At 40.4% G+C, this 72,089-nt stretch overlaps 5 protein-coding genes and 1 long non-coding RNA gene across 8 annotated transcripts; 1 reads left to right on the plus strand and 5 right to left on the minus strand.

Annotated features, from left to right (window-relative positions):
- Positions 1 to 20,483: 20,483 nt before the first annotated feature.
- Positions 20,484 to 24,985, minus strand: LOC124258257 (E3 ubiquitin-protein ligase cblA-like). The gene is made up of 2 exons (XM_046692324.1): positions 24,744 to 24,985; positions 20,484 to 21,279 (listed from the first exon to the last, which is right to left on the minus strand). The coding sequence occupies exon 2, from the start codon at positions 21,190 to 21,192 to the stop codon at positions 20,611 to 20,613; it is 582 nt and encodes a 193-aa protein (XP_046548280.1). The 5' UTR covers positions 21,193 to 21,279; positions 24,744 to 24,985; the 3' UTR covers positions 20,484 to 20,610.
- A 1,735-nt stretch (positions 24,986 to 26,720) lies between these two features.
- On the minus strand, positions 26,721 to 30,566 carry LOC124258249 (E3 ubiquitin-protein ligase XIAP-like). Of its 3 annotated transcripts, none has more exons than XM_046692317.1 (4): positions 30,407 to 30,566; positions 29,093 to 29,397; positions 27,702 to 27,847; positions 26,721 to 27,147 (listed from the first exon to the last, which is right to left on the minus strand). In XM_046692317.1, exons 1-4 carry the CDS (start codon positions 30,418 to 30,420, stop codon positions 27,106 to 27,108), a joined length of 507 nt encoding a protein of 168 aa, XP_046548273.1. In that variant the 5' UTR covers positions 30,421 to 30,566; the 3' UTR covers positions 26,721 to 27,105. The 3 variants fall into 3 exon arrangements, with proteins under 3 accessions (XP_046548273.1, XP_046548274.1, XP_046548275.1); XM_046692318.1 differs by having other exon boundaries at positions 29,093 to 29,391; positions 30,405 to 30,564; XM_046692319.1 differs by lacking the exon at positions 30,407 to 30,566 and adding an exon at positions 29,556 to 29,682 and having other exon boundaries at positions 29,093 to 29,391.
- Positions 30,567 to 32,278: 1,712 nt separating this feature from the next.
- LOC124258262 lies at positions 32,279 to 33,355 on the minus strand. The gene is made up of 2 exons (XR_006893551.1): positions 33,256 to 33,355; positions 32,279 to 32,707 (listed from the first exon to the last, which is right to left on the minus strand). It is a non-coding gene; the product is annotated as an uncharacterized LOC124258262 (long non-coding RNA).
- Positions 33,356 to 35,146: 1,791 nt separating this feature from the next.
- LOC124258261 (death-associated inhibitor of apoptosis 1-like) lies at positions 35,147 to 36,197 on the minus strand. Its single transcript, XM_046692330.1, has 2 exons — positions 36,148 to 36,197; positions 35,147 to 35,569 (listed from the first exon to the last, which is right to left on the minus strand). Exons 1-2 carry the CDS (start codon positions 36,188 to 36,190, stop codon positions 35,334 to 35,336), a joined length of 279 nt encoding a protein of 92 aa, XP_046548286.1. The 5' UTR covers positions 36,191 to 36,197; the 3' UTR covers positions 35,147 to 35,333.
- A 1,965-nt stretch (positions 36,198 to 38,162) lies between these two features.
- LOC124258260 (death-associated inhibitor of apoptosis 1-like) lies at positions 38,163 to 39,126 on the minus strand. The gene is made up of 2 exons (XM_046692329.1): positions 39,012 to 39,126; positions 38,163 to 38,445 (listed from the first exon to the last, which is right to left on the minus strand). The coding sequence occupies exons 1-2, from the start codon at positions 39,052 to 39,054 to the stop codon at positions 38,210 to 38,212; spliced, it is 279 nt and encodes a 92-aa protein (XP_046548285.1). The 5' UTR covers positions 39,055 to 39,126; the 3' UTR covers positions 38,163 to 38,209.
- Positions 39,127 to 42,122: 2,996 nt separating this feature from the next.
- LOC124258247 lies at positions 42,123 to 50,531 on the plus strand. Its single transcript, XM_046692315.1, has 5 exons — positions 42,123 to 42,178; positions 47,049 to 47,364; positions 47,878 to 47,937; positions 49,296 to 49,377; positions 50,354 to 50,531. The coding sequence occupies exons 2-5, from the start codon at positions 47,262 to 47,264 to the stop codon at positions 50,529 to 50,531; spliced, it is 423 nt and encodes a 140-aa protein (XP_046548271.1). The 5' UTR covers positions 42,123 to 42,178; positions 47,049 to 47,261.
- Positions 50,532 to 72,089: the final 21,558 nt, after the last annotated feature.

The raw sequence follows: 72,089 nt of genomic DNA on the forward strand, positions 1-72,089 counted from the left end.
GTTACGTGTGCGTGTACCAGTTTATCACTTTTCCATATTTCTAGGTGTTGTTTACTATTCTCCTGCAAGGTCCAGTGCACATGCTGATGAACCTAGTTTTACTCTTTTGGAAGATGATGTAAACAAATTCAGATCAAATGAACCTGATTGTAGAATTATAATTCAGGTGATTTTAATGCACGCACTGAGAATGGATGTCACAAAGATTATATAGTTAATGATTGATGATGACATAGATTATATAACCGACGAAGCCATCGAACCACGTGCATCACGTGACACTGTGATCAACAAACGTGGCTATGCCCAATTCAACTTCTGCAAAACATTGGACCTGAGAATATGTAACGGCCGTCTATTTCTTGATAAAGGTAAAGGTAGCATAACATGTTTTGCCAATAATGGACAAAGTGTTGTTGACTATGTGCTTTGTTCGACAATGCTTTTGAACTTTTTGATGATTATAAAGTGTCCGATGAAGTTGAGTCGACTCATCTGCCAATAACATTTTCGTTTTCATTGACACTGAATAATAATGAACGTTTCTACAATCTAGATCTAAAACTAGATATCGATGGAACAATAACTGTGTACTAGAATACCTGCACAACCGGGATGTATTACCACCCGATGTTATAAACCAGTTTAATTTCTTTATTGATAACGGTGATGTTCAAGAGGCATCGTCACTTTTTAATACGGTTATGCAATCATGTGCCAGTTTCTGTAAATCTAGTGTATTGTCGACAAATAATGTTCCAAAGGGAGACAGCTTGTATGACGGTGAATGCAAGAGTGCATGTGATACCGCTCGGCGCCTTCTGCGAGCATTTCAAGCAAGTAACTGTAAATCTCATAGACAACGTTATGTCGAGTCTGTGTCACACTATAAACAGTTGTGTGCTGCGAAACTGTCTTTATCATTTTCAGATTACACACATAAACTTAGTAACGCACTCTCTACTAAAGACAGTAAATTATTCTGGAGAACTGTGAAATCGAAACCATCATTTGTAAACAATAATATTACACCATTTGACTGGATGAATCATTTCAAGAATGTTTTTCAGTCTTCATATTGTTCAGCCGATGAAGATCACTTCTATATTTTTGTCAGACATTTTGTTGATTCAATCAGTGATAGACTTATTGATTCATCTGTGGACAATGACTATTTGGATAAAGAAATATCCTACCAAGAAATAGTTAATGCTATTCAAGAAATGCAAAATGGAAAAGCACCAGGACTCAGTGGCATTCCAATTGAATTTTTTAAAATGCACCTCATCATTGTATTGATTTATTGAAATCTCTTTTTAATAGCATTTTGTCTACAGGTATTTATCCATCTCAGTGGACGTATGGAGTTATAATTCCTTTGTATAAGAAAGGTAAAACTGATTGCCCTGGGAATTATAGACCTATTACACTGCTTGAAGTAACTGGTAAAATATTTTGTAAAATTATCAACAACAGGTTAAACGTTTTGGGCTGAAAGGGAAGATTTCTTCGTTGACGAGCAAGCTGGGTTCAGGACTGGTTTCCAAACACATGATAATATATTCATTCTTAATGCTATAATTGATAAATATCTTTCACTTTACAAAGGTCGCCTCTATTGTGCATTTATTGACTTGAAAGCCGCTTTTGACTCAGTTAATAGGTGTGGTCTCCTTTACAAACTGTGGCTTGGCAATGTGAAAGGTAATACCTACAGGCTATTGAAAATATGTACCAAAATGTTAAAGCTTGTGTGTCGATGAGAGATGGTTACACACCGTTTTTTTTTATTGTTTATGAGGAGTTCGTCAGGGATGCCATGTGTCTCCCTTTCTCTTTTCCTTCTTTGTCAACGACATTGTTGATTGTCTATCTGCTAATGGTCAGAGGGGTATCAATCTAGACTTAGTTGAGCTGTTCATCCTATCGTTTGCTGATGATATTGCGCTTTTTGACCTTACAGTTATAGGTCTGCAAAAGAGGCTAGACAAGCTAGTTTCGTATTGTAACAAGTGGAAATTGAAAATAAATATTGATAAAAGTAAAGTTATTGTATTCAGGAAGGCTGGTCGACTAAGACATTACGAAAAGTTCCATTTGAATGGACAGTTGCTTGAAATTGTTGCATCATATAAATACTTGGGTGTTCACTTCTCTTCCTCTGGATCATGGTATGTTACACAGAAAACTTTGGCTGACCAAGCATGGAAGGTGTTGAATATTTTCAAATCATCTTTTAAGAATTTTTATAATCTACCAATTAATGTTCTGCTCCATATATTTGATGTCAAGGTTTTGCCATTGTTACTATACGGAAGTGAAGTCTGGGGTTTCCACCCGTCGCCATCTGTATTGAATGTACACGATAGGTTCTGTAAACAGGTTTTGGGTCTGTCAAGATACACGCCAAATATTGCAGCGCGTGCTGAGATTGGTCGTTATTCATTAAAGGTAAATCAGTACATTAAGATTGTTAAATATTGGGTTCGCCTCCTGTCTCAAGTTGAGAATGTAATCTTAAATAAGGTATATGAGTATCAGTATTATCCTGCTGAAAAAGGTATAGATTGTTGGGCTTTTAAGGTGAAATCTCTTTTGTACAGTTATGGTTTTGGCAATGTGTGGGCCAGTCAAAATCATTATTTAAGCAAAGATGTATTGATATAGATAACCAGTTGTGGTCATCTCGTATTATACTTGTTTCGAAATTGGATTTGTATCGCAGGCTCAAAGAAGGTGTAGCTTTTGAGTTCTATATCGATAGTGTTAGTGTAAAACAGTTTCGAATCTTCTTAAGTAGAATTCGTTGCTCAAACCACAATTTGATGATAGAGTACGGTATACATTTAGGTCTTAACAGGGAGGATCGCCTGTGCCCGCTTTGTATCATACCTAATATAGAAAATGAATATCACTTTTGCCTGGAATGCCCTTTTTATGGGAAATTAAGAAATGATATCCTCCCTAAATATTATCACATATATCCATCTGAAGTGAAATTAGCTCAGTTGTTTACATCAAAGAATACTTATATTATAAATTGTCTTGCAAAATATCTATTTTTTGCCATGAAAAAACGAAATAAAATTCTTTCAGTCTTTGTACCCACAAATGTATAATTGTGCAGCTCTCATGATGTTGTACGGTGCTCTAATGATTGTATATTCTGTTCACCTGATGTATAAATGTGGCCTTGTGGCCCCTTTACTGAATCTCTCTCTCTCTCTCTCTCTCTTCTCTCTCTCTTTCTCTCTCTTCTCTCTCTCTCTCTCTCTCTCTCTCTCTCTGTCTTTTCTCTCTCTCTCTCATACAAAGCTAATTGTATCACTTTCATCTATGAACATACTTGTTTTACTTCACATGACACATCAGCCATAATGCAGAACGTAACAAACCTTTTCATTTAAGGTTGTATAGCTAACACAAATCATCACAATAAAGAACCTGCTTTCACTCTTTTGAGCAAAATACAGGATTCTAGCACATGCCCCCAAAAGTGATGAATAACCTGCAAGCAGCAATAATAACGTTTCATCCCAAAATGTAAAAGAAACACAACATTTCCGCTTTGGACATGAATTGATTTTAGCTGGACTAGTTTGGTTCAAAGTTTAGTTAAGTCAGTCGCCTCCTTTGCTTTTTTCCCTTACAAACACATGTTCCGTTTTATAGTCAGTATCCGACCCAGATGAATTATCTGTCAATTTAACACTATCATAAGTAAGAGAACATCTACAAACTAAGGCCACAATATCACAGCTCCGTTTATATGATTTATAGGATTTGATGGTAAATACTGAACAGGGTGGAGAAGTCTTTCCTTTCATGACCAGACACTTGTTCCTTTTTACTCCGTTACCTTCATAATCTCGAGGGGTGGCTGGGTAGCCTAGTGATTAAGGCGTTAGCTCGTCACGCCAAAGACCCGGGTTCGATTCCCCACATGGGTACAATGTGTAAAGCCCATTCCTGGTGTCCCCCGCCGTGATATTGCTGGAATATCGCTAAAAGCGACGTAAAACCATAATCTCCCATCATCTCGTTGGGACGTTTCACAACTTTACGTATTTTGATGAGATATATGCAGAGTCTCCAGTTCACATGCATGGATCAAGGACATAATTCTATGTAAAAGGCCCTACCTGGCAGCTTCTTAGCTATTGGCAAACAGTCGCGACTTTGCCATCATCTTGGGTAAGTGTGTAAACTGATCAAGGACAGAATTCTATGCAAAAGGCCCTACCTGGCAGCTTCTTAGCTATTGGCAAACAGTCGAGATTTTGCCATCATCTTGGGTAAGTGTGTAAATTGATCATGTTGGCATTATTCCGTTTTTAACTTTTATGCTTTCTCATACATTTTGTGAGATTTGTCATGGAAATGAACAGACATGTTCACACTTCAACAAAGTTGTCTGGAACATTTGGAAAGTGACTACTACAGATGTTTCGCCTGCATGGAACTTGTTATCTAATGTAGATAGATTACTTCCCTTTTCAAGTACACAATTCGTCAGTCCTTGTCAGTCAAGGTATACGTACCGATGCCAACTGTTTCGATGATAATCGACGTCCACGTCACGGAATGATCGGTGTCCCCGAACTTTGTCAAACGGTAATGAAGGATGCGTTATTAGTCCTTCGAGCAGAAACATTCCCCGTCCAGGTGCAAGATAACTTTATGTCAAATCTAACTTAACCAAATACGCAAAATACAGCTAAGCACGTAACGCTTGACCACGCAAACTGACGTTAGACGTTTTCTTTAAAGAGTGACTTTGGGAACATAAATACCTGAAGCTGTAACTTAAGTGCTATTTAAGTGTGACCTCCTCCAGAAGTTCGTTCCTCCTCCAGAAGTTCGTTCCCAAATATTGAAAGGTCAAGGTCAAATTCAAGACGTTGCTGTGGAGATAATACACACGTCATGATGTTTACGTACCCGGGGGTGAAGGTCACCATGACATAGATATGTATGTAGTTTTACAACGCTAGAAACCAGATCAAGTTTCAGTACGGTATGCCTTTAACTACGGACGGTGAATCAAAAGAGGGTATTTAACAGTTATGTAAAGAATAGATGAACTTTGTGAGGTTATCATAATGCTTTAATGTGTATTTGCCTTTCAGTTTAACGCACGGATTCAGATTATAAAAATAGTTTCATGTTTTCAAATGAATTCAATCGCCATGTGTCATACAGTAGGACTTGAATTTTGTGCTTGTCATTGCCTTCAGTTGCTGAGGTATTTACAGGTAAAATTACAAATTGTTACACTTACTCAGGTGATCCTATTGCCTGTAATAAGTCGCGCAGCTCCAAAACATGAAGTAAAAAGGGGATTTAACGCTCAAATTACTCGCCACACAGCAGACAGGATCCAGAATGCAATTGGCATCACTCTGTAGAATTCTTATTTTTATTTTTTTTTTATTTCACTTATATTTTAATTATTGTCGGCGAGGTAAGGTGTAAAGGCATATTGCGGTTCTTTAGCAACATCGTTGGGTTTTACCGTAAAGCTGCATCTGCGTGTAGGGACATGGCCGATTATACCCAGAGTGGATACCGGTGAAGTGTTTGTGTCAAACAATGTTTGAAATTAATCGTGACATTCGATTTTTAAGAGTGAATATTAAAGGAGGTAATGTCACCATTCATATATACACATGAGCCATCAAGGTTACACTGATTTGGAGCACTGACAACCATATCATGTTTGGTATGTAACATACTGATCAAATATTCGTCAATGATACATTAAAATAAAGACGACTTTCTTTCGGATTTGAAATTTTTTAAGCATCATCAAAATATAAATGTCAAGAATAAGATTTCTATTTTCACAAAGGCCTATTTTCATCGTGCCAAACTAACACATAAAAATACGCCTTACTGGAATTAGTTTGATAGATTCGTCTGCTGTAGTGGTTCCGTTTTGCGGTCAGGTAGCGTTTATGACTTAGATTCAGATTCAGGTCAAGTTTATTCGGTTATTCTGGCCTTAAGGCCTACATTACAATTGTTGATGTTACAAAATACTATGCAAGTCACGTGAACATATGGTTACATCCATGGTTACATTTATGGCTACGCACAGTGAAAACATGTCTGAGATAAATTGCTACGTACAGACTTAACAATCGTAATATTCTTAGAATTTAACAAATTTGACAGTGACTGTTTATCTATTACAGCGTTTGAAAGAAATGGCATATACTTTTCTCGCAAACTTAGATACTTGGTGCATACAAACATGACATGGAACTCATCCTCTATAACTTCTATACACATCTTTGAACGTCACACTGCTTGTCACAGACCTTAAAATACAATAATTCTTTATGTGTATGTGCTTAAATGCTGTGCTTGTGTATTCTTTCTGAACATATGGATTAGACACACCGCTATCACTACATATTGGGACAACATACTACTTGATTTACACTGAATATCCCAATAATATAACAAATGCAAGCGTGAGACATAATAAAACAAGTCTAGACTAATTATGAAATTGTAATTATATTAAAATTAGTGTTGCGACTAGGGCTGCGCAATATAACCAGTTTACCGGTATTTACCGGTTCAGACATGAAAACGATACGTATTGCGATACGCTGATCGAAAACCGGTATTTTGACTTGTATTCGGAAAACGTCGTAACACTCGGAAATCTTCGGATATTTCCTTGTTTTATTTGTGCCAAATATTATTCACATTTTTATTCTATCATGATTAAAATTTGTTATTAAAGCTTAATCAAGCATAGTGATTTTGTTGTGTTTTTGCTCTATAAATCAAGCAGTAACGCGATTATATGTAGTTTTTTGTTTAAAAATGCTTCATGCAATATATTGCAATACATATCGCAATATATGCTTTCGCATCGCAATATATCGCAATATGAATATTCTCTGCAATACCCACCCTAGTTGGGACTGATAATGTGTTTTGTGTTATACATCATCCTGAATTGTTACGAGTGTGAATAGCTGTATATGAGAAAATCCTGTCCTTATTCCTAACTTTGGGTTGTCGGGTCGCATGATCTTTCCATGGCAGGTTTGTGTAGCAGCTCCTGCCGTTGCTGTTCACACTTGCACATATGAAACCTGACAACATGAACAACATAACCCTGAGTACGAGTACAACAATGATTTGGACAACAAAATGTAAAGAAGATCATTTTGAAAAGCGTTTCCCCGTTGTCACAAGTTACACAAAGCAAAGAATCAGATAGGGTTCCCTTAAAAGCATCCTTTGAAATAATTCTGTAAGCACACAAAAGCTAAAATGTCGTTTAACAAACCGTTACTGGGTCATCGGTGACGTTTATGGTAACTGTAAACCTATACAATAAGATATTAACACAGAAACAGAACAAAACAGGTGTGAAGCTAGCCAGTGTCTCTTTAGAGAGTTATTTTAGTCATAATATGGATGAAGAGTTACCTCTATTATAATCTACAGAGGTGTAATTTCATATTGTTCGTATCGATATCGTTAAACACATTAAATATATTTTGAACTCGGTTATTCTTCACCAATCTGGACCGATGGCGCCATGTCTTCCTCTTATACTCAACTCGTACGATGTCTCTAATGCATCTAATGGCGTTACTCTGCTCCGCAGGTGCGACCAGCAAGACATTTAACCACTTAACATTAAACTAAATAGAACACTGATATCTTATACTAGATGATCAGTTTAGCTACAATCGTATTATAACACTGGTGGTGGCTTGGAGGTATGTTTACTTTTTAAAAGTGTGTCTAAGTGGATAAAGTTTATAAGTTGGGAATATGGTGCAATATTTAGTAAGCCTTAGTCTCTGTTCGTGTAGTTTAGCAATATCACTTGTTACATTTTATCAATTTGTTGTAGGTTTCCGGTTCGAAACTAACTAAGTCTTGTCACTGTTATTTCGCCTTTGTGAATATTAAATTAATATCATCGGGTCTCATATTTAATTTAATTCAGTATTAATTATTTTAATTCGATACAGTTGTTTCAATTATTTGGAATACCAAATTTTTCAACAATAAATGGCGAGTTTATTTACTGCAGGATGAAAGATGGTTGTATACATTTCTGTTAATTGTCCAGCTTGTAACGTTGTGTACCCAACGACAACACATTCAGAACAAAATGATCGTCGTAGGAGCAACATCGCCAGGGATACGAAAATACAATCGCACGAAAGCGAATTAATTCACATTAAGAAATACGTTCGGCTTTATCTAATTACAAAGGTGAACGATAAGTGGAGCTACAGCGTTCCTACTAACGAGGGGCGGTGGGGTAGCCTAGTGGTTAAAGCGTTCGCTCGTCACGCTGAAGACCCGGGTTCGATTCCCCACATGGGCACAATGTGTGAAGCCCATTTGTGGTGTCCCCGCCGTGATATTGCTTGAATATTGCTAAAACCATACTCACTCACTCACTCACTCACTTCTACTAACGAAATAACTCCATTATAAACTCATTGTTTGGACGCCATAGCACAGCATGAACGCTGTTACGCGTTAGACACTGAGAGAAATCCATAAATTCACCCACTTCCTTATCGTTTGGTGGTGTTGAGTGTCTGCCCTGAAAGCGGAAGGGGGTGGTTCGATTCCTGGACGGGCATACCAAAGGTTGGTTATTGAGGATCCTGGCAGTAGGTCAAGGAGTCAGTATTGTGTATCTGTGTAAGGTATCCATGTGCATGTGTACAGTACACAACCATGTGCACTTAAAAGAACCAACGAATCCGTTGGTAAATGACCAGATGGTGGCCACATGAATAGGCGCAAACACCTAGTTGCTGGTACAGCAACGTGCAGTAAACTTGGACAAAGTACTGTGACTATGTATCCCAGTCAACCCAGCTGAGAATGGGAACCTCGTAAGGATGGGAAAGCCACATTAACTCGGTGTGCCTAGTGGCTGCAAGAGTTGTATGATCCCCAGGGAGTTGAGACTGATAATACGATGTGCCGCTTAAGATTTGTCATCCAATGAACGAGGGAAAAACAAAGCGCCTTTGAGCAGCTGACCTGGATATTGGCGCTATACACATATTGGCATAATAATAATTTTATATCACTGTATATCGAGCATAGGCTGTACCACATGTGGTAATACAAGCAGTGATGTTTTTTGTGGTATAAAGACCCTGTATCGTCAAGATTCCATTTTGAGGCCTACTGAGCCACAACAAGTGGCACTGATTTTTGAATTACATACATAACTCTGAACAACCCCGAAGACGAGTCCTGAAGACTCCATTGCTATAACGTCATTACATCTTTAGAACAGGTTAATTCATTTCCAAGAAACATTGCAGCAAGAAAATCTGCAGGGACATATATAGCTCATACAATAGATCGATGTGAAGCTAAATATTAATATCAATCATTTTAATTGAAAGTATCTGGATTTCGTTTCCTTAATCAAAATGAAGGGCTATATCAAAATGGAAATGTTTCAAATTCTATGTTGGGAACACGAGGTCATACCCTTTGACGGTTTCAAGCCAATAATCCAAATATATGTTCTCAATATTCACAGGAGTGTTCATGATATACTAGGCTAAAATGCAGTCCCAACGTCATATTTGTTTTTAACAAGAATGTCAACTCTTTGTTTGACTGGCAATATAGAAGGTGATGAATAAATAAGAACACATTATTAATTGCTTTTAGCGACGTTTGACGAAGATTCTTACACCGTAAATCATGATGGGGTTACTATAACCAAGTAGTGAGAGGTATCTGTAATATCATATAATGAGCAGCAGATTAACATTAACCTATCACGAAGAACCCCCAACCCCAAGTCTATTGATAGAAGAGAAAAGGGTGAGAATTGTAAACCCTGCAAGAGAAAACAATGATCTGCATGACATGCCACCTATTTCTTTAACGACATGACATCATGTGGTTGTACAAAACAGCGTGGTTGTACAGAACATCATGGTTGTACAAAACATCGAGGTTGTACAGAACATCGTGGTTGTACAGAACATCGTGGTTGTGCAGAACATCGTGGTTGTGCAGAACATCGTGGTTGTGCAGAACATCGTGGTTGTACAGAACATCGTGGTTGTACAGAACATCGTGGTTGTGCAAAACATCGTGGTTGTACAGAACATCGTGGTTGTGCAGAACATCGTGGTTGTACAGAACATCGTGGTTGTGCAGAACATCGTGGTTGTACAGAACATCGTGGTTGTGCAGAACATCGTGGTTGTACAGAACATCGTGGTTGTACAGAACATCGTGGTTGTGCAAAACATCGTGGTTGTACAGAACATCGTGGTTGTACAGAACATCGTGGTTGTGCAGAACATCGTGGTTGTACAGAGAACATCGTGGTTGTACAGAACATCGTGGTTGTGCAGAACATCGTGGTTGTACAGAACATCGTGGTTGTGCAAAACATCGTGGTTGTACAGAACATCGTGGTTGTACAGAACATCGTGGTTGTGCAGAACATCGTGGTTGTACAGAACATCGTGGTTGTACAGAACATCGTGGTTGTGCAGAACATCGTGGTTGTACAGAGAACATCGTGGTTGTGCAGAACATCGTGGTTGTACAGAACATCGTGGTTGTGCAAAACATCGTGGTTGTACAGACATCGTGGTTGTACAGAACATCGTGGTTGTGCAGAACATCGTGGTTGTACAGAGAACATCGTGGTTGTGCAGAACATCGTGGTTGTGCAGAACATCGTGGTTGTACAGAACATCGGTTGTGCAGAACATCGTGGTTGTACAGAACATCGTGGTTGTGCAGAACATCGTGGTTGTACAGAACATCGTGGTTGTACAGAACATCGTGGTTGTGCAGAACATCGTGGTTGTACAGAACATCGTGGTTGTGCAGAACATCGTGGTTGTGCAGAACATCGTGGTTGTACAGAACATCGTGGTTGTGCAGAACATCGTGGTTGTACAGAACATCGTGGTTGTGCAGAACATCGTGGTTGTACAGAACATCGTGGTTGTGCAGAACATCGTGGTTGTACAGAACATCGTGGTTGTGCAGAACATCGTGGTTGTACAGAACATCGTGGTTGTACAGAACATCGTGGTTGTGCAAAACATCGTGGTTGTACAGAACATCGTGGTTGTACAGAACATCGTGGTTGTACAGAACATCGTGGTTGTGCAGAACATCGTGGTTGTACAGAGAACATCGTGGTTGTACAGAACATCGTGGTTGTGCAGAACATCGTGGTTGTACAGAACATCGTGGTTGTGCAAAACATCGTGGTTGTACAGAACATCGTGGTTGTGCAGAACATCGTGGTTGTGCAAAACATCGTGGTTGTACAGAACATCGTGGTTGTACAGAACATCGTGGTTGTGCAGAACATCGTGGTTGTACAGAGAACATCGTGGTTGTACAGAACATCGTGGTTGTGCAGAACATCGTGGTTGTACAGAACATCGTGCTTGTACAGAGAACATCGTGGTTGTACAGAACATCGTGGTTGTACAGAGAACATCGTGGTTGTACAGAACATCGTGGTTGTGCAGAACATCGTGGTTGTACAGAACATCGTGGTTGTACAGAACATCGTGCTTGTACAGAGAACATCGTGTTTGTGCATAACATCGTGGTTATACAAATATGGACTTCAACACGTCATATCAATGGAGAAATCACGAACAAGAAAGAAGAATATATATACTCATGGAAACTAATAAGGGAACACATGAAAGAACAAGTGTTCTTTTATTCTTTTCCAGGTTTCTTCACAAGTTATGTATTGCACTGTGGGTGAAATTATGGAAATAAATAAAGGAACATTTGTACTTGTGTTCCCTATTCGTTTCCATGAGTATATTAAGATTCAATATCTATCTACCAAAGTTAGATCTTGTGCAAGGTTTTGAAGTCATCATATATTTCGTGATAAGCGCTGAAAATGAATCTTTGTTGCGATACTAAGAACACTTTCGTGTGATACTTATACATCAGAATAGGAGACTATTTGACATAGGTGATGTCTGAAGTCTGGTAGAAGGACATTGCTTTAAAGGTCACATGTAACGTAAAACACAACTTTGCAGATTCTGATACCTTTCGGTATGGACTTACCAAAACAAATCGTCAAAAATGCAAATTCAACTTATAAAGTTGAAAAATAACGCGATGAAAAAAAACGTGCGAAATCGGAGTTCAAACGTTTCACTAATTATCCCCAGACTTTTCTGGGGAAAACGGGTTTCAACAGCTGGGCTGCGCTCATAGCACGTGCGCAGTGAAATAGGTTCGCGCAGCTTGGAAGCGGGTTGTCCGGTGAATACTCGGTGAAGGCGTTGGTGTGAGCTATTTTTGTACTGTTTTGTTGATATTTCACAGGTGCGAGCTTTTTATATGTTATGACAGTAAATAAACTGTTTATATAATTTCATTTGTCTATTTCACCACACGTTCTTCTTACCGAGTCAATTTCTCAGTTCGATACTTAAAAGCAATGTCATTATTTAGCGTTGACAGAATTTCTAACTGTGATATAGATATGTCGTTGTCACAGATAAAACTCAATGTCTTGTTTTATTGACACCTGTGTGTCTGCCTGCCTGTCTGCTAATGACAATATTCAATACACAGCTGCTATCACTGACCACATGCAATTTGAACTTAACACCTATCGGGCTATACATCATAAACAAAACGCATTGATTTATGGCCCGAGTTCGGTCTCTGTCACATTATGTAATTACACAGACAGGTAGGTGTGATACTTGAACACATGACATGTTATGATGTCTGTTGATTGCAAAATGTTATACGCAAAAAATGAGCATGTATTTACAAAACCCAACATCTCTATATATACACACACAATAGCCGTGACGGCATCTGCAAATGAACCAGCCGTTACACTTGAGTGCACATCCACCCGCTCTGACTGGGTTCGGTATCCCGGCTGCTTCGTTTCTTGGAAAGTAAACCGAAGTACACAATATTGCACTTTTGATTTGCGATTGTACGCTTATAATTTTGTTTATATGTTTTTTCATAACCAACATATGTCATGAATAAGTGATAATTGTGTTTTAATTATGTTTGATTTTTTGGTTGCATGTGACCTTTAAGCTTTAACAGTGTGCACGTTTGGGCTTCGTACGCAGAATATTGTACATGGAATAAATGGGCGCTTGTAGCTGCCTCGTCTAGTGGTGAGGTGGTGTTTTATTAAATATCACCGCTTGCTCACTCAGTAAATTTTAAGCGTATTGTAAAAACAAGGAAAATGCCATAATGTTTCTTGCCTCAAAGAACCAACGTCTGGAGAAATAAAAATGCGAATGTTCTCTGTTACTCAAACGCTACACAATTCAAACTTTCTAATTAAATACAAGATGTCTACATCTTACTAGATCCATTTAGTTAGCAAGGATTAGCCCTCTGAATGTCATTAGACGATTCAGGAAACTGGAGATTTTGTCTTTTCTTTTAGATAGTGTGTCAGTGCGCAATTAACCGTAGCGTGCCGGAGTCTTCGTTTGTCCATCATCAAGACCATCAAGACCATAAATGCTGTCTGGCGGACATATATGTATCTCTGGTAAATCGGAGTGACGGAAGTGTGTATATCAAAATGAGGACATAACTATATCCCTATTCAATAATAAGCTGTAACTACAACATTGTAGATATCACATGGTTTGACCTGAACACTAAAGGGTATAGTTTCTTTAAGCTCAAGCTGATGTTTCATCTTGTCACAATCAAAGCTTAAGTCCTTTATCTTGTTAGAATCCGTTCATAAATGGTTATTCCTATCAGACTTCGTGCAGATGCCTCACCTTGTCAGAATACGTTCATGTAGATGCCTCACCTTGTCAGAATACGTTCATGTAGATGCCTCATCTTGTCAGAATCCGTTCGTGCAGATGCCTCACTTTGTCAGACTCCCTTCATTCAGATGAATCACCTGGTCAGAATCCCTTCACGTAGATGCCTCACCTTGTCAGAATCCGTTCATGTAGATGCCTCACCTTGTCAGAATCCGTTCATGCAGATGGCTTACTTTGTCAGAATCCGTTCGTGCAGATGCCTCACTTTGTCAGAATCCCTTCATTCAGATAGCTCACCTTGTCAGAATCCGTTCGTGCAGATGCCTCACTTTGTCAGAATCCCTTCATTCAGATGAATCACCTTGTCAGAATCCGTTCATGTAGATGCCTCACCTTGTCAGAATCCGTTCATGTAGATGCCTCACTTTGTCAGAATCCGTTCATGCAGATGCCTCATCTTGTCAGAATCCGTTCATGCAGATGCCTCACTTTGTCAGAATCCCTTCATTCAGATGAATCACCTTGTCAGAATCATTCATGCAGACTAATTATAGCACAAGCGGGTGTTAGACATTATATCTAATACCAAGCCCATTGCAACTCAGAGCAACATTATACTTATATTTGAAATTCCAAGGAAGCTGAAGAGAGAACAGACTCAAATATAGTCGGAAAAGATCATCAGAAGCGCACTTAAAATATCCCATTCCCACCCATTGTACTTATTACGTCTATCACGATATAGTTGCGGCTGACTCCAGAGATATGTTACAAATATTTCCGTCCATTTGCAGCTGCAACATTTCACAGACAAAAGCGATAAGCGCACATGGGAGTTTACATGCGTCAAAGGTCGGTGATGAGACAGTGGAACAACGGGAACAGACAATATTGCTACGAAATGCAGTCAATTGTCATAGTTGTAACACAATGACACAATGTAACATTTCGGACAGTTTTAAATTTAGTAAAAACCCAAACCGTACAGGTATGGGCAATGGTCCTCAAAGAGTCCTCAGGATATATCTCCAATGTTGAAAAACATGTATCATGTATGATACTGAATCGGGGTACTATCCCGTTAATAGTAATACAAACCTTTAAATTTTATATTTGATATGTATCCGCAAATGACCCTTATAGTTTATATGTTTAAAAGTACGTTTTATTCTGCCGAAAAAACATCTCATGTATGATCTTTTCTCTCAAGAAAAACAACCAATGACATTATCCTACCGTCTTTAATATTGGTTTCAGTCACTTTATATTTTTCCGAAGATGTTAAGATATTTTCTCTTATCAACTGAGTCAAATTAATCTGAACTATAGAAATATGTAACAATTAATATAAATTCGTCATAATGAGCATCAAAAACTTTCAAGAACTGTGTCATGATGTGCATTCTTTAGTACTAGTATTTAGTAAGGGCAATTCAGCCATGTGTGTTGGAAATAGTTTTTGCGAGAGACTTCTTTTGAAAGAGGTTAGTTGAGGTGAGGTGAGGTGAAATTTGGTTTTAACGTCGTGCTTGAGAATATTTCGCTCATATGACGACGTGCATGCGTGTGTATGTATATGTGCGGATGCTTGTACTAGCCCAGACTTAAGCTGGTTTTATAGTGCTAGCCCACTGAGATACCATGCCGCAGTGAAGCATGAATACCCCACTCAGACACATTATACTGACTCCGAGCCGACCAGTCCTTGTTGTACCCATAAATGCCGAGCGCCAGGCAGGGACCAACAGGTACCATATTTTAATGTCTTTTGGTATGACGCGGTTGGGGATCGAACCCGCGACGCTTCTTTTTGAAAGGGCGTGTAAGAGTGAGTGAGTAAGTATAGTTTTACGCCACACTCAGTAATATTCCAGCTATATGGCGGCGGTCTGTAAATAATCGAGTCTGGACCAGACAATCCAGTGATCACCAGCATGAGCATCGATCTGCGCAATTGGGAACCGATGACACGTGTCAACCAAGCCAGCGAGCCTGACCACCCGATCCCGTCCGTCGCCTCTTACGACAAGCATGGGTTACTGAAGGCTCATTCTAACCCGGACCTTCACGGGTCGCGTAAGGTGAATATTATGTATCCATAAAAAGGTAATGAAAGCGTTTTAATTTCACAGCACTCATGCCAATAATATCAAAGATAGCTGGTGAGAAATAAGGGATATTTTAAAATATCCAGCTCAAAAGTGCAGGCAAAGCTTGATAGGTAGGGATTTTAATATAAACCACTCTGTCAAATAAGTCAAATATATATATGGACCTTGTCAGAAAAAATATCCGATACTGCTACAATTGTTGTTTGGCCCGCCAATATTGTTCCAATTGCAAGTTCTTTGTAGAGACTGAGAAACTGTCCCAAAACTGATTGTATTTCTTTCAAATGTTAAAATGCATAACAAATACAACGTCTACTATAGGACTGACTGACAGAGTTTGGTTTTACGCCGCATTTAGCAATATTCCAGCAATATCACGGCGGGGGACACCAGAAATGGGCTTCACTCATTGTACCCATGTGGCGATTCGAACCCGGGTCTTCGGCGCGACGAGCCAACGCTTTAACCACTAGACTACCCCACCGCCCCGTCTATATATATATTGCCAATATCTTCGTTGACGTCTTAACCGCAAAATACATTTTCTTTAACATAAACACACCAAAGTGAACTACTGAAAGTTTCATCTGAAGTAAATGTGTCAATTACTTGAGTTGCAAAGAGCGAACCTGCGACATGATATTGTTTTAAGAGTTTCACATTACCTTCTTCAAATGTCATAGTGGCTTTAATTATCACAAATTATGTAAATTATATTCTAAATTATTCTTTAAGTTAATAACGATCAATGATGATATGAATTTTAATCATATAGAGGATATTTTGTTAATGTTGTCAAATAACATGTATATTTCATCGAGTGGTCTGACAAAGTTGATATGTTCACGAGTGGCTGCTGAACATATCAACTTTGTCAGACCACTCGTTGAAATATACATGTTATTTGGACAACATTAACAAAATATTCTATATATTATATGTTGATCATTGTTTATAAATGATCGAGACATCTTTAATCAGAAAGTAGTTCCAGGCAAAAGTGATATTCTACTCAGTGAATTACATGTTATTCTACTCAGTGAAAATACTATTTTTATTTTCACCAATATTGACAGTATTTCACCCTTAAGAATATAATAAATACGATATACCCCCACATCCACCCCCCACCCCCTCCTAACCACACGCAACATAGATAATATTTCATAACCTGAAATTTAACCTGAATTTCATAACCTGAGGTCATTGAATGTAAATCACTTTCGCATTAGTTCTGTACCCATATCACTAGTTTAGTTTTGAAGTTGCATTTATTCTTTTTTCGTACCTTGTTTGCGCTGTCAATGCATGACTGGTCACTTTCAACTATAAAGAATAAAAAATCACTTGCATTTCAAATTCTATGAAAGATCCATTGTTCTACTGTAGCTGGGAATCATGTATAGTTCAAAATTGATTGTCAAGGTTCCGAGGTATTTAACATATAGATCTATAGACACTAGTGGTGTTCCGATTAATTGAAATAATCGAAGATTGATCGCAGTGACCAAACGACCAAGTAATCGATCACAGTTTCTCATAATCGAACATGAACGATTTTGGAACTACTAGTTTAGTCTTTGAAATACTTGACAATGGAACATATCGTTGAAGTTGTCAGGGCATGAAAACGTGTTTAATTCTTAGAAAACTCACTTCACTAACTGAAAAGTCATGGCTTATAATAGTTGAAGACGTTGAGTAGTTTATGTTCATGATATATTAGTCATTACTTTAAAGTAGCAAGGTGCATCATGTTATACATATCTGCAATAACAACCTGAATAGGAAAATGTGAAAATGACGCTAACCAATTTTTGTCGATGATTGTTCGTTGGTAATGAAACAATCATCAATTGTGAGATTTCAACCAATTCCCAACACTAATAGACACCATTCTTGGAAAAGGAAATGCAGTTGGGTGTATTGTTCACCCACATGAACGAACAGGCATTATTCCAGCAACATCACGGCGGGGGACACCAGAAATGGGCTTCACACATTGTAGGGGAATCGAACCCGGGACTTCGGACTGACGAGTGAACGCTTTAACCACTAGGCTACCCCGCTGCCCCTAACCCAGCCGAAACCGAGTATATGCGACTTGTACACACTGAAACAATTAACAAACACATCTGCCGGGGGCTTCCACTTCCACAAGAATATACTCACTGGCCACAGAAATTGACTGTTTCTCGTATCATATTATTCCCACTAGTCTTCGGCGTACAAACAGCGACGAGTGAACGCATTAGTGAACTTGGCTCCCCCCCCAACCCCCACCCCTACAAGGGCTGCGCAATATAACCGGTTTACCGGTATTTACCGGTTCAGACATGAAAACCATACGTATTGCGAGACGCGGATCGAAAACCGGTATTTTGACATGCATTCGGAAAACTTCGTAACACTCGGAAATCTTCGGATATTTCCTTGTTTCATTTGTGCCAAATATTATTTATATTATTATTTTGTCAGGATTAAAAGTTTTAATTAAAGCTTAATCAAACATGATGATTTTGCTGTGTTTTTGCTCTATACATCAAGCATTAACTCGAGTATAAGTAGTTTTTTTGTAGAAAAAAGTTCTTGCAATATATTGCAATAGATATTGCAATATATGCTTTCGCATCGCAATATATCACAATATGAACACACACACACACACACACACCCTACATGTTACAACTTTTGTCATTGCTAAGCAGATATGTTAGAATTAGAACACTCAAATAGTCACCTGCGCTGTGTGACTTACAGGTGCAGTCACCCAGGGATGTGATCTGTTACACTTTTATTGTATTCCCATTCTGTTTAAATAATTTGTTATTTTTATTTTTTGGGTGGTGTCTTTAAAGGGATATCCATTTACATGCATAATATGCACACATAATGCTACTTCTCTTTTGAGATACAATAAAAATGGTGTAACCGATTGCTGTTAAGGTAACCCGTATTTATTGCATCAGTTTAAATCGCAATAGAATACATGGACGTTTTAATAGATAAAAAGTCAACAATAAACCGACACACACGCTGTTACACGAAGTCTCAAGGGTTGAGAAACTGATATCGTGTTGCTGCCTTAAGGTACAGATATTTTATACTATACTGGGACCTCCTCTCTACCATAGTTGGGCTATGGGGTAGCTCTGTGGTTAAAGCGTACTCTCATCCAACCGAAGGGCCGGGTTCGATTCCTCATCGTGTTTGAAGTCCATTTCTGGTGTCTTCCACTGTGAGCGAGTGAGTTTGGTTTTACGCCGCTTTTAGTAATATTCCAGCAATATCACGTCGGGGAACACCCGAAATTGGCGTTGTGCCCATGTGGGGATTCGAACCCGGGTCTCCAGCGTGATGGGCGGACGCCTTAACCATTAGGCTACCCAGTCGCCCCGTTCCCCGCTGATATTGCTGGACTATTTCTATGACAGAAATTCAAAACTGTAACGTCAGAAATATTCTCGATTGTCTGCCGAAACAGATTTCATAGAGCGGTATACTAAAATCATTGACGAAAATAGATAAAAAATAGATTGAAATCAAAGGCATTGCTAAACTGTCTTGGTTTTATGGTGGCATTGTATCAGTTTTGTCATTGAGGGAGAACGGCTGGAAAAGTGTTGGCTTGTAACTGTCTACCATGACATTTTATAAAACGTTATATATTTCTGTATATTTGGTAATAACAATACTTAATATGTAATCAGAACAGAGTCGGCAATGTGCTTAATGTATTACATTCTAAGGAGAAGAGCACAGTCTTACAGAAATTGTGACGTAATAAAGATACCATTGTTGACGTAATATGAAATGACGTCACAGCAGACAGTGTTGTAAAAACATTAATCATGAATGACAAGACGACAGACATCTGAGCCCTTTCTTGAATGCAGAAAAGCAAGAAATAGCTGCGTCTCTATATCATTTTTATTATTAATTAAAGTACAGACGATGATATGTGTTTGTTGGTAGGGGGTTGGGTGTGCGTGCACGTGTGTGCGTGCGTGCGTGTATGTATGTGTGTCATAGTCTTGTTACAAGTCATGTCACTTGTTACTTTCATGCCAAATGTTCAGTCACAAATCAGTGTGGAAACTTGTGGTGTAGGGGAGGCAACTCCTGATACGCAGGTTCGTCTTGAATTCGAGTCACACTTTATCAAGAAATACCACCAACATAAAATGTGAAATACCTTCGAACAAGACTGCATTCTGTAGTATAATGGCAATCTAACTTTCTCTCTGAATATTTTCACTGAATATAAAATGTCCCCGGAATATATATTTCCAGAACAGGTAATACTTTCCCGTTCTTCTGTGTGTGGACATCTTAGCATGCATGAGAAATCGTTGTTCCTATCAACATCCTCTCCTTTCTGGGCGTAAGTATGTGGTTGTGTGTGTGTGTGGTAGTGTGTGTGTGTGTGTGTGTGTGTGTGTGTGTGTGTGTGTGTGTGTGTGTGTGTGTGCGCGCGCGCGTGCGTGTGTGTGTGTGTGCGTGCGTATGTGTGATGATTTCTCTTATTAGTTGAATGAAACCCGTCACAAAAGGAAAATGTTCAAAATCGTTAAATGTCAACTTTCAAGTCAAAATATTATTACAAACAGGTAAATCCGGTAATTAGGCCCTGCATTGGCTAAGTAATAAGGTACTTTACAAAATACAAACTGCTCTTTATGTGAGAGACACTATATGTGTTCGTGTAGGTCGGCTCTGATGGAACCTCGAATGCCCCTCCCACACACCATACACGAGTCCACCGTCAGGCCACACTGGGCACAACAGACCACGTGACCACAGGGCAAGAAGACCAGTGACGCACCTTTCTGGGAACACTTTCTGCAACGGCCCCATCTGCTGACCCTGCTGGCAGGGATGCTGTTTTTGCTGTTGCTAACGCTGCTACTTCTGGTGCTGTCCCTGGTAGTGGTGCTGTTGATGACGCTGCTGTCATCCCTGTTGGTACCGCTGTCGCTACAGCTACTTCTGGTGCTGTCCCTGGTAGTGGTGCTGTTGATGATGTTGCTGTCGTCACTGTTGGTACTGCTGTCGCTACAGCTACTTCTGGCGCTGTCCCTGGTAGTGGTGCTGTTTATGATGTTGCTGTCGTCACTGCAGGTACCGCTGCCGCCATAGGTACTTCTGGTGCTCTTCCAGGAATTTGCTGTGGTGGAGTATCTGACGTTCCTGTCGTCGCTGCTTCCGGTGCCGGTGTTCTTTGTGTTTGCAGTGGATGAACCAAGGGGTCTTCTCTCAACTTGGCACGCCATTGTACTTGACGATAGGCAGCTCGTTCTGCTTTACTGTCCTCAGCTGATAAGCTGCAGCACTGTACAGTCTACACAGAAGATGTGTTTCTGAAATGTAACATCAGGGTCACTCCGGGTGTTCTATAGGGAGGTCTCACACATAGAACAAGTGAACGCTAAAACGCTTAAAGTGAACATTTTGAGTGTTCGCTATTTTTGGGGTTTTGGGGGCTCAATTTGACGAACCGAGATAGCGATTTTGTATAATGTCAGACAGACTAAAGCTTTGTCTCTGAATATATATATAATTTTGATAGAATAGCAATTCCTTTTAAGTTGAAAAGGAGCCCCAGTGAGATGGGGGATGCAGAACCTAAGGAAATCTGGACTTGCTTCATTTAGGGATTTAACATTGCAGAAGGGGCTGGGCGAAAGGGAAAATAATTCGTTCCAGGGACTGTGAGACTAAATTTCAGAATGACACATGTCGGTTTTAGAAATATACAGAAACATATTTGATTAACCGAAACTTTTTAATTTTAGTCAAATGTCACATTTTTACTTTTACAATGTGCGATAATGCCATATTGTTCTATGCATGACTGAATTTCTTCATCTGTATCTGGTAAGGCAAAGTACTAATTTTAATACTCCATCAGCAGCTTTAGTGAGTGAGGGAGTGAGTTTAGTTTCAAGTCGCTGTTAGTAATATTTCAGCAATATCCCGGCGGGGGACATCAGAAATGGGGTAGCGAACCCGGATCTTTGTCGTGACGAGCGAACGCCTTAACCATCGCCCCTTTCAACTTTAATTACTGATAAGTCGTATAATCAACAGGCCATGACCTCATCACTTCATTAGTCAGAATAATGCTATTTCCAATACCTTCCGTATACATTATAAATAAGGAAATGTGTTGTAACTATCAATATTTAGCAATAATCCATTATGTTCTTTAACAAACAATAGTATTTCCTGGTCAGGTGACTGTCATGATTCTACCAGAATAGATTTTACGTAATAATAGTGTAACGCGCTTTTAAATAGTGTAAGGTTCACCACATTTGGAGAGACATAACGTGAGTATAGTGCTGTCAAACCAAGAACAAAATTGTGTGTGTGTGTGTGAGAGAGAGAGAGAGTGTGTGTTTGATGTTGACTTTATATGGAAAAGAATGTACAATGTGAATGACACACATCCCCACCCACCCCCCACACCTGGATCAAAGTAAGAGCCATCCCCCTACCCGTAATTTTTAAGCACAACACTTTAATGACCTAACTTACCTCCCAAGAACAATATGGGTGACACCCCCTCCCCTAATTATGAACGGTCCCTGAAGGGACCGGTATTGAAATCAGCGATCACCGTGTCTGTCAAGGGGAAGCAACTCTGCCCATCTTCACGGCGCCTTGAGGACAAATCTTCGACAACTCAAGAAATGTCTGCAGTGTGTTATTAACTGTTGGAATGAATACTAATAAATCAGCTCCACATATAGTGATGATTACTATGTCATTCTACAATATTGCTAAGTTTTAGCATCAAATATCAATACAGGCGCGTAGCAAGCCATTTTTTTCGTGTAAGCCTGATAGGTTGCAGAGCTGTATATTTAGATAGTTTTGGGGCCTTGCCCAGCCATTTTAGCAGCAATCATGTGTTAGCCCGGGCTGTTTTATAATGGTAGCTACGCCCCTGAAATACACCTCAGACTATCTACTTTACTGGTTTGTACCACAGGGGCGTGTCATGCTTAGAAACAGCGTTAGAAAGACATATAGGTATATAGACCCTACCCTAGTACTATATAAAGTAGGGTCTATATACAGTACAACCAGAAATTTTTGAGAATATAAGATTGTAATTTTGTTTTAAATTTTCACTCATTACTCACGTATTAAATGTGAATATTAGCAGAACATAACTCCAGATTCAAAGACAGGTGAACAGTTAAATTTTGTCAAGTCACCATGGGCAGCAATGCAGGCTTCAATGCGGCGGGGCATACTACTGATCAAAGAAAGTCGTGGTCCATGCTGTCCCAATATCGGACCACCTCTTCTTTCATTTCAGCAATATTTGTCAGATTTTTCTTATTGCCACTTTCCTTCATAAGTCCCCAAACATTTTCTATTGGATTTAGGTCAGGGCTATAGCTTGGCCAATCTAATAATGTCATATTTTGGGTCCGAAACCAGGCCTGTGAATGCTTTGAACGATGTTTTGGGTCGTTGTCCTGCTGGAAAATCCAAACATTTCCATAGAACACGTGAGCAGATGGAAGTAAATGTCCCTCGATAATATCTGTGTACCGCTCACTGTTCATATTCCCTTCAAATACATAGAGGGGCGTTGCCCCTAACACAGATATGCCATCCCACACGTTAAATTTCGGACTGTACTTGGGCGCTGATACAAAGGTTTTTCAGTTTGTTTGGTCCAGAATTTCAGTGTATTAGGAAACAGCCACACAGAACTTTCATCTGAGAAAATCACATTGTCCCAGTTAAAATTTCTATGCTGTAAGCACCAGTTCAACCTTCGCTCCTTTTGTTCAGGTTTCATGATCGGTGATGGAATTCCTCGACTTTTCTGCAAACATATTGCATGCAGCTCAGTTCTAATTGTCTCCTTACAGACAGCCACAGTTCCTCTATCAATCATATCCAGCCTTAAGTTTTCTAAACTCCTTCGTTTGTTTTTAGAAACAAGAATACCAAGCCGCCTCCTGTCACCGACAGTCAATTTTCTTGGCCTACCTGTGCCTCCCTGGTGCTCAATGCCATATCCATTTGCAATATTTTTCAATGACGATAAACAGTGGACAAAGGAATGCCTGTTCTACTTGAGATCACTTTAGCTGATCTGATGTCCTTGTTATAATACTCTAAAATCAACTTCCTCTTCTCTAAATCATCCATACTGAGGATCACTGAAAATGTCGTCTGCTAGCAAGTAAACAAAGGGGGATAACTCTTCACAAACTAATGAAAAAGGATTAACGGAATTGTCTCTCTTGAATGAAACCAAGCACTTGATACTTGGTCAAGGTTGTTTATACTAGAAATCCAATTAAACATATTCCTAAAATTCTCAATAATTTCTGGTCATACTATACCTATATGTCTTTCTAACGCTGTGTCTAAGCGAGGAAACGACCCTGTGGTTTGTACGTTACTTGTGAAGTCATATATCGCAAGATTAAAGATTCAAACGTATTCATAAGAAACGCCCTTCCTGAAAAATCGGTAATTACAATTTCTATATAAAATATGTTAAAATATTTCGATCGTCACGGTGTCGGATCCGGGGTGGGGGTCGGGGTTGTTCAGGGTTTGAACCACCACCACCCCACCCCACCCTCTCTCTCTCTTTGAAAATAACTAAAGACCACATTGAAGTTAATGTTTTTGGAAAGGCGGAGACAAGGTGGTGTTCAGGGAGTTTGAACATTTCTGGATCCGCCTATCTATGCTGAAATAGTGTCGATGTGACATTAAATATTAACTCATTCACTAAAATATTTCGATTTACTGAGATCCGAACACAGTTCAGATGTATACTCACCACTGTGAAGTCAAAATGTACAAGTAGTCTCTTGATATTCCAGCACAGACGCACTGCGGACTGTCGGCACACAGATAGAGGATAACGAATGTCAGGTCTATATTTAGCCGGGTTTTCCCCACGCCAGTCTAATAGCCGCTATATGCAACAACCGTGTTTGGAGCTCTCAGCTACTCAGTCACGCCTACCTACGTGAACATCCGGGTTACAGCTGTGCTTCGGGAAACAATGCTTGTTGTTAGGGGAAACTAACGGGATCCGGTTACCAATTACTGGATTGTCTCGTCCCGGCTATTTTTATAAAACGTCGTCAAATAGCGGGAATATTGCTCAGTGCGGCTATAAACAACATGGAAACAAACAAACACCTGAACAAACAAACAAACAAACAACTCTCTGGGACAAATGTCTACAAAATAAAAAGTGGAGAGATATGATTATGGAATGTTTTAATGAAACACAATCACAAAGACAGGGTGCATATATGCTGAAATTAAATACTAAATACAGCCTAAAACAACAAAGTAAGTCAAATGTGACATATTCCGAAAAAGGGATTTAGATACGACCTGAAATCAACCTTTGACACTCGATGGACAGTCTGTAAACAAACGTGAAAAAACCAACCACATTAGTCATCCATAGATCGTAAGATTCCGACTAAACAACACATGCATCTTCTTGATGATGTGACAAGATGTTCACGAAAACGTAACCATTTCATACCTTACCAGCCATGCGAGCAATATTATATTTCCATCAACTCACTGCTGGGCGTGAAACAAGTTGTCCAAAGAAATCCACAAAACCATGAAGTGAAATACGTGAACATACGTGGACATAACGACCTGTCTGCTGTTGCTGCACTGTTCAAGCCGATGTAGTTGAGTCCGAGTGCAGTAGCATGACGGTGCTTATGTCAGTCTGTACAAGATGCCATAACTCAGTTAAGCACAACTGTTTCTCGTCGTCGAGTTATCATCACCGATGCGTCTGACCATTAGTACTGTCCAAAATGTCATAACTCCCTGTCCAGAGAAACACAACAGCTTCTCGTCGTCGGGATATCATCAACGATGCATCTGACTATTCGTATTGTCGCGAGTTGACTTAACGGCCAGGGCCCCATGCCACAAAGCGACCGTAGAGTTACGACAGTTCGTAAGTCCACTTTAAAGTATGTGAGTTACGATTACCTTAGCGCTACGATCGCTTTGTGGATCGGGCCACGGTATCTTAAAACATATGGTCAAACGTATATCTGTTACACAAACGAAACCAGTCTAAATAAAAGTGGGTTTCATACATCCACGAAAATGCTCTCAACACATAACGCAGTTTCAATGATCAGCTAAACATAAAATTATTCAAGAAGTTCATTTGATCTCTTGCCTCAATACCTAATAATGGATCCAGCAAACTTGAAACTGTTCCAGGCTCTTGAAATGGATAATTTTCTGTGTATAAGAAAGCATTTAGACAAGGCTTTATACTGAATTATACCATCTACCGCTACAGCGGACCACTAAGAAATAAATGATGGGTGTGGAACAGGCAAGAGGTAAATACAGTATTCATAAACTGAATCTTAAAGGCACAATGTCACACATTTTCGACAATATTATGGCCTATATATTATTTATTGGGTGTATATGCACTCATTTTAGCTTCCTAATGATGCAACAAAAGACTTATTATCCCTTACGACTTGCCTGAAATCGATAATTGAAACTTCGAGGTGAACAGCTTTAAACAGATAACACTTCCCATATATGGAATTTATACTATTTCTCCGTACATTGGAAACTGTCGCACGGTTGTGAGTGGGATATTCGTAAAGAGCGCTCCAAGGGACATAACTCTATGGGGTTCGCTTGAAATAATGTTCGGGCGGCAGAGGGCGCAAGAATCGATTTAATGCAACGTTGCATAAATTCATTCGAACTTTTTGATTAATATTGTAATCTAAATACGTATTTTTTGGGAATAAATTATATACTAGATTCTCTGAGGGCTGATAGTTAGTATTATTGAGAGAAATGCATTCTGCATTCTTAGGGAAATGTGGTGTGACATCGTTCCTTTAATAACTGTATTTTCCTTACGCCTATGTTCTTAGTAAAGATGATCCAGCCTGCCTCTTGGTGGCACGCTTTTTGTCAGATTATGTTACTCAAATACATACATGTATCTACTGAAGGGGTTGAAAGATGCGCAATTAAATAATATTTCAAAGTAAAATATATAAATGAAAAAATGAGGAATGTGCATTTGGAGAGTTTGTCTACAGTGGATTCTTTGTTTTAGATAAAACTTAGTACTTATAGAGTTATATTAATGATGATAGTTGAGTTGGTGGAGCTTAGCAGGAGACCTGTCTCATCAACACTCGGTCCACAGGTCGCTGAAAGAAAGTGAGTGGATGAGTTTAGTTTCACGCCGCTTGTAGCATATTCCAGCAACATCACCAGAAATAGGCTTCAGACATTGTACCCATGAGGGGGATCGAACCCGGGTGTTCGGCGTGACGCTTTCACCACTAGACTACCTCACATAAGAAGGAAAGACCGTTTAGGTATGAATATTAGATGGAAGAAAAACAGTGTGGCAACCAAAAGTGAAATGTTTGATTCTTGACATATTGTTAAATGCAAGTATGATTAGAAGAACTGGAATGTTTTGAGATGCATCATGTCTGTATAACTCTACCCGTGAAGATCCGGGTTCGAATATTGATCTTCAGTTACCCATGCTTGTCGTAAGAGGCGACTAACGGGATCGGCTGGTCAGGCTCGCTGACTTGGTTGACACATCGGTTCCCAATTGCGCAGACCGATGCTCATGCTGTTGATCACTGGATTGTCTAGTCCAAACTCGATTATTTACAGACCGCCGCCATATAGCTGGAATATTGCTGAGTGCGGCGTAAACATTAACTCAACTCACTGTATAACTCACCCCTCCTTCCCTACAGATGACAACGCCCCTCTTGATTACCGGGCAGTTGGGCTTCAGCTCAGCGTGTCGCTCCCACGGGTCGTCATCCACCCTCCAGTTTGAAGCTTGGCACCCGCAGTGGAAGCATGTCAGTGTCGTCGTCATTCCTGGAGAATAGCATTGACAGTTGCAGCGTGACATAGTGTGATGTATAATAAGAGAGTTTGTTTTAACACAAGTTTAGATAGACTTGTCAGCCTGACGCTGTCACATCTTACGGCCGTGAACGTTGTTCTACTGGGACCCGTTCCTCAAAGCGATTGTAGCGCTACGACAGTCGTAAGTCTATGTTAAAGTATGGGAGTTACGATCATCGTAGCGCTACGGTCATTTTGAGGAACGGGACCCAGGGCCCTTATTCTCGAAACGTTCGTAGCCCTAAGAATTCTTAACTTTGATCGTAGCCAATGTGTTAAGAATGGGTTTAAGAAGTTCGTAGGACTTACGAAGTTTCGAGAATAGCTAGCCTGGACAGTAGTGATAAACGTATACTACGTAGTAAACCGTAGTTTTATCGTAGTGAGTGAGTGAGTTCAGTTTTATGCCGCTTCAGCAACATTCCAGCTATATGGCGGCGGTCTGTAATTAATCGAGTGCCATGTTACCACGGTGTACTACGGTCAACACAACGGTGTAGTAGGGTTTGTTACAGTCTACGAGGGAGAACAAGGGTCAACCACGTCACAAGTTCAAACTACGGTTAAAGTAGGGTCTTGACATTCAAGCTAACCGAAGAGATATTTTGTTGAACATTTCTTGGTCTAACCACGGCCAAATCATGAGTACGGTCATAACTACGGTGATCTACGTTGAATTACGCTTAACTTCGTCTAACTGCGTGTAACTATGGTCAAATACGGGTATCCCACGGGCTGCTACGTTCATCCCCAACTACGGTCAACTACGTGCGTGTCTGTAAGATGTGACCGCCGCTTACATGGTGTAGGAAACATGAAAATAAAGTGGGTCTTAACCTTTTATGTATTCCAGGTGTACGGGTGCTGAATACCTTGAAACGTTGACGTGAAAATGTGGGATTCGAACTCATTAATATTGGATTTGCGTGTCCAAGGAACGCAACTCTACACACTGAAATGTGCCGTAGATGCCCGTTGTGTTCACGTAGAGTGAGTGGGTGAGTTGTATACTACACGTCGCACTATTCCAGCGACTTTTAACGCCGGTTCTAACAATACGTCACACATGGTACCCATTTGGGGAATCAAAGCGAGGTTTTCGGCGTGAAAAATAAATGGTTTAACCACTAGCCTACCCCCATCGCTCCATCAAATGTTTTGGTAACATGTTGTTGTGTTTAAATTATCGTTAAATTTTGTGTATGAAAAACGTACCACAACGATAAAACCCGGCCCTGGCGATGATGCGGAGTTTTTCAAGCGGCATAGCTGCAAGGTCGTCGTGACAGTTTCTCAGCGTCTGAAACCTTTCATCACAGAATAGGGTCGACTTCAGAGGGTATTTCCCTGGGGGTCTATAGGACAGCCGCACAAGGGCTTGAATCCCGAAACCCGATTTGTCTCCATCATCAGCTCGTGCCAGCAAACGGTATACTTCCTCATCACGGTCACGTACAAATGCACGTGGAATTCGTGCGAGATCAACATCCAGCAGTGATCCAGCATGCGACATCCTGCATTTAAAGCAAAAATGTAGAATAACTTTCAATTGGAATTACAAGTTGCAGCAACTAATTCAGAATTAACTTGGCTTTGATAAATGACAGGAATTTGGAACTGTTTCGTGAATACGTCATCAAACATGGTATATCTTCATTCATTATGTGAAACAGCTTACCTTAATATTTGGCATGTGTATTACTTATTTGGTACAAATAAAACAGGCACAATGGACATAATCCTGCCAAATGCTGATAACACACTGTACGCTGATCAACAGCGTATCCAGTTGCAGAAAACGTATCGACCCGTGTAAGTTCACTGACGTCACGAGTCACGTCTATATTTAGATGTCGCCAGTCTCTAGCTATTAATAGCCTCGCGAAACAAGCTGGAAAACTCACTTCTCAAATATTGATTACTCACACTATTTAATTGTTAGGTAACAAAGAAAAGTATAAGTTTTTGCCTTTATGAGTTATCTACAATATATAACTACATTAAAAGCAAGGAGTGTAACAATGCGAACTCATTTCTATGTTTACGTAATAACACTCACTCACCACAGGTTCATGTTATATCGGACAGCAAGGCTTATATGTAAATACATGCGTTAATATATGAGCTCACGTGTGCTAACAGTAGATAGAGATGAAAAAACAACAGAGCTGCGAGATGAATGCATATTCGTGCAGGATAATAACTGTTCACATAAAGAATATGAAAGCTTAAACGCCTTGAACGCCTGTCCACTGCCATCAGTTTTGTACACATATACATGTACTAAAGGTCTGGGTCATTAATTTTGTATATGACATGCATGGGGGAAGGGTCACTTACTTTGTACATAAATTTTAGGGGGGAGTGAGGAATTAACATTGTACATGCTTTTCCATAAAAATCATAACCCCCAACCATACATTATGACTGGTCCCTTATACAGAAAAGGCGAGAGAGCGCGACAAACGAATGAGCGTGTATCTGGCAGAATAGTTTATTTGAACGGATACAGCTAAACTATACTCACATGTTTGTGCAGCCATTGGTTGTAGCCAGACAGAGGTTGGGTGTTTGAGGTGAAGTGTTGAGCCCTGCAATGTGACGCGCGGGACTGTTTATAGATCTGACAAGTCAGCATGAGTGATAAGTGATGTAAATATACACACAACTCATGCGGCAAGGAGAACATGACCAGGCGTAACTATGATGTAATTTGAATTAATGTCTTAGAGTATAATGTACAAGGTGGGACTGACTTGTTATACACTAGTAACAGAGAAACGCGCCTCTGTGTGTGTGTGTGTGTGTGTGAGAGAGAGAGAGAGAGATATGGGAGATATAGGGCATATAAGTGTTCGGAAGAAGTGTGTGTGTGTGTGAGAGAGAGAGAGAGAGATATGGGAGATATAGGGCATATAAGTGTTCGGAAGAAGTGTGTGTGTGTGAGAGAGAGAGAGAGAGAGAGAGAGAGATATGGGAGATATAGGGCATATACGTGTTCGGAAGAAGTGTGTGTGTGTGAGAGAGAGAGAGAGAGAGATATGGGAGATATAGGGCATATAAGTGTTCGGAAGAAGTGTGTGTGTGTGTGAGAGAGAGAGAGAGAGAGAGATATGGGAGATATAGGGCATATAAGTGTTCGGAAGAAGTGTGTGTGTGTGAGAGAGAGAGAGAGAGATATGGGAGATATAGGGCATATAAGTGTTCGGAAGAAGTGTGTGTGTGTGAGAGAGAGAGAGAGATATGGGAGATATAGGGCATATAAGTGTTCGGAAGAAGTGTGTGTGTGTGTGTGAGAGAGAGAGAGAGAGAGAGAGAGAGAGAGAGAGAGAGAGAGAGATATGGGAGATATAGGGCATATAAGGTTCGGAAGAAGTGTGTGTGTGAGAGAGAGAGAGAGAGATATGGGAGATATAGGGCATATAAGTGTTCGGAAGAAGTGTGTGTGTGTGTGAGAGAGAGAGAGAGAGAGAGAGAGAGAGAGAGAGAGAGAGAGAGAGAGAGAGAGAGAGAGAGATATGGGAGATATAGGGCATATAAGTGTTCGGAAGAAGTGTGTGTGTGTGAGAGAGAGAGAGAGAGAGATATGGGAGATATAGGGCATATAAGTGTTCGGAAGAAGTGTGTGTGTGTGTGAGAGAGAGAGAGAGAGAGAGAGAGAGAGAGAGAGAGAGAGAGAGAGAGAGAGAGAGAGGGAGATATAGGGGAGATATAGGGCGTTCGGAAGAAGTGTGTGTGAGAGAGAGAGAGAGAGATATGGGAGATATAGGGCATATAAGTGTTCGGAAGAAGTGTGTGTGTGTTTGAGGGGGGTGGGGCAGGGAGATGTGACGAGAGCTAGCGCGCGCGTGTGTGTAAGTGCGTGTGCGTGTGGTGGGGAGTATATGTATAGGGGGTCACATTTTTTTTTATGTACACCCAAAATTTGTTGTTAACCAAAATGAAATTAATTTGTTTACCTACCGGGCATCACATACTGAAAGACAATACTAGATGTTCAAATGGCAGCCGCCGAAAAGAGTGCCACTAATGATCAAACTATAATCGATCACTGATTCATAGTTATTCATATGATCCACACATGCTCATGTTGAAGTCGGTGTTGTACATTAGTCTCCAGATTAAGTAGACATAATATGTTAATATCTGGTTTTATTCACACTGGTTGGGTAAGGGCTGGGAATTATATTGCTTTCACAAAATCAATATGTTGAGAGATGTTTTTTCTTTGTGAATGATGCAACATGCCGCCGTCATTACTGTTCGATTCCCCACATGGGGTACAATGTGTGAAGCCAACTTCTGGTGTCCCCTGCCATGATATTGCTGGAATATTGCTAAAAACGATGTAACACCATACTCACTCACTGCGGGAAACGCAAAAAATACATCACACATATATGTAGTATGGAACTTTAATCAGATCGTTGCCTTTAACAAATTAAACCATAATAGTTCTAAGTATTGACCCTGTGATGCGAAATCTTCCGTTCGTTTAAGTTGAATGTAAATTCACTGCTTCATGCATTGCTTGTTTAAATAAAACATATATATCACATTGTTTTAAACACCTGAAGAGTTCACGTATTTGAGTTCACGTGTTCACGTGTCTTGTCCTCACACTGCCCCTGATTGGAGCGTGACATACGTCACAGGTACTGGAGATGACGCCACACTCGGCACAACACACCATGTGACCGCACGGCAGGAACACCATGTTGACCTCGCGCACCCGACACCGTCTGCACCTCCCAAACATCCGGTTACTTGACCCTTGTGAACCCTTGCTGGGGCCTTGACCTGCCGCATGTTGTACCGAAGCATCCCCACCTGTTCCAGGTAAAATAGTTAAATTTGAAAGTGATTTATGCAGGAAATTGTGAATACTATACAATGTATCATTACAACCATCCATACAGATACATACATGCATGCATACATACATACATACATACAGACATACAGACATACAGACATACAGACATACATACATACATACATACACACACACACACACACACACACAGACAGACAGACAGACAGACAGACAGACATACATACATACATACAGACAGACAGACAGACAGACGCACGCTTGTAAAAGATGTAATAATGGAGAAGAAATGTGCAAGTTAAATGATGTCGAAGATGAATTTCATTTTTTATGCGTTTGCCCAGCATACTTATCGTTAAGAAATAGATATATGAAGGCCTGTGGCATTTCAGTATGAAATAAAGATTGAACTCGGATAAGAATCAAATTTATTTTATACGATATCGATACTATATATGATGAGCTCGATGTTCATGCTGTCAATCACAGGACCATGGCCAAATGCAATAGATCGATGAATCGGCTAATCTGAGGTGCATCTCACCTGTGTATAGCCCCAGCAGAACCACCAGCATTCTGTAGATCATGTCTACTCTTGGAGGTTGACGTGCATGTGATGTACACCAGGTTGTTCCTGGTCTTTACATAAACTTGTGTCATGTCTTTTAATAACTTCCGCGCTATAAATAGGGTGGTCGTCATATCCCAATTCACACGACTGGCAAAAGGCTTTGCCTCTGTTTATACGATTAAGAACATCAATTGTTTTATCGATTATCTAATCTACAATTGCAAAACATGAGTTAGCGAGTTTACTTTCACGCCACACTCAGCAATAATCCAGCAATCCGAAAACGTACTCTCTCGCCTTATGCAAATCACGAAAAGAAATTCTCAAATACATTCATATTTAGGTGAAATGCATCTTTTTCAGAAGAGTTAAATTGTCCTATTTTCGTCCATGCCGAAATAAATCAATAACAGTGATTAAGATGTCCCAATGAAAGGTTGAAATATAATTCTGGTTTGAGACAAAGATAAACCATTTAAAGTCACCATTTTTCAACTATTGAAACAAGAAACAACTGTTGTAGAGTGTGTAAAATTGTCAAATAATCATTCCTATGATTTCAGTCTTTTAAAACATTTTCTGCTGATTTGCATTAGTGAAAACAAATAAAACATGTCTTTGATATTGTGAAAAGTGTTTAGGAACATTTAAAATGATCTTTGTTAACATTGTTGCTTGCAAAGTAACATTTTTCCATTTTCTGTGTACACATAACAATATCAATCGCCAAAACGCAGCAATATTCAAGCAGTATTTGCCTCCATTGCAGATGTAGAATGATTCTATAGGGTATAAAGAGAGACTAGAATGCATGACATGATACACAACTACGAGAAATATGCCACGATTAACAGCTGAAGAGAGAAAGAAAGAGCAATTGAAATGGTGCAGATGGGGTCGATATACAATGCTGTTGCCAACGCTCTCGGATGCCATCGTATCACGGTTAAAATACTTATTTAGGGCTTCAGGCAGACTGGGGTCCCCGTAGACAGATCAAGAAGTGGACGTCCACGCATCACAACGCCAGCTGAAGATAGGTACCTCCGTCATTAAGGAAGGAGGGTAACGTTTCTTTTGGCGTTTAGTAGTTAGTTAGTTAGTTAGTTAGTTAGTTAGTGTGTGTGTGTGTGTGTGTGTGAGAGAGAGAGAGAGAGAGAGAGAGAGAGAGAGAGAGAGAGAGAGAGAGAGAGAGAGAGAGAGAGAGAGAGAGAGAGAGAGAGATATGGGAGAAATAGGACCTATAAGTGTTTGGAAGAAGTGGGGGGGAGGGAGGGGAATGGGGAGATGTGACGAGAGCTAGCGCGTGTGTGTGTGGTGGGGAGTATATGTATAGGGGATCACATTTTATTTAATGTACACCCAAAATTTGTTGTTAACCAAAATGAAATTAATTTGTTTACCTACCGGGCATCACATACGGAAAGACAATAACAGATGTTCATATGGCAGCCGCCCAAAAGAGTGCCACTAATGATCAAACTATAATCGATCACTGATTCATAGTTATTCATATGATCCACACATGCTCATGTTGAAGTCGGTGTTGTACATCAGTCTCCAGGTTAAGTAGACATAATATGTTAATATCTGGTTTTATTCACACTGGTTGGGTAAGGGCTGGGAATTATATTGCTTTCACAAAATCAATATGTTGAGAGATGTTTTTCTGTGTGAATGATGCAACATGCCGCCGTCATTACTGTTCGATTCCCCACATGGGGTACAATGTGTGAAGACAACTTCTGGTGTCCCCTGCCATGATATTGCTGGAATATTGCTAAAGGCGGCGTAACACCATACTCACTCACTGCGGGAAACGCAAAAAATACATCACACATATATGTAGTATGAAACTTTAATCAGATCGTTTCCTTTAACAAATTAAACCATAATAGTTCTAAGTATTGACCCTGTGATGCGAAATCTTCCGTTTGTTTAAGTTAAAAAATGTAAATTCACTGCTTCATGCATTGCTTGTTTAAATAAAACATATATATCACATTGTTTTAAACACCTGAAAAACATTATAAGAGTTCACGTATTTGAGTTCACGTGTTCACGTGTCTTGTCCTCACACTGCCCCTGATTGGAGCGTGACATACGTCACAGGTACTGGAGATGACGCCACACTCGGCACAACACACCATGTGACCGCACGGCAGGAACACCATGTTGACCTCGCGCACCCGACACCGTCTGCACCTCCCAAACATCCGGTTACTTGACCCTTGTGAACCCTTGCTGGGGCCTTGACCTGCCGCATGTTGTACCGAAGCATCCCCACCTGTACCAGGTAAAATAGTTAAATTTGAAAGTGATTTATGCAGGAAATTGTGAATACTATACAATGTATCATTACAACCATCCATACAGATACATACATGCATGCATACATACATACATACATACATACAGACATACAGACATACATACATACATACATACATACATACATACATACACACACACACACAGACAGACAGACAGACAGACAGACAGACAGACAGACAGACAGACAGACAGACAGACATACATACAGACAGACAGACAGACAGACAGACAGACAGACAGACGCACGCTTGTAAAAGATGTAATAATGGAGAAGAAATGTGCAAGTTAAATGATGTCGAAGATGAATTTCATTTTTTATGCGTTTGCCCAGCATACTTATCGTTAAGAAATAGATATATGAAGGCCTGTGGCATTTCAGTATGAAATAAAGATTGAACTCGGATAAGAATCAAATTTATTTTATACGATATCGATACTATATATGATGAGCTCGATGTTCATGCTGTCAATCACAGGACCATGGCCAAATGCAATAGATCGATGAATCGGCTAATCTGAGGTGCATCTCACCTGTGTATAGCCCCAGCAGAACCACCAGCATTCTGTAGATCATGTCTACTCTTGAGGTTGACGTGCATGTGATGTACACCAGGTTGTTCCTGGTCTTTACATAACCATGTGTCATGTCTTTTAATAACTTCCGCGCTATAAATAGGGTGGTCGTCATATCGCAATTCACACGACTGGCAAAAGGCTTTGCCTCTGTTTATACGATTAAGAACATCCATTGTTTTATCGATTATCTAATCTACAATTGCAAAACATGAGTTAGCGAGTTTACTTTCACGCCACACTCAGCAATAATCCAGCAATCCGAAAACGTACTCTCTCGCCTTATGCAAATCACGAAAAGAAATTCTCAAATACATTCATATTTAGGTGAAATGCATCTTTTTCAGAAGAGTTAAACTGTCCTACTTTCGTCCATGCCGAAATATATCAATAACAGTGATTAAGATGTCCCAATGAAAGGTTGAAATATAATTCTGGTTTGAGACAAAGATAAACCATTTAAAGTCACCATTTTTCAACTATTGAAACAAGAAACAACTGTTGTAGAGTGTGTAAAATTGTCAAATAATCATTCCTATGATTTCAGTCTTTTAAAACATTTTCTGCTGATTTGCATTAGTGAAAACAAATAAAACATGTCTTTGATATTGTGAAAAAGTGTTTAGGAACATTTAAAATGATCTTTGTTAACATTGTTGCTTGCAAAGTAACATTTTTCCATTTTCTGTGTACACATAACAATATCAATCGCCAAAACGCAGCAATATTCAAGCAGTATTTGCCTCCATTGCAGATGTAGAATGATTCTATAGGGTATAAAGAGAGACTAGAATGCATGACATGATACACAACTACGAGAAATATGCCACGATTAACAGCTGAAGAGAGAAAGAAAGAGCAATTGAAATGGTGCAGATGGGGTCGATATACAATGCTGTTGCCAACGCTCTCGGATGCCATCGTATCACGGTTAAAATACTTATTTAGGGCTTCAGGCAGACTGGGGTCCCCGTAGACAGATCAAGAAGTGGACGTCCACGCATCACAACGCCAGCTGAAGATAGGTACCTCCGTCATTAAGGAAGGAGGGTAACGTTTCTTTTGGCGTTTAGTAGTTAGTTAGTTAGTTAGTTAGTTAGTTAGTGTGTGTGTGTGTGTGTGTGTGAGAGAGAGAGAGAGAGAGAGAGAGAGAGAGAGAGAGAGAGAGAGAGAGAGAGAGAGAGAGAGAGAGAGAGATATGGGAGAAATAGGACCTATAAGTGTTTGGAAGAAGTGGGGGAGGGAGGGGAATGGGGAGATGTGACGAGAGCTAGCGCGTGTGTGTGTGGTGGGAGTATATGTATAGGGATCACATTTTATTTAATGTACACCCAAAATTTGTTGTTAACCAAAATGAAATTAATTTGTTTACCTACCGGGCATCACATACGGAAAGACAATAACAGATGTTCATATGGCAGCCGCCCAAAAGAGTGCCACTAATGATCAAACTATAATCGATCACTGATTCATAGTTATTCATATGATCCCACATGCTCATGTTGAAGTCGGTGTTGTACATCAGTCTCCAGGTTAAGTAGACATAATATGTTAATATCTGGTTTTATTCACACTGGTTGGGTAAGGGCTGGGAATTATATTGCTTTCACAAAATCAATATGTTGAGAGATGTTTTTCTGTGTGAATGATGCAACATGCCGCCGTCATTACTGTTCGATTCCCCACATGGGGTACAATGTGTGAAGACAACTTCTGGTGTCCCCTGCCATGATATTGCTGGAATATTGCTAAAGGCGGCGTAACACCATACTCACTCACTGCGGGAAACGCATAAAAAATACATCACACATATATGTAGTATGAAACTTTAATCAGATCGTTTCCTTTAACAAATTAAACCATAATAGTTCTAAGTATTGACCCTGTGATGCGAAATCTTCCGTTTGTTTAAGTTAAAAATGTAAATTCACTGCTTCATGCATTGCTTGTTTAAATAAAACATATATATCACATTGTTTTAAACACCTGAAAAACATTATAAGAGTTCACGTATTTGAGTTCACGTGTTCACGTGTCTTGTCCTCACACTGCCCCTGATTGGAGCGTGACATACGTCACAGGTACTGGAGATGACGCCACACTCGGCACAACACACCATGTGACCGCACGGCAGGAACACCATGTTGACCTCGCGCACCCGACACCGTCTGCACCTCCCAAACATCCGGTTACTTGACCCTTGTGAACCCTTGCTGGGGCCTTGACCTGCCGCATGTTGTACCGAAGCATCCCCACCTGTACCAGGTAAAATAGTTAAATTTGAAAGTGATTTATGCAGGAAATTGTGAATACTATACAATGTATCATTACAACCATCCATACAGATACATACATGCATGCATACATACATACATACATACATACAGACATACAGACATACATACATACATACATACATACACACACACACACAGACAGACAGACAGACAGACAGACAGACAGACAGACAGACAGACAGACAGACATACATACATACAGACAGACAGACAGACAGACAGACAGACAGACAGACGCACGCTTGTAAAAGATGTAATAATGGAGAAGAAATGTGCAAGTTAAATGATGTCGAAGATGAATTTCATTTTTTATGCGTTTGCCCAGCATACTTATCGTTAAGAAATAGATATATGAAGGCCTGTGGCATTTCAGTATGAAATAAAGATTGAACTCGGATAAGAATCAAATTTATTTTATACGATATCGATACTATATATGATGAGCTCGATGTTCATGCTGTCAATCACAGGACCATGGCCAAATGCAATAGATCGATGAATCGGCTAATCTGAGGTGCATCTCACCTGTGTATAGCCCCAGCAGAACCACCAGCATTCTGTAGATCATGTCTACTCTTGGAGGTTGACGTGCATGTGATGTACACCAGGTTGTTCCTGGTCTTTACATAACCATGTGTCATGTCTTTTAATAACTTCCGCGCTATAAATAGGGTGGTCGTCATATCGCAATTCACACGACTGGCAAAAGGCTTTGCCTCTGTTTATACGATTAAGAACATCCATTGTTTTATCGATTATCTAATCTACAATTGCAAAACATGAGTTAGCGAGTTTACTTTCACGCAACACTCAGCAATAATCCAGCAATCCGAAAACGTACTCTCTCGCCTTATGCAAATCACGAAAAGAAATTCTCAAATACATTCATATTTAGGTGAAATGCATCTTTTTCAGAAGAGTTAAACTGTCCTACTTTCGTCCATGCCGAAATATATCAATAACAGTGATTAAGATGTCCCAATGAAAGGTTGAAATATAATTCTGGTTTGAGACAAAGATAAACCATTTAAAGTCACCATTTTTCAACTATTGAAACAAGAAACAACTGTTGTAGAGTGTGTAAAATTGTCAAATAATCATTCCTATGATTTCAGTCTTTTAAAACATTTTCTGCTGATTTGCATTAGTGAAAACAAGTAAAACATGTCTTTGATATTGTGAAAAAGTGTTTAGGAACATTTAAAATGATCTTTGTTAACATTGTTGCTTGCAAAGTAACATTTTTCCATTTTCTGTGTACACATAACAATATCAATCGCCAAAACGCAGCAATATTCAAGCAGTATTTGCCTCCATTGCACATGTGGAATGATTCTATAGCGTATAAAGAGAGACTAGAATGCAAGACATGATACACAACTACGAGAAATTTGTCACATTTAACAGCTGAAGAGAGAAAGAAATTGAAATGGTGCAGATGGGGTCGACATATAATGCTGTTGCCAACGCCCTCGGATGCCATCGTATCACGGTTAAAATACTTATTTAGGGCTTCAGGCAGACTGGGGTCCCCGTAGACAGACCAAGAAGTGGACGTCCACGCATTAGAACGCCAGCTGATGATAGGTACCTCCGTCATTAAGGAAGGAGGGTAACGTTTCTTTTGGCGTTTTAGTAGTAGTAGTAGTGTGTGTGTGTGTGTGTGTGTGTGTGTGTGTGTGTGTGTGTGTGTGTGTGTGTGTGTGTGTGTGTGTGTGTGTGTTTGTGTGTGTTTTGTCTTCCTTTTGATATCAAAACCTCCCCATCTTTAGCTGTCTTCAAGCCTAAGCTAAAGACCCATCTCTTCTTCAAGTACTACCCTTGATACCTGCGCTTTGAGCAACCGCAACGGATGGAAAATAGCGCATAATAAATGCACTTATTATTACTATCATTTGTCGGACAAAGTACATTTTGGATTGCAGTGTATGCTCTGCCTTTTAAGGAGGCGAGTTGCGTCCGTGTGTATGTGAAAAGCTAATGCCAGAGAATAACCAGTCTCAATTATCCGCCTGATCAAATTCAGTTCGGCGTAACTGGGACAAAAATGGTAAAAGTCGTATATAAGGATCCCTTAACATCAGTGACGACACCAGAAGACGAGGGAAGCTCGACAGCCTTACCGCAGCACCAGCAAATCCCACAACCTACCAAACACAAATACTTTATCTGTCGAGTGTTTGGCATACAAATACAAACATAATCCATGTAACGGTAATGCCTATAAAATCCTCCAAAATGACACGTTGTCCCTGCATTTGCATTTGGAGTGGAGCATGATGTCCACAAGAGCTTCCTGGTAGCATACGCTTTCAAACCTGCCATTGACTGTTACAATCATAACTGTGCTCTCCTATGAGTTGTGATGCCACTCCATACCTGTACAACGACGACAGTCACTCAGGTATCTCCTAAATATTCTTCTGGACGAATGTAGACCCCTTTATGGACATCACAGCTGTCCAGATGAAATCCATTTTCTGTGTTTGCTTGTTTGTTGGTCTTCAGTAACCCAGTAGCTTGTCGTAAGAAGCGAATAACGGGCTGGAGTGACTTGATTGACAGATGTCATCGCATTCAAATTGCGCAGATTGATGCTCATGTTGTTGACTCAAATAGACTCGGTTATTTTCGGACCACTGCCATATAGCTGGGATATTGCTGACTGCAATACAACAAACACACATCTTGAAGCACGGCGCGAGAACATTCAGAAAAGGGGCTACGGGTAGATTATGTGTAACGAATACTGCAAAAAGGATAAGTACTTATATCTTTGGTTGGTACTAAATGACAATGTTTAATCTCAAATAGCCCTCCATAGTTATTTAGTTATTAGCTTTTATTTCATCAAGGTTGTTTCGTGGAAATCAAAATGACATCTTCTACAAAGTACATAAATTCGTAATTTGCATAAAGCTGTGTTGTTCAGCTTTCTTGTAAACTAAAACCTCCTTACATATCTTGATAGTTTTTAAGTAATTCGTAAATGTAGTTATAGGAGGGTAACGTTTCTTTTGGCGTTTAGTGTATGTTCTTTAAGTCAACTTATATCCTGGTTACCTATGGCTAGGTCTACGGTGGATAGTTGTCAAATATGTTGCCAATGACCGTGCTGTAGTAATCTTGCCAAATCCGATGGCGTTCAACATCAACTGGCACTCAGAAAATGGTTCTGTAGAGAGTGAATGACTTAAGTTGTATGCCGCTTTAGAAGCGGCGTAAAACTAAAATCACTCACGCATCGCCACAAACATATGTAAGCGTACCGATGCAATGCATACATTCATATTCAAGGTTTTGAATAGAAAGGCCAGAGTTGGAAAGTAGAAAATGAATAATATCTCGTTCAACCCATTAGCATCAGGATTTCATCCGTATCATTGTAGTATATAGGGTTAGTCATTATCTAAACTTTCCCCCTATACACAATTGAATTCAAATATACAAAATGTATGCTCCGCTAACTTCAGTGTTATTTTATATTTCACTGAATAAACACAATGTGTACAGATAACATACAATGGAAACGTACACTTCCTCGTCACGAGTTTCATACGGACAGTTTCCATGCAGCTGATGCAAAGAAGACAAGCGTATTTGCCGATCACGACACACGGTGGAGATGCATTGGATATATGCTGTTACAGGTGCTGGAATATACGCCTGGGTCAGTTTCTGTTTTGCAGAAGGTAAATACACACTATAATTAATACATACGTTTTCATGAGTTTGATGGTAATGGCAGTCAAACAGTAGAGTGTTATGAGGGAGTATGTGCAGTTAGCCTAGACTAACGCTTAGGCTATGAATATGTATAAGTTTGATAGAAACACATAATTCCATCTAAATTCAAAATTGAAAGGAGTGAGTGAGTGAGTGTCCCATTTTTGACTGCGTCTTGGTCATTGATCCGTTAAGGTGTGAAGTTTCGCTGTCAAAATTGGGACTAACAGAATGACTACTGTCAAAACTTGGATAACTAGCTGTACTATGTGAATACAATAAACTGAGAGAGGTACAGAACAAGTAACATTCCTGAACACTAATACCGCTTGGGGATGATAATAGTTATTATTTGGAGTGATTGTCGGTGTAAGATAATTACACTGAAGGCCAAGGGAGGCTGAGAATGCTATGAACTAAGAGAACAGGATGCGAGAAGCCAAACACCATCTGATATTTGAACCTGTTACAATCATCATGGATTTCGAAATAGCTGTATATAATGTCGTTAGAGAAGTCTTCACCACTACTATCTTGAAGGGCTGTCTTTTTCATTTTGGCCAAGCTCTTTACAGGAATATTCAGAAATTAGGACTCTCGTCTTTCTACCAGGCTCGTGAAGATGTCCAAAGATGGTTTAGAATGTGTATTGGTTTGGCCTTCCTGCCCTTTTGCAAAATTCTTTCAAGAATACACTGTCATAATTGGGACAAATGGCTACATCAATTACGGAAGTGTGAAATTTAACTGTCAAAAATTTGGACTGTCAAAATCGGGACTAAACCGTACAGTGAGATGGAAGATTCTAAAGGAAATCTAGACATGCTTCATTTGGGTCTTTAGCATTACATAAAGGTCTGGGTGGAATGGAAAATAATGCGGTTCAGGGACTTTGAGACAGACTAGCAGTTAGCCGTGTGTATCACTCCCCTTTCACCTACTTTCAAAAAAAAATCAAATTTGTATAAAGGGCTGGTATTTGACAACAACTACCGATCAAGAGTAAGAGTCAACTACCGAAAACCAAAGAGGGAGGTTTAACTTACAGGTGATGGGGAAATGATCCAAATTGTCACATGTTGCGAATAGGTCTATGTTGAGAAGTTAACAGCCATAAACACTTGGGGAAGGTATAACTTACAAGTGATGGGGGAAAATGATCCAAATTGTCACATGTTGCGAATAGGTCTATGTTGAGAAGTTAACAGCCATAAACACTTAGGTATAACTTTTCAAAATGACGGCAATTGGCATGATCATATCGCTAACATCGTTAAAAAAGTCAGCCCTCTCATACATTGTTTACGGAGTCTAACATATCGTCTCAAGCGCAAAACACTCTTCATCCTGTATATATCATTCATACTTCCTATATTTGATTACTGCGATCACATTTGGGATAACTGTACAAACGAATAATCTAAACTACTAGGAACTTTACATCTGGACACTCCGAACTATCTGTGGCGCGGTAAGAGGTACAAACTACGAACGTATATACAGAGAAACTGGACTCAGTTCATTGACCGAAAGAAGATACTTCCATAAACTGTGTATATTTTATAAAATGGTCAATGGATTGGCTCCACAATACTTATCTCTCTGTGTTCCTCCGGACATTTCAGATTTGACTACTTATGAATTACGTAATTCTAGTAACATACGGAACATAATGGGTAGATCCACATCTTACAATACTTCCTTTCTACCGTCCAAATTTGGAGCTCCCTCGCTAGTGCTACCAGAGACACCCAAACACTTGCGCAGATCAAACGTATCATTAACAAGGATAGACCTCTTAGTCCAAATTTCAAAAAGTATGCTAACTTCGGATCACGCCATTGTCAGATAAAATATGCAAACTCCGTCTTGGTTGTAGCGATTTGAATTCTCACCTTGTTGATAGGCATTTAGCTGAAAACCCCTACTGTCCTTGTGGCTATAACACAGAGGATCCATTACATTATTTTTTTTGTGTGTCCTCGTTTTAATCATTTGAGACAAAACAAATACTTCTACGCCAAAGGATTTGATATCAAAACTATCCTGTACAGTGATAGCCGATTTAATGATATTGAAGGTAATATTCTAGCAACATCAGTCCACAATTATATTCAAGAAACAAATCGATTCACTAAAATATAAAATCTAACAACGATACTTAACAACTCTATTAAGACAGTATCATTATCACCAGTTTAAGTCGATGTTCCAGTGTGAGGGTTACGGCCGTCTTAGCGATAGGTTCGTTTTGTACCCCAGGGTACCACGTGTCTCGCGGAGCAACCGCTGCTCTTTGTCTATCGCAACCTCTGTACTTTATACTCGACTTACTCCAGTCTTAGCGCTGAACTCGGTTTGTGAGACGGGACCAGGATATATCAACCACCTGAAGTTGTCAGCTACCTGATTAAATGGGTAGGGAGGAACAATGAAACACTATATGTGTAGCGGTTGTTCAGATGTGCAATGATGGGATGGAGGCACTGGATCTTAGTTTTGGTTATACATTTTACTTCATGACATCTTGATTTAAAAATTTGATTTTAAATTCCCGGATGTACCAACGCGTGTTAGACATAATCTTTGAAGCGTTATTTAGCAATGATAATGTTCCACAGTTGTTTCTGAATGATCATACGCAATGATTTTGAGGCCATACTAAATATGCAAAACACTATAGCAACGATAGTTTGAAGCTGTTCGTCTTCAGGAAATTATATACTTAAGGGCTATATTACCAGGAACTCCCGTATTTAGGCCCAAATTCGGGGATTTTCTCCGTATTTAAGCCCATGACCTTAAATTTGGATTTACTTCTTGGATGTTTAGAGTGGCGTCCATTTTGAATGGTTAAAATATTTCATCACTAAAACAGTGAATTCCCGCTAACTTGGATGAAATTTGTGTTAACACTTATTAATCAGCCGGTTGGCTAGCTAGACACTGTCTTAAAGGTCACATGCAACGTAAAACACAACTTTGCAGATTCTGATACCTTTCGGTATGGACAGACCGAAACAAATCGTCAAAAATGCAAATTCAACTTATAAAGTTGAAAAATAACGCGATGAAAAAAAACGCGCGAAATCGGAGTTCAAACGTTTCACTAATTTTCCCCCGACTTTTCTGGGGAAAACGGGTTTCAACAGCTGGGCTGCGCTCATAGCACGTGCGCAAGTAAATAGGTTCGCGCAGCTTGGAAGCGGTTGTCGGGTGAATACTTGGTGAAGGCTTTGGTGTGAGCTATTTTTCTAATGTTTTGTTGATATCTCACAGGCGCGAGCTTTTTATATGTTATGACAGTAAATTAACTGTTTATATAATTTCATTTGTCTATTTCACCACACGTTCTTCTTACCGAGACACTTTCTCAGTTCGATACTTAAAAGCAGTGTCATTATTTAGCGTTGACAGAATTTCTAACTGTTGTAATGGTAGGGTTATTTTTTTAGTAGAAATCAGGCTTGTTTTAGGGAGGGGACAGGTTAGGCATAAGGTGGGTTAAAAATAACACACTAGGCTTAGCCTTCAGTGGGCTGGTCCATTTAGCTCTTGAGGGGTGAGGACCCGCTAGGCAAGTGCCTAGTATGCTTCTTCCCCATTATGCAATGGGATGTGCCAGTGCATGAGCATCTCATGAGCAGAGGGATCAGTCCACTGAACTTTTCTTTTGTAGGCATTTATTGGGTAATTTTGAGAGCATGGTTTTTATTGGGTAAGAGTTATAGGGTAGGGGTATAAAAGGGTAGATTATTTTTTCCTCTGGACTTCTGGGGTCTTACAGAGACAAGAAAGGTGAGGAATTCACTATTGTTTCTGTAGACTGGGCAAACAGAGTTTTAAGTTTCTTAAGTTTTGGTTAGATAATGTTAGGTAGTTAATTTTTGTTGTATTTTTTACAGGAACATTATTTAGGGGAATTAAGTTGGGATAAGGGGCAATAGTATAGGTATATTTTATAGGGTTTTCATTTTCACAGGATCCTTGTAGGCATTATTTATCTTTGTTGTTTAATTAACTTAGTTTATTGTTGATTTTATGATATATATTAGTTGAGTACAAAATAAATTGATTTGATTTACAAAATCTTGTGTTTGGTTATCATTATGACTTTAAACCCCTGAATCCTGCGGACCTGAGGACCGGAAACAGCATCCTCCTGTTACACTGTGATATATGTAGATATGTCGTTGTCACAGACAAAACTCAATGTCTTGTTTTATTGACACCTGTGTGTCTGCCTGCCTGTCTGCTAATGACAATATTCAATACACAGCTGCTATCACTGACCACATGCAATTTGAACTTAACACCAATCAGGCTATACACCATAAAGAAAATGCATTGATTTATGGCCCGAGTTCGGTCTCTGTCACATTATGTAATTACACAGACAGGCAGGTGTGATACTTGAACACATGACATGTTAAGATGTCTGTTGATTGCAAAATGTTATACACAAAAAATGAGCATGTATTTACAAAACCCAACATCTCTCTATATATATACACACAATTAGCCGTGAAGGCATCTGCAAATGAATCAGCCGTCACATTTGAGTGCACACCCACCCGCTCTGACTGGGTTCGGTATCCCGGCTGCTTCGTTTCTTGGGAAGTAAACCGAAGTACACAATTTTGCACTTTCGATTTGCGATTGTACGCTTATAATTTTGTTTATATATTTTTTCGTAACCAGCAATGTATATTATATGTCATGAATAAGTGATAATTGTGTTTTAATTATGTTTGAATTTTTTTTGGTTGCATGTGACCTTTAACGTTTCTACACAATCACAGTTTATGCGTCAGGCTATGTATAATTGTTCTTCAGATGTGGATATGTGCAAAAGAGGAACTGCGAGCGGACCGAACATCACTCTACAAATAGAGATGACTTCACTGACCTGTAGATGTTGCTGCCATCTACACTTTTATACAAACAGGCCAGTGTGGAGAAACATGACTGTGGACTGTGGAATAATGGTCGTTAATTATATCATCATTCTTTGACAAAGACTGCAATGGAAGAAACGTTCCCTTTTCTATGGTTATCGATCAGAATGAAACAGATCTGTGTGTGTTTCGGAAAGAAGGTTATGAACAGAGTCACCGTCTTCAAGGCCAGATAGTGATAAAGCAAGCAGCAGGTATTGTATAACATATGACACATACCCAGCTTTTTCTACTTTTCAATATATGTACCTTTTTGTGTTGTAGGCGCGCTGTGGGGTAGCCTAGTGGTTAAGGCGTTCGCTCGTCACGCCGAAGACCCGGGTTCGATTCTCCACGTGGGCACAATGTGTGAAGCCCATTTCTGGTGTCCCCCGTCGTGATATTGCTGGAATATTGCTAAATGCGGCGTACAACTGAAATGACTCACTCACTCACTTTTTGCGTTGTATTTCTTAGAAAAATTCTAGTGAAACATGACTATATTAATTATTATGTCTTTGTTTATCTATCAGAAAGCTTGGTGATGATTGTTTTACTCTAACATAATAATGTCTGTTTAAAATGTTGTTTTATTATGGGAACATGGCCTTCGCCTCTTTCCAAATACTTTTGCATATACAAGTATGTAATATATATAAAGCTCTGTGTTTCTGAGAACACACGAACATATGTTAGTAAGATTAATAACAGTATTAACGTTATAATAGGCATAGACGTGAACTGCAGTGAGCCAGTATTAGTGGGCCCAAGCACCTCATCGACGCCAGGTAAGGGAGATATTATTTTCAGTGACTAGATAGTCCCTTGAAAATGAGTGTTTATGACGAGTTCCACCAATGTGTCAGGATATGCTCATCCTTTCTCTGACACCTGGTACATTCACTACTGGATAGTGATTCATAAATATATGAATATGATCTTCATTCTCTTTATTATCGTGATGTTTATGTGGACAATGGACATTCTTTTATGAGTGAGTGAGTGAATGCGTTGGGTTTTATTCCGCTTTTAGCAATATTCCAGCAGTATCACGACGGGGGACACCAGAAATGGGCTTCATACATTGTGCCCATGGGGAATCGAACCCGGGTCTTCGGTGTGACGAGCGAACGCCTTAACCACTAGGCTACCCCACCGACCACATTCTTTTATGGACCTACCTCATATTTTCTCAGACACCTGTTCTGAAGACAGTTCGGCTTTCGTCTTTGAACTGCTCAAACTGCACCCAGTGCATATATGTCGAGGCGCGTGAATGCACTATTTTCATGGCTCTGCGTGCACGTGGGATAGAATGTTGTTTGGGAGTATTTAGCACGACCAAAACGATACATACATTAAACCACCGTAGGGTGTAGTCAGAGTTGTGTTAGCATTTGTGTGCTGTAGAGTTTACGCGTTCGAACCCTGACTTGTAATTAGGCAAACAGCCTTAAGATATTTAGTTAACGTGTTCAATCCAAGTATATTGTCAGTTCTTCACACGCTTATGAACCCGTGAAGATCCGGGTTAGAATAATTCTTCAGTAACCCATGCTTGTCGTAAGAGGCGACTAACGAGATCGGGTGGTCAGGCTCGCTGACTTGGTTGACACATGTCATCAGTTCCCAATTGCGCAGATCGATGCTCATGCTGTTGATCACTGGATTGTCTGGTCCAGACTCGATTACTTACACACCACCGCCATATAGCTGGAATATTGCTGAGTGCGGCGTAAAACTAAACAAACTCACTCACAGTGACACATAACGGAGATTTCATCACTCAGTCTATTATCATATGTATATAATTTACCATTATTGAAGATCAATATGTGGTAGGATAGTCTACAATGTACATATTTAATTGTTATGATAAGATATCATTATCATACTTATGGCACATATCACAAAGATTAATTTAAGTATTCTTTCTCGAATTAGTTTGGTGCATGAGAAGTTTTTACCTGTAAAATGACATTTACCAATTGTGTTCTTGAACAAGTTTTGCGGTCAACAATGTTGGACAGGAACTGCCATTAATGATACCAATGCGATTATGCTTTTCTTGTCCTCGGAGGTTTGTTTTAATCGGACACATACGTATGTATGATATCGGGAGTAATGAAGATGTGTCTGCCAACAGAAAACAAAGAACAACTATGGATCATTATATCATGCGTGACTGGAGGAGTGGCGCTGATCACCATAGCGATATGTGGCTTGTGGTAAGACACAAACGCAATATACCTTACAGAGTATATCATTCACAAACATACCCAGGTCCGGGTAAGAATGAGCCTTCAGTAACCCATGCTTGTCGTAAGAGGCGACTAACGGGATCGGGTGGTCAGGCTCGCTTGCTTGGTTGACACATGTCATCGGTTCCAATTGCGCAGATCAATGCTCATTCTGTTGGTCACTGGATTGCCTGGTCCAGACTCGGTTACTTACAGACCGCCGCCATATGGCTGGAATATTGCTGAGTGTGGCGTAAAACTAAACTCACTCACTCACTAATTCACAAACATACGATATCACTCAGGGTTTGCTATCTGGATGTGCACTTAGTCTAAACTATTATCGAGCATTTCCAGGCAAAGACTAAAGACACATCTATACAAAGACATTGACGTTATTTAAACGCCATGTGTCTGTCACCAGTACGTCACTGAAGACTAAAGACACGTCTATACAAAGGCATTCACGTTATTTAAACGTCACGTGTCTCTCACCAAAGACTTCACCAAAGACTAAAGACACATCTATACAAAGACATTGACGTTATTTAAACGCCATGTGTCTGTCACCAGTACGTCACTGAAGACTAAAGGCACGTCTATACAAAGACATTGACGTTATTTAAACACCATGTGTCTCTCACCAAGGACTTGACCAAAGACAAAAGACACATCTATACAAAGACATTGACGTTATTTAAACACCATGTGTCTCTCACCAAAGACAAAAGACACATCTATACAAAGACATTGACGTTATTTAAACACCATGTGTCTCTCACAAAGACAAAAGACACATCTATACAAAGACATTGACGTTACTTAAACACCATGTGTCTGTCACCAAAGACTTCACCGAAGACACTAAAGACACGTATACACAAAGACATTGACGTTATTTAAACGCATATGTTTGCCACCAGTACTCCACGTTGTACTAACACTATAATCTGCTGTTTACCAGTATTTGCAGAAGGCGAAGACACACATCCCAGGGTATTCAAGGTAAAGCAGACACAGGTCCTGTGGAGGATAGAGATGAACTGGTTATGGTCGACAACGTTCTGTACTCATCAGTTGGTTTTGTCAACGCAACGCAGCACAAGACAAGAGTAAACGGGGTAGAAGAAACCGTAAATTGATGTACTGCAGTTCCTGAACACGTTTATCTGTATGCTAAAGTGAACAAAACACAGCCTATATCGTAAAAGGCGTAAAATGAGTCATATTTGCACAGAGGAACCCGAGTTAAGGTTTTAGGATCCCTAACAGATTGTATTTCGTTTTTACTGACAATGACTGACTGACTGAGTTTGGTTTTACGCCGCTTTTAGCAATATTCCAGCAACATCACGGCGGGGGACACCAGAAATGGGCTTCACACATTGTACCCATGTGGGGATTCGAACCCGGGTCTTCGGCGTGACGAGCCAAGGCTTTAACCACTTGGCTACCCCACCGCCCTTACTGAAAATGAGGCCATGCTGTTCATGCTGTTCATGGCTATTCAGTTTGAAAAGTCCATTGTTCCAAGCTTGTGGAAAGTATCCCTTCTTAAGTACTTTGTTAAAAAGAATGCATAAATATTACAGAAAAAACATCATATAACTCTTTGAATATTCCTGGTGTCGTCAAGTCGTAGAGATTTTCTACGTTTCTAAATTTCTTACTTGATTATCTCCTTGTATTATCACACTCTTCACAGTAAGGAGACTTATGATCAACTGTACAACCTTCAACATGTTCACTGATTGTAACTTCTGTGATTATTTCTGGATTTAGAAGAGTTATAAAATATGTAAACAATTCACCTGGTATCTTGTCTTGTTTGAACGTCTTAATTAATTAAACCAATTAATGCATGTAGTGTTTATCAGTAGTTTTAGAAATGTCCTGCAATATTTTCAAAGCCATTGGTTGGTTCGTGTTATACTGCTGCTGAAGCAATACATATATAGTTTAATGCTCACTATTATTTGAATATCTAAAGATTTTCAGCATCTCATATTTATCCTGATTTGTAGTGTGTCAGTAGTTGCCAAATCACTTCAGTTGTTGTCTTGGGAATGGCTGTGCTTTATCTTGAGAAATTAGTATGCAATCTTGCGTCCAAGAATGATTGGCTGATAACTGACTAACAGTTCAACATCTTCTTCTGTGTTAGTTTCCACAACAGTTCGGAATGTGTCAGGCCACTAAGAAATCAGGTGTAGAGTGTGAGCGCTGTCTTCACTGGAGCGCTGAAGTATATAACTTTCACTGGTCACAGATATGATTTCTTTGTGACTTGATAATGCATCAGTCATGACAACTAAGTATTGAACACAGCTGCATTTGAGCTGGGGTTGGGGCCTTAAGAAGTATTGAGAAGGTACGTGTAGACGTGCGTAAACTAATTCCATTTCAAAGAAATAACCCTACCTACATATATATACTGAACATCATTGAAAACGCACCAATAGTGGATAATAACAGATGGACGACTGACAAAAACAACAACACAGAAAAGACGCTCATTCATTGAAATGTCCCACAGTCAGAAAGGATCAAACACACGTGGGGTAAAATCGAAAATTCAATATCGCGAGTGACCGCCATTTGCATTGACACATGCAGTTCAACGTCTCCTCATCGAGTAAATAAGCGTCCGAATAGAGTTCTTGAGAATGGCATTCCACTTCTGCAGTAGTTCCTGGATGTTTCGCATCTGTTGTCGCCGCGAAAGACTTTGACCAATTTCGTCCCACAAGTGCTCCATTGGGGATACATCTGGCGACTGTGCTGGCCAATGAATAACCTGGATGTGTTGCTGGGCCAGATACTGCATGGAAAGTCTTGTGTGTGCCCGTGCGTTGTCCTGTTGAAAAGTATGGACATCTTGGTGGTGATTGAAGACAGATACGATGAGATTCTGAAGAATCTGCTCAGGGTAATAAAGGGCATGAACTCTCCCTTGACAGACATGATGGCAGTCCTGTGATTGTAATTTATTCCACCCCAGACCATGACACTCCAACCATCCAAAGGTCTGTCTGAACCACACACTCATCAGCATAACGTTCACCACTTCTACGCCAAACAAGTAATCGGCCGTCAGCATTACGTAGATGAAGTCAGTGACTACCAAACCATGCCATTGTTGTAACCTTTACTGGAAATGCATGCTAGCCCATTGTATACGCTCATTACGGTGTCTGTCACTCAAAATTGGTCCAACGTAAGGACGTCGAGCATGGAAGACTGTAGCGTGTAGACGGCGTCGCATGGAGTCAGCGCTGATGACCCTCACGTCAACCTTGAACTTGTGCAGCAGGCGTGGCAGTCGGCAGTGTTCAATCACTGATATGGACAAGGTCAATATGGCGATCCTGATGGAGCGTCGTAACACGTTGTTGCCAAGGTCAATGAAGGTCACGGGTGCTACCTGTCTACTGATGTCGTCTATGAAGCCTAACGATGGTGGAGTGGCCAAGTCTAAGTTGTTTAGCAATATCCCTGCATTTCACAATCGTTAGTGAAGCAATGACAATCGCTTCTCATACACCCGCTTTTAATGTCACAGTCAGTATGATTTCAGAATGAAATTCGCGCTTTTTTCATGGCGTGGCTGCATGTTGATGCATTTTGGAATTAAGAGTCATACTGTGGACAGGAGTTTGTTTCTAAAGCATTTTTTTCAACTGGACATGCCCTTCGACTTCATGTTAGTTATATCCATTGATCATTGTCATGCTGAAATCCATCTTGATGAAAATATGGACAATTTTAGACTGGTGCGTTTTCAATGATAGTATGATATCAGTATGATATTTGGGGAGCTTGGAAGAACTTCTCTGTATATACTACACATGTGTACACATGGCAACATACTAGGCTGGAATTGTATCTAAATTGCTGTATACATTGCTTTTTAAAGATCATTACCTGTCACTTTAACACTTAAGTGTCAAAAGTAGGAGAAAATATGCACATGTACTCAGAAAGTTATGTTTTCTCCCTAACGGTAGGCTACACGTCCTCCAGATAAACAACCCTTACACAATGTTTGGAGTTGGTATGATAAATATAGCAATATGTACCACCGCCATGCATGTATTCTGAATAATATTGTACGTCGAAAGTAATACATATTCTGTCCAGGCTGATTGCCTGTCTCGTCAAATAAGCCCCTGCAGTAATGAGGAAATCCGGCTTTTGGTGTATGAGGGTAACCGCATCAAAATGGCAGCTGCACAGGTTGGACATATATTCTTTACGAATTTGCGCGGCGGTGAACATCTCTATTTCAGTGATCACAAATTCAATGGTAATCGGAAGAGAGAGGTGACAAAACTTGACGGAAGTGTGTCAGAGCTAAATGTAGAGCTGATCTCCTCAATGAAAACAACATGCTGCACAGAGATGGAAATCATGACAGACAGACAGAATTAGTTTATTATAGTGCCACGTGTTAAACATAGAATTATGATGCAGTACAAGCAATTGAAATAATGTTTAACACCCGGACATATCCTGGCTTTTGAGACACTAGCATTTAAAACATATTTATAACTGACTGACTGACTGAGTTTGGTTTTACGCCGCTTTTAGCAATATTCCAGCAACATCACGGCGGGAGACATCAGAAATGGGCTTCACACATTGTGCCCATGTAGGGATTCGAACCCGGGTCTTCGGCGTGACGAGCCAACGCTTTAACCATTAGGCTACCCCACCGCCCGAAATATTTATAACGCATTGGTAAAAAGTAAAGGTGTGGTATAAAATGAGTAAAATAATACATAGGAATGGAATCTAGGGGTGTGGCGGGAGTTAACGGAATATTTGGCGTCTAAAAAACATATCTCTGACATTATCTGCAGAGCGTTTGATATTTTTTTTTTTTTTTTTTTGTCACACTATTTTACAAACAGATCTGTGGGGTTGCTGTAAATATATTTTTGTTTAATGTCGTATCTGTTGTGTTCATTTAGTGAACATTCGGAGAGGAAGTGAATTTCGTTTTCAGCTTTATTTGGGCAGAAGTTGCAAACTCTGTGTCCCAAGGGGGTTGGGGTCTGTTGTAGCGTCCAGTTTTAATATGGAGGGGGAGGCTTCAATAACGCAATCTGGATAAGTATTTCCTGAGATTTCTCGACATTATAGTTCTGACGTATGTTTCAGGGATGAGATCCTTTTTAAACATCTAAAACAAAGAAGCTTGTTTCCATTTGTAAGATTTGATTTATCGTCCCAAAGCTCCTTAAACCATAAAAATTCATTTTGTGATTTCATTTTATTCTTCAGCTTTGAGATAGAAATCATGACACAACCACTCTGAGACCCACCGTTCCTTATGTCGATGCATTCCAAGCCAAGCTGATATTCAGTGATTCGGTGTTGCAAGACAGAAACTATCCCTGTACCTGAGATCTACGAGGATGAAGTTTCCATCTTGAGAAAGAATCACGACATCGTCCCTGCTGGCCTCTTTGTTGAGATTTCTGACTTTTTCCTGCTCGACTGTTACTTCACATTCTATAGAGGGATTTGGGGGATCTTGGTCCCCCTAGGTATCATTTTGGTACCGATAACAATTACCTTGAAAAATGGCACCACAAGATCAATAAAATTGACAAGAACAGCCACTCAAACAGTTATGAGGTTGCTAGGCAACTCAAGCCAGAGGAGTCAGTGATGAAGATACACCAGATTGTAAGACTCCTGTCAAGAAGAGAAAGATTGACACGGAACAAATAATCTGGGGCTCCTTTCACGAAGCAACTTTTACTAGGGTTAGCCTTAACTCCCATTCTTTAATATTTCACTAAGATTGTCTTAGTAACTTACAATCACCTTAGTGCTTTGAGAAAGGAGGCCCAGTTAGATATAGATTGCACACTGATAAATACTGTCAGGGTTATCAACTGCTGTTTCTTTTGTTTGGATGGGCTGCAGATTCGGACTTGACGTGCTCGTATGTAAACCTGAAAATATTAATAATTAGAATATGTATTATGCCGACAAATGCTACACATCTACACTGTTATGTTTCCCTAATAACACATAGATGAGATACATATCTTCACCTTAAAGTAACATGTACAGCTTCTGCGAGCTTCGTCAACCCTTGAACAAAAGGAATGGGAATGTTTTGTACATTACCATAGAAGATATTTTTCTTATAATTCCCTTTCGTCTAACTTTTGAAATTATATCTAATGCTTAGATGCTTGAAAGTAGACTTTGTCTGACGATTGTCTCCCGTCAAGCAGGATTAGATATAGGTTGGAATATAGGCCTTTAGTTCAAGCAGGATTGGGTATAGGTTGGAATATAGGTTTTGTGTTCAAGCAGGATTGGGTATAGGTTGGAATATAGGTTTTTTGTTCAAGCAGGATTAGATATAGGTTGGAATATAGGTTTTTTGTTCAAGCAGGATTAGATATAGGTTGGAATATAGGCCTTTAGTTCAAGCAGAATTAGATAAAGGTTGGAATATAGGCTTTTGTGTTCAAGCAGGATTGGGTATAGGTTGGAATGTAGGCTTTTGTTCAAGCAGGATTGGATATAGATTGGAATATAGGCTTTTAGTTCAAGCAGGATTAGATATAGGTTGGAATATAGGCTTTTTTGTTCAAGCAGGATTAGATATAGGTTGGAATATAGGCTTTTTGTTCAAGCAGGATTAGATATAGGTTGGAATATAGGCTTTTTGTTCAAGCAGGATTAGATAATGGTTGGAATGCAGGCTTTTTGTTCAAGCAGGTTTAGATATAGGTTGGAATATAGGCTTTTTTGTTCAAGCAGGATTAGATATAGGTTGGAATATAGGCTTTTTGTTCAAGCAGGATTAGATATAGGTTGGAATATAGGCTTCTTTGTTCAAGCAGGATTAGCTATAGGTTGGAATATAGGCATTTTTGTTCAAGCAGGATTAGATATAGCTTGGAAGAAAGGCTTTTTGTTCAAGCAGGAATGTACCGTTATAATTTCCGTATTCTGTTGTGAGTTATGTACATATCTACCACCCATATAAACAGCCCAAATAATCAGAATAGAGAATGTTCAAAATGCATTATGGAATCAACTTTGAGCAGCTGGTGAAAGGTATAACATGATCCATGATTGCAAGCACAACGAAGCTCAGCAAAATGTATTTACATGTGTCCACATTATGAGTGTGGTATCTGATGAGGAAAATTCGTAAACAATTATGAATTTTGAAGTGTTATCAGTTGAACATTGTTATGATTTATATCTTCTACCAAATTGAAAACATGCTAGCGTTTGGGTTTTGTGACCTACTACTGTTCGGGAAATAAGCTGTAGCAGAGCGTCAAGACTGACAGGAAGCTGTTGAGTTGTTGTTTTATTCGGTGGAAGCACCGTGACATGAATATATTATCATGATAACAATATAGTTCGTGTTCAACAACCCGTGAAAACCGGGTTAGAATTCAGCAACCCATGCTTGTCGTAAGAGGCGACTAACGGGATCGGGTGGTCAGGCTCGCTTACTTGGTTGACACATGTCATCGGTTCCCAATTGCGCAGATCGATGCTCATGCTGTTGATCACTGGATTGTCTGGTCCAGACTTGATTATTTACAGACCGCCGCCATATAGCTGGAATATTGATGAGTGCGGCGTAAAACTAAACTCACTCACCCACTCACTCGTGTTCAACACGTGTACAGAGGCAGTTACAAACATCTACTTCTCATCAACAGTTTAGACTTACTAGTGTAAATATAGCCACTTACTTCAGGCAACTGTTCTAAACAAAATTTTGCAAAATATTCCATATTGTTTAAAGGTACTGTATACACATGAACTGATATATTGTAAAACAAATTCGTAACGTTGAAAAGATTACTGTCATGAGTTCAGTAAATAATACAATCAGTGAAAATTGGCGAATTCTTAACAAAACTTTACACCAAACGCAGCTGTTCACAAGCACAATATTTGCACATGCTTTTCAGCAATTTGATCCTCGTGCAATTCATTTGCATAAAGTTTGCAGTTAGTCCCCCCAAGTTAGTGTAGAACACAACCTTCGATGTAACCTTATATATTCAGGACATATAGTGAGTGTTTTAAGTGAGTCTAAAAGTTTGAAGAGAAGTTAGTGAGGGAGTGAATTAAGATTTAGAGTCACATCGGCAATATTTCAGCCATATCGTGACTAAAACTAGTTCTAAATTCATAATACATACATATAATATATAAAACCCTGTCAACGAAAGACAGTAAAACCACTAGATTATCACAGATTGAGTTGAAACTAGCTAGCATATATCTTTAAAAGTAGAATATTATTTCTGGACAATACAATGTAAAAATGGGCCAGTAATCGCCAACAACTGAAGGTAGATCACCATACTAGGGACCATGGGGAGTTAGTGCCTTTGCTACCTGCATGGACCCTAGTTGGATTTACACCATCCCTTCAGCCGCTGGCAATTGTAGGACAAGTTTAGCCGAAATTTAAAGGAACGAATATACTACGTTTATAAATCGGGTAAGCAAAAAATTTAACTTTGAAAGTTTTGGGACTTACGTACCCTCTCAGGAGGACAATAAGTTTACGCTACTTCAATTGAAGAGTAGTATATAATCAAAATAACAATCAAATATATGTACAGCACGCATATCTGATCATTGCAATGATGTAATTGGTAGATGTATATTACATACTTTAGGGTGCAGCAATAATGAAATGATAAAATTATTGAACAGATGTGGTTGTGTCCAAGGCGATTCAAATCTAATCCAGGAAGTGGTATACGATATAATCATGTAGGCACGCCACACATACAGTAATACACTTTAGAATATAATCATTAAATTAAAGAACTGAACCGACTCGTTTCTCGTTAGTTAGTATCTACAGGCAAACCAATGTTATAAGTATGCGTCTCTGAATGTCGGAACTTACTAGTTTTTGACATTTACGCATACTCGTACATGTTATATTGCAGAGCAAACAGTATTCTGATGTAACATACATAGAGGAACTCTGTGATAGGGGATATTGCCAGCATATCAGCTCAGTGTATCTTTCACAAGGTAACTGTAAGTCATGATTAACCTGTCTAAAACCCGACGCATTTAGTGAACGGTGGTGGGGTAGCCTAGTGCTTAAAGCGCTCGCTCGTCACGCCGAAGACCCAAGTTCGATTCCCAACATGGGCATAACGTGTTTAGCCCATTTCTGGAGATATTGATGGAATATTGCTGAAATCTGTCCGAAAACCTCGTGCAAAACGTGAAAAATGTAATTGTGGGATATTTGGCGAAATGCACGTGCATGGTTGTGGCATAATACTGATGTTGGACGAAGCAAGCACGCAGTAACCAAAAAGACATTTACGAATATGTCATGACGCAAGCGCAACGAGACGATAGGTGTGGCCAATGTGGGGGCTTCACTCCGTCAGCTTGCAAGAACTTCATCTGCAGCCAGGACGCCATTAGCTAATCTCAAGATCGGGAAAACTAAGAGTCGCGACACCGGCCGAAGACCGCTACATCCGGCAGGTCCACCTCCGGAACACATTTGTGACGGCGACGTCCTTCGATAACATAGTGTGGCTGGTATACGAGTCTACCGCCCCTTTCGTAGAATGGCCTTGACCCGTCTACACCGATAATGCAGACTACAATGGGCACGAACTGTACGTGACTGAAAGAGAGTGTACTTTAAGTCGGTCTGTTCAGAAACGATGGCAAACTTCGCGTTTTTCGACGTAAAGGAGAGCGACCGGCGCCAAACTGTGTTCAAGAAGTGCATCTGTTCGATGGAGAAGGCGTCACGGTACGCGGCGGCATTTGTGGGAATGTGTGAGAATGTATTATCATCTGAGGACATTCAAATGCCCAGCGATACAGGGATGAACTGTTGAGACCTTCTGTGGTGCCCTGTATTCAACAACAGGCGTCATTTTGCAGCACGACAACGCAAGGCCTCACGCCGCCAGTAATGTTCGGGAATACCTGATGACGTCAATGGTCAACCTCGCTATTGTTGACTTGTCCACTGACTACTGTCTCATTACTCGACTATGTATGCACTTTCCGAACAAACTCTGATTTGTGTGGGGTTATTTTTTTCATTTTTCCTTTTCTTTCTTAATGAATTGCGTCACATGCAAGACCAGCATTACAATGAATTTTCAGTCAAATTATTGAAAAAAAATTTTTTTTCGTAAAATAATTGTCATAAATCTCACAGACGTGTTTGTTTCTATATTTGGGTCAAACGAAGTCGGTGATAACTCTCTTTTGCCCGGTAGTTTAGTTACATTTAGTAATGCCTTTAAGAATGTAATTTACACTTTGTGGCGTAGTTATAAATTTACTCTAGGCATAGTGGAAATTAGCAAGGGCCAGCAAGGCAATTTAAGATCTTCAAAATTGTCATGACGGAGAATGACCCGAATGTACTGGAGATCATCTCCATAGTGGACTGCTCCTTGTCAAGGGGCGGTAGGGTAGCACGTCACACCGGAGAATGACCCGAATGTACTGGAGATCATCTCCATAGTGGACTGCTCCTTGTCAAGGGGCGGTAGAGTAGCTGGTCACGCCGGAGAATGACCCGAATGTACTGGAGATCATCTCCATAGTGGACTGCTCCTTGTCAAGGGGCGGTAGGGTAGCTGGTCACGCCGGAGAATGACCCGAATGTACTGGAGATCATCTCCATAGTGGACTGCTCCTTGTCAAGGGGCGGTAGGGTAGCACGTCACGCCGGAGAATGACCCGAATGTACTGGAGATCATGTCCATAGTGGACTGCTCCTTGTCAAGGGGCGGTAGGGTAGCTGGTCACGCCGGAGAATGACCCGAATGTACTGGAGATCATCTCCATAGTGGACTGCTCCTTGTCAAGGGGCGGTAGGGTAGCTGGTCACGCCGAAGAATGACCCGAATGTACTGGAGATCATCTCCATAGTGGACTGCTCCTTGTCAAGGGGCGGTAGGGTAGCTGGTCACGCCGAAGATCCGGGTTTTTGTCTAGTATCCTGTTTAAATACGTCTGTTAAAATATGCAACGAAAGTCGTCGCCATGTTCTGTGTATCGTTACTAAATCATCAGCAAGTCTTGTGGAATATCAGTTGGCCACATTTCAGCATCAGATAAGTTGTTTCCTGCAGCTTGCCCGGAATGTTATTGTAGATAGGCAATATCGAAGCTAAACTTCAATTGTATGTCATGTAACGTCGAGAGGCAAATGGGTAGCAAAGTGGTTAAACCGTTCGCTGCTAAAAACCCAGGTTCGATTCCTCTAATGGGTATAATGTGTGGCCGCCGTGATATTGCGGCGTAATTCTTTACTCATTCATTCATGTCACGTCGTGCTGTTTTATTAAGTCTGCATTTACTATCAGAAATAGGAGAGGTTCCGAGTTGCCTAGATCAGGATAGTTAATAGGCACTCAAGAATATAAACTAACATTTTGTCTTTAAAATGGACATATTTTACAGAAAATATGTTTTTTAAATGATACTCGTGATACAAAAGGAAAACTAGCTCACTCCCTCTAGTCCCTCTAAAGTGCTTTGAACCTGATGATTAATTGATTGATACCGACACTCACTCCACTCGCTCACCCACCAACACACACATCCAACCACCCACACACCCATTCATTCACTCATTCACTCACCCACCCAACACTCACCCAAAACTCACCCAACATTCACCCACTCACCTTCGTAGGTTCTAATCAATATGACTTAAAGCATTGGTGACAGAACGATGGTCCGAAACAGTCACCATATAAAGGAAGCTTTATAGCTAGTAGTGATGTCTTAGATTACAGCGTGTATATCTTCAAACACTTCCCTATACAACAGAGGGCAAGAATGGCACACTGAATTTCACTAAACACACTATGCAGTTTATGGACGGCAGATTTGAATTACAAACTCCATTTTGAACGGATCACATCAGAATAGTACCCAACTCGTACGCACGGTAAGAGAAAATTGCCTAGTTTTACTGAAAATATTGCGACTATACATGTACCAAGTACACTAGATGCAATTGTTTGTTGTTTAAAGCTGCGCTATACCATAGCTATATGGCGGCGGTCTGGACCAGACAATCCAGTGATTAACGGCATGAGCATCGATGTACGCAATTGGGATACGATGACATGTGTCAAGCACGACAGCGAGCCTGACCACCCGATCCTCTTAGTCGCCTTGTACGACAGACAAGCATGGGTTGCGAAAGGGGGTCAAATCGCTGATTTTGTGTGCTTGATTAGAGCCGCTCTTAGATTAACGCTTAGTCTCTGAATATATATCATGTTTCCTTTTAAATTGAAAAGGAGCCCGAGTGAGTAGAGAGATTCAGAATCTGAGGAAATCTAGATATGTTTATTAATGGCCTTAGCATTGCAGAAGATGGGCAAAAGGGGTTCATTGACAGAGACAGATTATGCCTCACTCACCAGGGGCGTAGGAACGGTTTTCAGAGTGTTTGGTGTGTGTGTGTGCATGTGTGTGTGTGTGTGTGTGTGTTATGCAGTTATGCAGTTATGGTAAGGTAGATATGGTTTCGTCTTGAAAAAAGCTCACACACTGTGGGTGTGGGTATGAATGCCAGTTGAAACTCATTCTGGAATTGGTACTCTGAGAGAGCGTGAATGCTGTTGTTTTTATGAATATCTGGATCTAATGATAACCCTCAAGGTAATTTAGCCAACTGAGTCTACGTCTCCTACGGAACAGGCAAATAAAACACTGTACGGTGTTATAATGCTTGTGTGTAATATACCTACAAGTAATGGCCTTTCAAATATTTGACACAATACAGCACAGATATTGTTGTATCAGAGTGGAAGGGATTGCACGTCGGGTTTTTGCTTGGGGAATTCTTTGCCTTTTCATCTGCAACACATTGGCAAGTTCCGCAAGTGTCTGAGGACGCTGGTGACGTATACGGACGCGTCGGTCAAGTTAGTCCCATAGATTCAGATACGGCGATTTGGAAGGCTAGGGAAGGACACTGACGTTTGGATTGGCGAGATAGGCACATATTACATCTGTGTGACGTGATGAAACACCTTCCTCTGGCGGTTAGTAAATGGGAGGAGGTGAGGTCGAAGAATTTGGTCGATGTAGCGATATGCTGTATGATTGCCTTGAACCACCACTAGCTCTGATTTAACCGTGTAGGACATGACTCTTCACACGATTTCTTCATCAAATCCGTTTACCTGTCGAACGCAGTTCGGCCCAAAACGTTCGCGTCGACGTCGATAGGCATGTTGTCACCCATCCCGTCGTTGCAGGAGAAAACGCGATTCATCGCTGAACCAAACGCGTCGCTAGTTCCCTAGGTCCCATGCTTGTACCCCGTTGCACCATTGGACACGTCGTTGTTGGTGTAGTCGTGTCAGGACAGGTCCAACTTTTGATCAATATGCACACTGAATGCTGTACTACAAACACAGCACAGTACAGTACAGTACAAAGTCAATGAGATACACACGCAAAAGTTTTATATCGCAGTCGATGCATTGATTTATTAGAAAGCAGAATGAGTGATATGGTTTTAACAATATTTCAGCAATCTCCCTGCGGGGGACATCAGAAATGGCTCTCACTCATTGTACCCATGAAGGGAGTCAGACCCGGGTCTTTGGTGTGACGAGCGAACGCTTAAAGCAATATGTTACCCAGCAGAATGCTGAACGACCAATAACATGGTGTCATCATAGACAAATTCATTTCCAAGTACCACCATTATATTGCTATTTAGGGTTGAGCCGAGGATCCATTTTACAGGCGGTCGAATCTTGGGCGAAAAGGACCAACCATCAGGTTCTTGTATACTTAAGAAATCCACTGTTAGATGATATTACCTAAAGCAAGCTGAATAACTAGCGGTTGCTCTGGGAGAATGGTGAAACTAGACCAATGATGTTGTATGAGCTCTGACGTAAGCCCAATAGTGAATGATGGCAAATATCTTCTCTTGGAATGGTAGTAACCTGATTGGTTTTGTATGTACATGTGTACATTCAATGCGCATCATTTCAGAGCTGTATATATACTTTGCTTTTGAATGTATAATGGGATAGATATCCCAACCAGGAAGGAATGAACATTAACATTACGTGTTACCGCTGATCGTGGTGGCAAGATGGTGATGTAGATGATGATTATGTTGATGACGACGACGAGGATGATTATAATGTATGATATGATACTTTTCCTAAAAGACAACGAACTGTTATTACATGTTGTTAAATGACATTATGCCATAAAAATATGATGATGTTGATGATGATGATGACGACGACTACGAGCATGATTATATTGTATGATATTTAATTGACATTTCCTGCAAGTTAATTAATTGTTATTATAAGGTGGTACATGACATTATACCACAAGATGGTGATGGTGATGGTGATGATGATGATGATGACGATGACGAGGATGGTGATAATGTATGATATTATACACTCTTACAAAAAAAACCAACAGCAGCCTTTATTGTTTCTGTTTACTTGTGTCCACAAGATGGCGTAAAAGTACTTTGCATGGCCACTATTGGCAGCAATTACTGCTCGGCACCGTCTCGGTACAGACTAGATAAGTCGACGAAGTCGCTCTTGCGGAATTCTTCCCCACTCTTCCTGCAATTCGATGGCCAGTTGTGGAAGTGTCTGAGGCGTGTTTTGACGTTGACGTACACGTCGATCGAGTTCATCCCATAGGTGTGTTATCGGGTTTAGAGCTGGTGATCGGGAAGGCCATGGCAAGACATTGACGTTATAATCGGCAAGGTAGCAGACCATGACACGTGCTGTATGTGAAGTAGTGTTGTCATGCTGGAACAACTCCCTCTGTCGGTCCATAATCGGTAGCATGTGAAGTGCATCCTACACCATGACAACGTCTCCACAGAATCTATCGTCCTGTCGAATGCAATTTGAGACAAAACGTTCATTTCTCGCACGGTAATTACGCTCTCTTCCATCTCGCCGGTGAGGAAGAAATCGTGATTCATCACTGAACCAGACTCGCCTCCAGTTTGTAAGGTTCTATTTCCAGACACTACGATACCGCCGCAAAAGATTGCGCCGATAGAAGTATCTTAAAACAGGGGCGACAACTGGCCTTCTTGGTCGAATCCCCACATCCGTAATCGATTCCTGGCAGTTTGGTTGGAAATTCTTCTCAAATCAGGAATGTGTTGTGCAGTCTCCACGGCTGTGGCAAGACGACGCGAGCAACTCGGATGTAGAGGTCCTGGCCTTGGATGCTTACTCTTGGATGGCCGCTTCTAGGACGATTTTAGGCGGAACTGGTCTGCAGAAAAACGATCTCAAAGACGAGATATCGTGCTCTGACAGGGGCGTAGCTACCATTATGAAAAAAAGCCCGGGCTTACACATAATTGTTGCTAAAAATGTTAGGCAAGCCCTCAATATTATCTGAATATAAAGCTTTGCAACCTATCGGGCTTACAGGAAAAAAAAGCCTTGCTTCGCGCCTGTCCGATGAACGTTGAAATGCAGACTGCCACTCCCAGGCTTAAGGCGGCCTATGGCGATGTTTCGAATGGTGGCAGTCAGTCGTGGCATGATGATTTCCTCTTTTCCAGGCAAAAACGAATGACAAAATTAAACATTACGTTGACAATTTTGATAGTGATCGATATGGTATACTCCTCCGCTTACTTGCACGTGAGTTTTGCTTTGCATGTTTTCTTGGTAATGTTTTGGCGAATATTTCTGCAAACGCTTCCAAACAAGAGAATAAGTTAAAACTGCCGCTTTTTGGCGCTGAAGCTGTTTACAATCACACAAAGATGGCGTTTTGGAAAGAAATAGTTTATTTGTATTGTTTTTGCCGCAGCTACACGAGTCCAATATTCTCAAAATCACCTATGCGTTTCTTTTTTTTTTGTTAAGAGCGTACATTTTTTCTGTAGGTGTAAATACTATTATGGCTTTGCGAAATCGTGCGATCACCTGGTCAGGACAAACTCTAACTTGGGTTCTGTCAGGCATTGGCTTGAATTGAAGCAGGGAGTGTGATGCTGAAGGAGAGATAAGGCAGGGGTATCGGGTAACGTGATTTGGACCTTTCTTTACGAATGCCACAAAGGCACATGTATACAATACGAGAAAGGGGAAATGATATGGTTCATTGGTACTTTGAGAGACAACGGTTTCTGAATCACATGGAAAGCTGACTAGAATGGAGAATCCCGCTTGGGTCAGGCTGTTCCAGTGAAATCAGATGTGTCACAGAGTTTCAGTTGAGACCTGTTGGCAGAATAGAACAGTGGTGTAATACAAGGATGTTTTCTTCCGTGGCTGTTATTGTAGAAACTAAAGTACTGTACCAAAAAATAATGAGAACTGTTATGCAAACACATGGCCGGAAGTGCACACTACTGAAGTGCATATAGGCCTAATCAACACACACACACACACACACACACACACACACACACACACACACACACACACACACACACACACACACACACACACACACACACACACACACACACACACACACACACTCACACACACACACACACTCACTCACTCACTCACTCACTCACTAATCCTCAGTCTCTAGACATATGTATGAGTGCATATGCCACGTCAATCAAGAAAAGGAAGGAGCGTGGTATCTTTTTCATACGATGTTAAATTCTGATGTCAATTAGTGATGTTATTTGGAGGTAAACCGATAGCAAGAGAGCATGCAGAAAACGCCTAATACCCACATATATAACAAAAACCGACGTTTCGTGTTTCGTGGATGACAAGAATCCATTCTGTCATCTATGAACTGTCACTGACTTCATCAAGTAAATACGAAACTCGGTTTCGCTTATGGGCCATGCCACCGATGTCCAGCTCCATGACAACAGTGGATTCCCCCTAGTCTTCAGTCTCTAATTAAGAATACCAAAAGAAAAATGAACGGTCAGAATTCCAAAAGAAAATTATCACTATCGATATCCCTGATCTACATCAGCAGCATCCACATCTTGACGGTTAGAGAAGTCCAAGTAGTGTTGTATTGATTCAAGGTGTTTGTCAGTTACAGTGAGGCATACACTAAACGTCAAAAGAGACGTTACCCGGTCCTACCTTTGTGAATTACGGCAGTGGCAGGGAGCCTAGATATCACATAGCGGCAGAGAAGAACGTCTGAGATAGTTTGAGATATGTATCGCTTTTTGAGGATTGTTTCTTTCTGCATTGTGAACAGTGAGAAATTTTGGAAGGACGTGAGAAATGCTGGCAGACAATGAGAGATGTTGGCGGGCAGAGGAAATGTTGGCAGACAGTGGGAGATGTTGGCAGGCAGTGGAAATGTTGGCAGAGAGTTGAAAATGTTGGCAGGGTGTGGGAGATGTTGGCAGGCAGTGGACATGTTGGCAGAGAGTTGGAAATGTTGGCAGACAGTGGGAGATGTTGGCAGGCAGTGGAAATGTTGGCAGAGAGTTGGAAATGTTGGCAGGGTGTGGGAGATGTTGGCAGGCAGTGGGGGGTGATGGCAGGCAGTGGAAATGTTGGCAGGGAGTGGACATGTTGGTAGGGAGTTGAAAATGTTGGCAGGATGTGGAAATGTTGGCAGGGTGTGGGAGATGTTGGCAGGCAGTGGACATGTTGGCAGAGAGTTAGAAATGTTGGCAGACAGTGGGAGATGTTGGCAGGCAGTGGAAATGTTGGCAGAGAGTCTGAAATGTTGGCAGAGTGTGGGAGATGTTGGCAGGCAGTGGACATGTTGGCAGAGAGTTAGAAATGTTGGCAGACAGTGGGAGATGTTGGCAGGAGGTGGAAATGTTGGCAGGGAGTTGAAACTGTTGACAGGATGTGGAAATGTTGGCAGACAGTGGGAGACGTTGTCAGGCAGTGGAAGTGTAGGCAGGGAGTTGATAATGTTGGCAGGCAGTGGAAATGTTGGCAGACAGTGGGAGATGTTGGCAGGCAGTGGAAGTGTAGGCAGGGAGTTGATAATGTTGGCAGGCAGTGGAAATGTTGGCAGACAGTGGGAGATGTTGGCAGGCAGTGGAAGTGTAGGCAGGGAGTTGATAATGTTGGCAGGCAGTGGAAATGTTGGCAGACAGTGGGAGATGTTGGCAGGCAGTGGAAGTGTAGGCAGGGAGTTGATAATGTTGGCAGGCAGTGGAAATGTTGGCAGACAGTGGGAGACGTTGTCAGGCAGTGGAAGTGTAGGCAGGGAGTTGATAATGTTGGCAGGCAGTGGAAATGTTGGCAGACAGTGGGAGATGTTGGCAGGCAGTGGAAGTGTAGGCAGGGAGTTGATAATGTTGGCAGGATGTGGAAATGTTGGCAGACAGTGGGAGATGTTGGCAGGCAGTGGAAGTGTAGGCAGGGAGTTGATAATGTTGGCAGGCAGTGGAAATGTTGGCAGACAGTGGGAGATGTTGGCAGGCAGTGGAAGTGTAGGCAGGGAGTTGATAATGTTGGCAGGCAGTGGAAGTGTAGGCAGGGAGTTGATAATGTTGGCAGGCAGTGGAAGTGTAGGCAGGGAGTTGATAATGTTGGCAGGCAGTGGAAGTGTAGGCAGGGAGTTGATAATGTTGGCAGGCAGTGGAAGTGTAGGCAGGGAGTTGATAATGTTGGCAGGCAGTGGAAGTGTAGGCAGGGAGTTGATAATGTTGGCAGGATGTGGAAGTGTAGGCAGGGAGTTGATAATGTTGGCAGGATGTGGAAGTGTAGGCAGGAGTTGATAATGTTGGCAGGCAGTGGAAGTGTAGGCAGGGAGTTGATAATGTTGGCAGGCAGTGGAAGTGTAGGCAGGAGTTGATAATGTTGGCAGGATGTGGAAGTGTAGGCAGGGAGTTGATAATGTTGGCAGGATGGAAGTGTAGGCAGGGAGTTGATAATGTTGGCAGGCAGTGGGAAGTGTAGGCAGGAGTTGATAATGTTGGCAGGATGTGGAAGTGTAGGCAGGGAGTTGATAATGTTGGCAGGATGTGGAAGTGTAGGCAGGGAGTTGATAATGTTGGCAGGATGTGGAAGTGTAGGCAGGGAGTTGATAATGTTGGCAGGATGTGGAAGTGTAGGCAGGGAGTTGATAATGTTGGCAGGATGTGGAAGTGTAGGCAGGGGAGTTGATAATGTTGGCAGGATGTGGAAGTGTAGGCAGGGAGTTGATAATGTTGGCAGGATGTGGAAGTGTAGGCAGGGAGTTGATAATGTTGGCAGGATGTGGAAGTGTAGGCAGGGAGTTGATAATGTTGGCAGGGTGTGGAAAGGCTGAAAGGTTCTCCTGAAAGGTTGACTAAAACAAAATGACTGCCGGTTTGTTTCGGTGCTCGTCCAATATCTACACCAAATATCACTATAACCTTTTGGCATCTTTCATGGAGAGCTCTGAGATGTTGGATTGTTCAGACATATTAGTGATAGTGTTGCAACATGTTTAACAACATTTATTAGTTGTATGTGTTAAGTTCACAGATCTTACTTAAACAGTGAATCTTTCCTCCATTAATAATTCACAATTAAACTTTACTTCGAATTGTTATTATTGCTTCTGATAATAAGTGCAAATATTTGACAATTTCTAAAGATAGTTCATTTTCGGAGGCTATAATGGATTTATTTCACCATAGGAGGTAATGTATACTTGCTCAGCTGATTTTACACATCCAACAATTTTAGGAATTTAGGAGTGTATACTTTCTTGTGCTTATAAACAAGACCCCGCCTCAACCGCCTAACTATACGCTTTGTTTAGTTATTTGATTGTTTCATTTCAATCATTTGTTATATACTGATCTTAACTGATTTCATGAAGTTATAACTGACATGAATAGAACATTTTCAAAATCATGAATTAATTCTGTCATAATATTTAAAATCAGTTTACCAATAAATCGGTAATAAAGGTGACGATAGTCTTCATTATCTAACATGAATATTGTTAATTACCAAGCTGACATTTACCACTCAATGTATTTTTTCAGGTTACCTTTGACATGTGTCCCAAAAACTCGTGCGTAGTGGCCATCGCTATGTGTCTCGTTGGATCAGTTCAGTCTTTGGGTAAGTTTGAACTGACATGTTCCCTTTCTCTTATATATTCATTCATTGATTCATTCATTCATTTATTTAGTCACCCCCGTGGTGTAATGGTTAGAGCGTCCGGTCGCGGGTTCGATCCCCGACCGCGTCATACCAAAAGACGTTAAAATATGGTACTTGTTGGTCCCTGCCTGGCGCTCGTCATTAATGGGTACAACAAGGACTGGTCGGCTCGGAGTCAGTATAATGTGTCTGAGTGGGGTATTCATGCTTCACTGCGGCATGGTATCTCAGTGAGCTAGCACTATAAAACCAGCTTCAGTCTGGGCTAGTACAAGCAGCCGCACATACACATACACACGCATGCACGTCGTCATATGAGCGAAATATTCTCAAGCACGACGTTAAATCCAATTTCACCTCACCCCACCTCATTTATTTCTTTAAGAAGCGGCGAATGTAACCTGTCATCGGAATATGATGGCATAGATCGTTGCTTGTAACATCAGTCTTATTGTTATCATCAACAGCCACATACAAATATCAATGCTTAAGAGTTGTGTCTGAATTTAACCACCACATTTTAGGGGCGGTGGGGTAGTCCAATGGTTAAAGCGTCCGCTCGTCCTGGGCTCGATTTCCCACATGGGCACAATGTGTGAAGCCCATTTCTGGTGTCCCCCGCGGTGATATTACCAGTATATAACTTAACTAACTCACTCAAACTCTTCCCGAGGCGTCTTTATGAATGGAACTCTACTATTTAAAACTGTTGTTCATTTAAGACCTTGACCTTTTATTCTACTTTGAGTAATGGTCAAAGCTGGAATATCGATCTGCCTCTTACGATGTAATAGTTTGTGTTTCTGTTACTTTTGTTGGCAATAAAAATCAAAGTAGGTGTAAACCTTCAAGTATTGCAGGGCAGTGGGGAAACAAATGGTTTTGCATGTAAGTTGCCATGGAAACCAGTCTTCAAACAGAAATGGTTCGGGAAACATTTGGAGAGGGTGTTGAATTAATCGTAGAGCTTAAGGACTACGTTTTGTGGTTAGAGGAAAATGGCAAAAGTCCTCACAGCCCGGGCAGGATGTAGGCAATTTCCTACTGTCACACCTGTGTCAATTACCTGGTCAAACAAATAATGCTTCGACTACCTTGGCAACAACCAGACTAAGAACTTTAAAGTGGAAAAACTTGGCATTTTAATTTAAATGAATATATGGAATCATTGGTGACATATTTGACTAATATGAAGGCGTCCCATTTTGTTCACATGGGGATTTTCATTAAATGTTCATCAAAAAAATATTTACCTCATCATGTGTCTTAAAAATGCGAGGAAAAGTTGTCTATTTTCTTCTTCTTTTAAAAATACCCAAACAAACTTTGTTTATTTGGCAGTAAGGCTTCATACAATTTCTGAGTATTTATGTGTTTTATATTTTACATTTCGTCTATTTCGCCACTGATTTGATATTTTCATTTGTGCCATGCCATCTTTTGGACTTTTATAATCGTTGCAGAAAGCACTCAACTAATGCAACTACTATTCCAACGTCCCGGCCATGTTGAAATCGAATTCATTTCATAATCTTGGACCTGAATTTCAGATTGTTATCAGGCACTATGACAGGACGCATGGGTGTTGCGTATCACTTGCTTTTAATTTTATTAGTGGTTTGATTGTATTTAGGTCGATTAATCAAGGCAAAATAAGTAAATGTTTCATAATTGTAACTTAACGGCAGCTTGCTTCCTCACTCCGAATTTGGCTCAACGTGTGTGTGTGTGTGTGTATATATATATATATATATATATCCCGACTTCCAGTTCTCAAACACAACATGTATTTATATATCTCCAGAGTTCCAGTGCTCGAACACAACGTGTATTTATATATCTCCAAATTTCCAGTGCTCGAACATAACATGTATTTATATATCTCCAGAGTTCCATTGCTCGAACACACCGTGTATTTATATATCCCCAAAGTTCCAGTGCTCGAACACAACGTGTGTTTATATATCTCCAGAGTTCCAGTGCTCGAACATAACATGTATTTATATATCTCCAGAGTTCCATTGCTCGAACACAACGTGTATTTATATATCTCCAAAGCTCCAGTGCTCGAACACAACGTGTGTTTATATATCTCCAGAGTTCCAGTGCTCGAACATAACATGTATTTATATATCTCCAGAGATCCAGTGCTCGAACATAACGTTAATTTATATATCTCCAGAGATCCAGTGCTCGAACACAACGTGTATTTATATATCTCCAGAGTTCCAATGCTCGAACACAACGCGTTTTTTTATATTTCCAGAGCCCCGGTGCTCGAACATAACGTGTATTTATATATCTCCAGAGTTCCATTGCTCGAACACAACGTGTATTTATATATCTCCAGAGTTCCGGTGCTCGAACATAACATGTATTTATATATCTCCAGAGTTCCAGTGCTCGAACATAACGTTAATTTATATATCTCCAGAGGTCCAGTGCTCGAACACAGCGTGTATTTATATATCTCCAGAGTTCCAGTGCTCGGACATAACGTGTATTTATATATCTCCAGAGTTCCAGTGCTCGAACACGTGTATAGAGAATGTACAAGTGTTTGACGGTAAACAAGACTGTGATGATGGGAGTGATGAAGGA

Source organism: Haliotis rubra, unplaced genomic scaffold (genome assembly GCF_003918875.1).
Source record: "Haliotis rubra isolate DU_JTF1 unplaced genomic scaffold, ASM391887v1 Scf689, whole genome shotgun sequence".
NCBI classification, from domain to species: domain Eukaryota; kingdom Metazoa; phylum Mollusca; class Gastropoda; order Lepetellida; family Haliotidae; genus Haliotis; species Haliotis rubra.

Excerpts from the sequence above, each read along its gene's own strand:
- LOC124258249 (XM_046692317.1), bottom strand. Across the intron at positions 27,848-29,092 it reads GGCCGGGTTTTATCGTTGTG|GAATGACGACGACACTGACA; the intron begins GTACGTTTTTCA and ends GCTATTCTCCAG. Across the intron at positions 27,148-27,701 it reads TCATCTGTAGGGAAGGAGGG|CGACCTGTGGACCGAGTGTT; the intron begins GTGAGTTATACA and ends ACTTTCTTTCAG.
- LOC124258257 (XM_046692324.1), bottom strand. The coding sequence starts at position 21,192 with ATGGCGTGCCAAGTTGAGAGAAGACCCCTTGGTTCATCCACTGCAAAC.
- LOC124258260 (XM_046692329.1), bottom strand. The coding sequence starts at position 39,054 with ATGATCTACAGAATGCTGGTGGTTCTGCTGGGGCTATACACAG. Across the intron at positions 38,446-39,011 it reads TCTGCTGGGGCTATACACAG|GTGGGGATGCTTCGGTACAA; the intron begins GTGAGATGCACC and ends TACCTGGTACAG.
- LOC124258247 (XM_046692315.1), top strand. The coding sequence starts at position 47,262 with ATGGTTATCGATCAGAATGAAACAGATCTGTGTGTGTTTCGGAAAGAA. Across the intron at positions 47,365-47,877 it reads AGTGATAAAGCAAGCAGCAG|GCATAGACGTGAACTGCAGT; the intron begins GTATTGTATAAC and ends ACGTTATAATAG. Across the intron at positions 47,938-49,295 it reads AAGCACCTCATCGACGCCAG|AAAACAAAGAACAACTATGG; the intron begins GTAAGGGAGATA and ends GTCTGCCAACAG.
- LOC124258261 (XM_046692330.1), bottom strand. The coding sequence starts at position 36,190 with ATGATCTACAGAATGCTGGTGGTTCTGCTGGGGCTATACACAG. Across the intron at positions 35,570-36,147 it reads TCTGCTGGGGCTATACACAG|GTGGGGATGCTTCGGTACAA; the intron begins GTGAGATGCACC and ends TACCTGGTACAG.